This window comes from Acomys minous, assembly GCF_964271855.1.
Source record: "Acomys minous genome assembly, chromosome: 18".
Taxonomy (NCBI): Eukaryota; Metazoa; Chordata; class Mammalia; order Rodentia; family Muridae; genus Acomys; species Acomys minous.
In genome coordinates, this window is record NC_140501.1 from 69,506,872 (window position 1) to 69,578,474 (window position 71,603).

The 71,603-nt window shown below is 43.7% G+C and overlaps 1 protein-coding gene and 1 long non-coding RNA gene across 6 annotated transcripts; both read left to right on the forward strand.

Moving 5' to 3' along the window:
* Positions 1-804: 804 nt before the first annotated feature.
* Positions 805-7,320, forward strand: LOC311589666. Of its 2 annotated transcripts, none has more exons than XR_014776608.1 (4): positions 805-919; positions 5,239-5,328; positions 5,842-5,912; positions 7,133-7,320. It is a non-coding gene; the product is annotated as an uncharacterized lncRNA (long non-coding RNA). The 2 variants fall into 2 exon arrangements; XR_014776609.1 differs by lacking the exon at positions 7,133-7,320 and adding an exon at positions 6,942-7,095.
* A 20,112-nt stretch (positions 7,321-27,432) lies between these two features.
* On the forward strand, positions 27,433-55,192 carry CCDC198 (coiled-coil domain containing 198). 4 transcript variants are annotated; one of them, XR_014776573.1, is made up of 11 exons: positions 27,433-27,559; positions 29,625-29,711; positions 33,361-33,496; positions 33,586-33,812; positions 35,008-35,090; positions 42,505-42,591; positions 43,905-44,000; positions 45,563-45,722; positions 52,019-52,134; positions 52,572-52,750; positions 54,750-54,880. XR_014776573.1 is itself a non-coding variant. In XM_084768064.1 (9 exons), the coding sequence occupies exons 4-9, from the start codon at positions 33,590-33,592 to the stop codon at positions 54,980-54,982; spliced, it is 882 nt and encodes a 293-aa protein (XP_084624190.1). In that variant the 5' UTR covers positions 27,440-27,559; positions 29,625-29,711; positions 33,361-33,496; positions 33,586-33,589; the 3' UTR covers positions 54,983-55,192. The 4 variants fall into 4 exon arrangements, 3 of the variants coding, with proteins under 3 accessions (XP_084624191.1, XP_084624190.1, XP_084624192.1); XM_084768064.1 differs by lacking the exons at positions 52,019-52,134; positions 52,572-52,750 and having other exon boundaries at positions 27,440-27,559; positions 54,750-55,192; XM_084768065.1 differs by lacking the exons at positions 43,905-44,000; positions 52,019-52,134; positions 52,572-52,750 and having other exon boundaries at positions 27,436-27,559; positions 54,750-55,192.
* Positions 55,193-71,603: the final 16,411 nt, after the last annotated feature.

Consider the following 71,603-nt stretch of genomic DNA (forward strand, 5'->3'; position numbering starts at 1 on the left):
GGGGCACTCCACCAGTGGCAACACTCAGGAGAGGCAGACAAGCACCTCACCCAGACAGCCCAGTGGAGCTGGTCCTGGAGGAAAGAGTGTGGGTGAGGCAGCCCCGAGGACTTGAGTGTGGGAAAGATAACCCTGCCACTTGTCTGCCATGACGTGACACAGGTACAAAGGTGATACCCCACCCCCACTCCAATCCCCACTCCCACCCCTACCCCTTGCTACAGCTGTTGGGAAACCTGTCTACAGGGTCATGAGCTTGGGAAAACTAGCCATGCTCCTCACCAACTGCAACACTTGGGAGAGCAGGCCCTGTAATCTCACCTGGACCGCAGAGCTGAGCTGACCCAGGTGGCTGGAGAGGGGTTAGTGGGGCAGGTTAGAAAATTCAGAGGGGGAGAGCTGCCCCCCCTCCTTTGCTGTGAGGTGATGTAGGTGCAGGAGTGATACCCTACACACATTGCCCTTCACAGGCTGCAGCAGTCAGGAGAACTGACAGGGGGCAGGGAGGGGGTCATGAGAGCGGGTGAGTTGGCCCTACCCCTCACCAGCTGCAGCACTCATGAGAGGGCCTGGAAAATACAGTGGAGCTGGCCATGATGGCAAAAGCATGGCCCCAAGGGTATGAGAGCAGGAGGGCTATCCCAACCCCTCACAAGCTGTGTTCTCAAATGATGGAAGGGGTGAGTTAAGTCCCCCTGGGCCCCAGCCTTTTTATGAAAGCACCAGGCCTCTTTGAGAGCAAAATTCATGGTCCCCTCTCACAAGGCTCCACCCCCACCCCACTCCTTATGAAATTCTGGAGGACTCAGCCATTTAGTCCATAGCAGGGGAACAACAGGAGACAGTGGGAAGGTAGAGCTACCTGGGAAAGAGAGAATTATTTGATCAGAATCTGTCCATCAATGTAGAGGGCTAAAAGGTATTGTGTAAATACTTATCCTTTTAAATTATCTCATATGTATACTGATGAAGACACAGGAGGTAAAAACCCTGCTAGTTCAGGGAGCTAACTTAATTTTCTGAGCTATATACAAGATATGTTAGGGTCTGGAACTCACTGATGAAAACTCCTCGGACTCAAGTAGTGTGCAAACAGCAAAGAGCGTTTATTCTGCAGAGAACCTCATGCTGCGATTTCAAAACGGCGACGAATCTGGTCAAAGGCACGTGGGCCTTTTTATAGGGAACTAGGGGACTTCTAAGAGTGTGTACTATCTTCTAATTTGATTGGATGGACTAAGGAGCCATCACAGGGGGCATAAACTGATAGCCTCAGATCTTTCCCAGGGAGCAGGAGCATGGGCCCAACTGGGACTGGCTGGTGCCGGCCAGCATCTGTACACGACTTTCGTTACAAGTCTTTTAGCAATGTCCGACCCTCTCAATATATATTTACAAGCCTAATACTGCAGCAAACTGCTAGCTCTTTAGAAATTTCTTTCTATGTCCCTTGACCTTTCTCTTGAGCTCTTCCAAACCCGGGAGAGCTCCTTAGCGCTCTTTCCTAGATTACAGATTTACCTGTGTCCTGCCAGCAGCTTCTCTGTTGTTCCTGCATGCCCAGAGAGAAAACCTTTACTTACCCAGAGTTCCTCCCAGGAGGGCTCTCCCAAGCCAAAAGAGAGAGAGAGCTCCTAAAGGACCAGTTCTATCTCAGAAGGCTCTAGCTCCTCTCCAACACCCCTGGCTGACTGGACCATGTCTCTGTCATGGGGGTAGAAGGCTCCGAGCCAAGTCAGTAGGGCTGAACCATTTTATCTTTACGGTGGGGCAACTCAAGACCACCCAGTTGATTTTGCCTTGGGTCATAGAGCAAAGAGGACAGACCTCTCCCAAGCAACTTGCCTTAAAGGAGGCAGGAACTTTCCATTCTTTAGCTTTCTTATCTACAGAGGCTTTTAGAGGCACACCCAACCTGCGTCTCTTCAGGACACACCTAACCGCATCTGACATCTATTTCGTACAATGGTGTTGTACACACATATAAGCACTGCAGAAGCCAGGAAAGTTAAACACACAGTTTGGCTCTTGAATGGAATAAGGAGCATAGCTGTTCCTCCTGGCACGCCAGAAAGGGATGTACTTTTACAACCTGGTGATCCTTTGCTGTCTGGTAAGGCAGGCTCTGCACGTATCTCCCCGAATTTATGTTTCACTTATCCCAGACCCTTTCCTCTTAAATCTTGAGCATTGCTTGTAGGCCATAACAGCCATCTTTATGAGTGATGTTGCATGTGCTTTACAATGGCCTAAGTGACTTCTATGTTATCTTAAGACAACAACACAAGTGCTTGAGGTAGGGGTGAAGAGACAGCTCACTGGTTAAGAGCGTGGACTGCTTCTGCAGAGGACCTAAGTTTGATTCCCAGCATCTGGAGGTCAGGGTGGGAGGTGAGGGAAACGGCAATATTCTGTAATATTTTAGAAATCCACTGGACAACCCTGACCAACAACTCACCTAGGTGCTTCTCATGGCTGGTGCTGGAGTTTTTTGTTAGTCTATGGCTCTTAGTGGGAGCATTGCCAGCACAGATGAGAACTTTTTATTCAGGTAGCTGCGTGATGGCATTCCCTCATGACTGTGGCAGCCTCCCTCTGCGTCAATCTCCCTTTGCCTTCCCAGTTAAAGCTCCCCTTTTTTTCCCACTTTTCCTTTAAATCACTCTACCCTGCTAGGTCCTCTCTATCCTAGCATCATTTTTAAAGTCCTCCCTTGCCCCGAAGGGTAACTGGTGAAAGTTTTGTACTTTGCAGAAGAATTTTTTTAATCCCTACAAACATATTGTTTCAAAAAGCCTGCCAATTGAATCCCCCCACCTATGTTTTTTAGCCCGTGAGCATAGTTAGCAGAGGAGCCCATCCATCAAACAGTATCTGACTAGCTGAAAAGTCACACTTGGGTTTGCCTGGTGCTGTTATTCCCTGGGTGTTAAGTGCAGTGTGAATTATTCATCTGCCTCTGGCAGGTGGGGGGGGGGGAGTTAAATGGATCACGAGCACTCACGGTTAGCTGCTCACACTCACTCACAAAGCCTAACTGGCTTCAGTGGGTGGTAGGGCTAAGGAGTCTCAAAAGGACTGGGTGCCTGGTGCTGTGCCACGGACTTAGAATTTCCCAGACCTGTGACTGTTTTTCTCTGACACATGACATGTGTTTTTCAACTATACCCTTCGTGCTATTTTTTTGTAAATCAAGGTGGATGTGGAAGAGAAGAAGCCTAAACAAAAAGGAGCACAATCAATGATCTTATTGCCAACCAGCTAAGCACTCAGAGTCCCAGGAAAAAAAAAGGTTTACTTAGCATTTGCTTCAAGTTTGTTTTTGTTTTTAAGTGGTTTTACATTAATCACACAATTGTCTCAGTCAGGGTGGCATCCCCAGTCTGCTCCGGATGTCTTCAGGCAAAGGAGCTTGCCTTTAGTCTTTTTTTTTCTTTTTTTTTAAATATTTTATTTAATTTTAATTTATGTGTGTTGGTGTGAGGGTGTCAGAATCTTGGAGTTACAGACAGTTGTGAGCTGCCATGTGGGTGCTGGGAATTGAACCCGGGTCTTTTGGAAGAGCAGGCAGTGCTCTTAACCACTGAGCCATCTCTAGTCTTTTAAGGAGAATTCCCTCCTCTCATTATCTCCATCTTTCTTACCACTCCAGAGTTTAGGCCCCTCCCATCCATTCATCTGCCTTTGCATGTGTTGCCTCCCCCATGTCTTAACTTCATTGGGAATTATACAAATCCTCTGGCTTCTCAGGGCTTCCTGAATGTAGTTTATCCCCTCACTGTGGTAAAGCACAAGAGAAATATCTGTGGATAAAGAGTCTTAGTGACAAAAGCCCCTTTAGCCTTGTGATCGAGGTCCACACATCTGCAATTTGCTTTGCTAAGATTACCTGCCTCCACAGTGTCGCATTCCAAGGCTTCACCTCTCTCTGTACCATTTGCACACCAGTGACAGAATCATTTGGGGATAAACTTGAAGAGAGAAATCTCCATCTAAGGCTCAAGTCTGCAGAGTCACTAGCATTCTGAGCATCGTCCCTCAGCCAAGAGAGCATCCGTTTTCAGAGGAGTGGGCAGAGTGAGAGGCTCAGGTCATGGAGAAAGCAGGGGAGGAATAGAAGCAGCCACCTTTCCAACTTCTAGTTGGCTCTTCTCAGCATCTCTCTCCTGCCATGGCCTTCACGAAAGAGGCGATGAAAGAATCAGAGCAGCTGAAACAGATGTCACACACCTTTAACCTCAGCACTCAGGGCAAAATCAGGCGGATCTCTGAGAGCTCCAAGATAGCCTGCACTACTTATGGAGTCCGAGGCCAGTCAGGGATACGTAGCCCATGTCTCAAAATAAAATAGCATTAAAAGGAAAGATAAAAATTATTCTGCATCCTCGGTGCAGTAGGAAATGCTTCTATCTCATAAAAAGAAAGAAAGAAATTGGGAGTGTAGATTATTAAAAGGTGAAACAATAAAAACTGACCTTCCAGATAAAGACAAAATTAATTTACTTTAAGTGGCCATTGCCTTGCCCTTTCTCATTCCCAGGGGCAAAAAAAAAAAAAAAAAAAAAAAAAAATGGAGACTAGAAACAAAAGGAAGAAGATTAAAGAGTACTGTGAAAATTAAAGTACATGGTATTGGTATATCTAAAGATGATGAAAATAATTTTCAGAAGAAAACATGTTGGTAGGAGGAGACAGATTCTCAGGGGCTGGGAGAAGATGCCTTTGAAGTGACCTAAGCATAAATCATCTATCCAAGGCTCAGGCATAAAGGGCCATGAACTGCAAACCACCGCTGGGATTACGCTCAGCTTCACAGGTCACACGCTCACTGAGGAGAGGAGGGCTTCACGGTCAAGAGCTTTCCAGAAAGAAACCGTGTTTGAAAATCAGCTTAACAAAATTTATCAAAACACTCAAAGAAGTACATTAAGGAATAAACCCAAAAAAATAAGTGTCAAGGCAGGAATCCAAGAGTTTAGAATGGTGTTCTTTGAAATTCGGAGACGGGCTTCTACCGGGGAGCAGAAGCAGGAAATAGGTGGCGTGAATGATAGACGTCACACATAGTCGTGGGCATTTGGATACTTGGTCCCCAGTTAGTAGAGCCATTTGGGTAGGAGGTTTAGGAAGTGTGGCCTTTCTGGAGTAAGTAGGGTCTTTCACTGGGGAACACTTTGAGAGTCTGAACACTTGTGTTATTTCCGTTTTGTCCCCTCTGCTTCCTGCTCCTGGTCCAAGGCAAGCACCCTCAGCTTCCAGCTCCGGCCGCCGTGCCATCATCACTCCGCCACGTGAACGCTGGAAACGTGGGGCCAAGGAACCTCTCCTGTAAGTTGCCTTAGTCATGGTGTCCTATCACAGCAACAGAGAAGTCACTAAGACAGACGTATTAGACGTTTGCTCACAAAAATACAAGGAATTGTCTTAGGCAATTGTGGGGCTGCTTAATCCTGTACAAGATCCACAGGGAAGTGCTCTGGACAGGGTGGTTTGTGGCAGCTATTCAGAGTGGAGTTTCTGCCCCCTTGTCTTTCCCCACTTCATCTTCCCTCCCTCCCTTTTTCCCTTTCATTCTCTTCCTCTACCCTCCTTCCTCTGTCAGAAATCTTTGTTTGCTTGTTTGTTTGTTTGTTTGTTTGTTTTCGAGACAGGGTCTCTCTGTGTAGCCTTGGCTGTCCTGGACTGGCTTTGTAGACCAGGCTGGCCTCGAACTCACAGCGATCTGCCTGCCTCTGCCTCCTGAGTGCTGGGATTAAAGGTGTGGACCAAAGCGTATTTACTTTGTATTTCTTGTACTTTAATCATACACTCTCAATTTCTACTCTCACTCATATTTCCCAGGTTTTTATTTACAAACTAATGAAGACATGCCAGTTATTCGAGTGCATGTTGCACCTCCACACAGGAGAATGGTGATTATAGCTTCACACTTGTTAAACATGTACTGAAATGTTAGAGTGCGCAAACAGGGGACCCTGGACTTCAGACCCATTCGCATCACTGAAGATCTACTGCCGTCTCTGAAGAAAAATAACAACAGTAACAAGTTAATCTGCCTCTTCAAAGAGCGATAAGAGACGTAACATCCTTCTTTATGTTGAAGAAAGCAAAACTAAGGGAAATTACTAAGTATTATGAAAGGCCTACACAATTTTAGACCAGAAAAGTAAAGAGAATGAAAGAAACAAGTGATTCAGTCCTGTGTAGGTAGAAAAAGAGTGAACAACCTAGGTCATTGGTCTAGGCATTCGCTCACTAAGTTTTGCTGAGTGGGTAAAGGCCTTGATAACCTGAGTTCAGCTCCTGCAACTCAAACGTGTAATGAGACAACCAGTTCACAGAACTGTCTCCTGACCTCCATACATGGCCAGGACTACATGTATGCCTTCCTACCAGAGACATATCACACACACACAATGATTTGTTTTACATTTTGAATAGTTAATCTAGTCTATGGACCCAGGCTCCATCTTTCCCAAAACACTCGCTGACTCCAAGATTTCGACGTGTAAAATATACATAACCTAGAGGGGATGAATACTAGCTAGCACAGACACATGTCTTCAACTCAAGCCTTCCTCACTTCTCGAAGATATCTCACAAGAACCATTGATTGCTTTTTCATTTTTCATTTTAAAAAGATCAGAAGCCAAGAAATGAGAAAATATACAGATCATTGACATATTTTCCCATTTCCTGATCCAGTACTTTAAGAAAAAGGTATAGAACTTTGAAACTTGAAAAGCACAGGATATGAGGAAAAGAGGGAAGTTAAATGATTCTGAGAAGACGATAGGGCTGGCCTCAGAAAGAAACTGGCCAGAGCACCAACCCCTACTACTAGTCCACACGCTAAGCAAAGGCATCTCGTTCGCCATATCCCTGAAAGGCCATCGTGCCCCAACAGACTGCACACCCACTGTTTCTATTCTTTGTTCCAGACACTGAGCAACTGAATAGCCTGGTTCCTGCTCTGTCAGAGTCTACAGTTCAAAAAGAAAGGCATTTTCTGCAACGTTTGCACAAAGGAATATTGCTCACTTGAGCCTCACTTCTGCTTTTATTATTTTGCTTTAAGATAATAAATGAAGTGCTTCCAAGGGATAATTCTGTAAACACTTTTATTCCCTAGGGGTGTTTCAAGGACATCAGATGAAGCCTGCTTTGTCCAGAGGGCCTGAGCCTATGGAGTCTGGCTGATCCCATGAGATCTTAAGAGATCATGACCCAAAGCAAGGAACAGCAAGTCTACCCTTCCACATGCTTTACACCCAGCCCTACTGTCTCCTCCAAGTGTCCTTCCGGAGACCCAGGATACCAGGGGAGGATTTTCTCCCATCTGTCACCCTTCCCACTGAGCTGCTGGAAGAATGATCAGATAGTAAATAGTAAAGTCAAGTTAGGTGGTTTCTGTTCTGTTTTGTTCACAAAAAGTCAATTGTTGTTGCCCTTTTTTGCATCTTATTCCTCTTACTTGTAATTTGGGCTGTAGGACCAGATCGATGATTCAGATGTCCTCAGGAGCCTGGCAGATAAGCAGAAAATGGAAGGTCAGCTTTGGAATAAAACAGTAGCGTGTGTTTAGGGTCTGACTAGGCCCTCTCACTGGCTCCTGGTCCCCTCTCCTTCATGGATCTCAGTGGCCCTTGCTTGCTTCAGCATCCAGATGCAGCAGAAGGAATGCCGTCTGACTCCTTGACGGCAGCCCTAATGGATTTTGTAGCCTATAGGCATTGTAGCCTGTATACTTTGTCCCTTCTTGAAAGCCCCGAGCTGCCAGGCAGAGAAATCAGGCATCCGTGCAAAGAGCCAGGCCGCAGGGAACTCAGATCTCATCCAGCAGAGAGAGACTCTACGGCCTAGTATGTGAAAAAAAAAAGCCGCCTTGAAAATTCATAGCTGAGCACAGACACAGATGGAGCAGGTCCACCAGCTGAGCCCAGCCAACCAGCAAGAGCTGCTCAGATCATGGAATCCTCATTGTTTTTAGTTTTTCAGGCAGTGTTTCACTATAGCCCTGACTGACCTGGAACTCACTGTGTAGACCAGGCTGGTCTTGACCTCACAGATAATCTGCCTGCTGTTTCCTCCTAAGTGCCAGAATTAAAGGCACTCTCCTCCATGTCTGATTGGTTTAAGCCTCTATGTCAGTTTGCATTGTGCTAGACAATAGGCACAGTTGTGCAGGCCAGGCCTTTCAGACAGATGTTTAACTGGAACTTAGCCAACTACTGCGGGACACTTGGAACTGGAGCTCAGTTTCCAGTCACGCTGTTTTGAGTGGTCTCGGCAGGCTGTTCTCTAACAGCGGAGCCCAAGCTCAGAGGAGCGATCTGGCCTGAGCCTCTTACTTAACAGAGTCTAAGCCCAGCAAGGCTGAGGGTCATTTCAAGGTCATGCTGCCATGTAGCAGCCAAAATGGGTCTTAAATTTCAGGCTTATGATTAATACAAACTCCCAGGCAAAAATAATAGCACCAGATGGAATGATTGGCAAATTCTTAGGCAAAGTGCAGTGTGAAATAGTGTAGAAACTGTAGATATTAAGAGCAGAGCCCAAGTAGAAGCCTTGCGCTCTCCCTGTATCCCTTTATGACTTCTTTGGGCCTGTATCTCATGTAGAAACTTCTTCTGAGACTGAATTACACAAGTTCTTTCTAACTTCTAAAAGTACTCCAGAGATATTAATAAGAAAGGAGCCTGTATTTAAGACTTTCCCCTGTTTTCTGACATTCCCAGGAGAACTTTCTGAACTGACATTGGAGTTGAGAATTGCCTCCACTGTGAAAACCAGGCTGGAGATTCCACAGAAGGAAGTGTCTGCCAGGCCACCCTGCCTAGAAACCACCTAGACTCTCACAGCAGGTGTTACAACCACACGCTGGGACAGGTGGGCAGTCGGTGAGGTCCACAAGCCCAGGAAATGAGAAGAGTGGATTGCAAGACCTGCATCCAAAATCAAGTATGAGCCTTATACCTTGTCCCAGGCCCTGAAAACACTAGTTGCTCCTGCTGAGGAGGGAAGGATGCTTGATGCTTCCCTTAACATCCTTTGTTCCCAAAATAGAATAAACATCAAAACGCTTTTGGGGTGGGCACTGGGTGCACCTGACTTCTCCTAGGGAAAACACACGCAGTGGACTTCCAGACTCATCCCATGCTGACCCCACCTCATCCTATTTCTTTCAGCCATTCATATTTCTGTTTCCCAGCTGAGCAATTCTCCACGACCCAGTAACCTGGCACACTGTCTTTGTCAAAGCAAAATCGTGTTGCCTCACTTCACTCGCCCTGCCTGAGAATCACCCCATGAAAACCGTTAGTTTGCAAACCGCAGAAGCAGTTGATGTATTATCAATGTCGTATGTGTGAGGTGATAGGAGGAGATGTGTCAGGCCGAAACCTCAGCTAGATAATAATCCTCGCAAAGTGGGATGCTGCAAGGAGGTCCCTGGTGCAGCAGAACCTAGGAGACGCTGAAGCTGATACAGTTGGGGGTGCTGGAGGGTCAGCAACTTGAAGTGATGCAGAACGAAGAGAAAAAACTCGCTTGAGAGAAACATGAGATTGTGCTGGGGGTCAGCAAAAAACAAGAGCTGTCATGCCAGGTTGAGCAAGGCAATCTGAGCGGGAAGCAGGTTTGGATTCTGGCTCTGAGGCTGGGAGTGCCACATATAAAAGCCCCCTCCCTGAACCATCTAACTTAGATTATAGTGTCCTCTTACTAGAGTGTAAGCTCCATAAAAAGCGTAGATTTTTTTTTTGCTGTTTTTTTTCAAAGTGTATATCCTCCACTCTAGACCAGTAAATATCTAAGAAATAATATTGGATACAGACCTGAAGCATGTAGCAGGCTAAAAATGGAAGGAACACGGTATCCTCTTGTCTCACCCATAGAATTTTTAACAATTTAGGAATAAGTTGAAGAGTAACAACATGCAATTCCTTCTAGTGGCTGGAATTTAAATGCAAATATAATTTTAGAAGATAAATCTGTGTTGGCTAGTTTTATGTCACCTTGACACAAACTATAATCACCTGACAGGAGAGAACCTTGATTAAGAGGGTGCCTCCATAATATTGGGCTGTAGGAAAGCCTGTAAAGAACTTTCTTAGCTGGTGGTTACTGGTAGAGGTCTCATCTCACTATGGGTGGTACCACCCCGGAGCTGACGGTCCTGGGTTTTATAAGAAGACAGGCTGAGAAAGCCATGGAGGGCAAGCCAGTAAGCAGCACCCCTCCATGGCCCGTGCAACAGCTCCTGCCTCCAGGTTCCTGCCTTGTTTAGAGTTCCTGTCTTCCTCAAATAATGTACAGTGATGTGGAAGTAGGAGCCAAATAAACACTTTTCTCTTCAAGTTGCTTTTGGTCATGATGTTTCATCACAGCAATAGTAACCCTAACTAGGACAGTGTCCAGCTTGCTATAAAAACTCTGAAGGCTTTAGTCTTAGCTTGGTTTCCCTGGAAGGACATTAAACACTTGGATTAATGGCGGGTGAGGGATTGAGGAAATATGAAACAAAGAAGTAGTAGTGGTGGTGGTGGTAGTAAGAGAGTGGAAAATGGAGGTCCTTGTCATGGGCATTTGAGCTCCAGGGCATAGGGACCTTCAGAGAAATACTCTGAATGCTCCCCAGAACTGTCTGCCTAAGGAATGGGAAGACAAGGAGTCCAGTCTCTGGCTTCAGGTCTTCTTAGTTGCCCACAGTATTAACCTAATTAACAATATTAATATCTTCCCATCACCCAACACACACACACCAAACAAGCAGTTATGAGATACATTTAATGTCATGACCCTGCAAGTGTTCCTTGAAGGAAAGGGGCTCTGGGACAGAATACTTAAAGTTATCTGGTGATGAAAGTAAACACCAGTTCAAGGTAAGTGCGCATCCATGAAGGTCGCCATCAAAATCACATGCATCCGAGAACTGTGATGCAAGACGTACAAAGGGATCTGCTGAGGCTGTTCATCATATGACTTCTCTTTCCCCATCACTCAGACTTTTCTTCTTCTAAGTACAACAGCCCCAACTGATTTGTTCTAGCTCTGTCAGGTACATTTCCATATTCTTTGTGGTTTTATATTATTTATATTTAGCTTGAAGGTTACAGGTTCTCAGGGAGGGGTAGAGGGGCTCTTTCACCTCCAGTGAACAATGCCAGGAGATATAATGGTGTCGTCACCGTGCAGAGGGTTGAGGGTGGAGACACTGCTTAGCATCTGACACTGCATCAGATGATATTCCACAGCAGGAAGTTGTCTAGTTCAGAATATTAGCAAATCTAAAGTTGAAAATCCAATGTTTGAACAACACTGAAGGACAAATAATATCAGAAAATCATGGTAACAACTGCACCAGTTTAAATGCCTCAATCCTGTAACCGTGGGCAGCTATGGCAACAAGATCTCAGAATTCTTTGGTCTGTCATCAGTGCCCTAAGTGGGATGGATAGACAATTTATTCATGTCTCCCAAGTAATGTCACACAACAAGTGAATTGGTGTTGTGTTAACATGGCCAGCTCCTGATTTACCCTATACGACTTCAGTTTAGAGTTAGACAAAAGCAGGGTATATGTGAAATTCAGAAGGCAGAAATGAAAGCTTTATCACCATGTGAAGGTCTTCCATTTGTTTTTTGCATTCTTCCCAGTTGACGTCCACTTCTGACCCCCAGAGACTACCAAGGACCTGGCTAAGGGTGAGCAGAGGAGCTGGCCTAACAGAAGTCCCTGACTCCCATTGGTCTTTCCACAAACTTATTGATATGGAGGACAGCCAAAGGTGCTTAGATGGTCACATTTCCTGTTCATAATTTCTCCACTTATTCCAAAAGTTCACTTATGTCTCTCTCCACATCACTACGGAAGGCCTAATACCTATCATAAAAATTTTTTCCTACCATCTCACTGAGAGTCTTTCATTCTGTATAAACCTTTATTGAAAGGTTTATCCATATCAAAAGAGACTCCAGGATAATAGGAGGGGAGATGATGGGAATCTAGACTAGGCTCTTTGATGTGGCTGGATTTAAGAATATCACCAGCTATGTTCCCGTTAATAAGATGTACGTTGCTAGCCCAAGGTACAGAGTGTACCAAAAGTATTGTCTGTGGTCACCTGAAGTCAAGTCTCTATGGAAGATAAGGTTCTGAGCGTCATTCTAGAAAAGTCTGGTGAAAATATATTCTGAGGGCTATGAGTTTTGTTGCTTGCTTCTAATAGAGATAAAATATTTGAAATAAAAAGAACTTGGATCAGTGAGTAAAGCACTTTCCTCATAAGTGTGGAGATGTGAGTTCGGGTCCCCAGAACTCATGGAAAGTTGGCTGTAGCAGACATCTATAATCTCAGTACTCACAGTTGCCAGGATGGAGGGTGGAGCCCTGATGGCACTGACAAACAAGATAGAAGGTGCGGACACCCACGGTTGTCCCCTAATCTATACACTTATGCTATGGCATGTATGTGCCTGCAGACACACACACACACACACACACACACACACACACACACACACACACACACACTTAAAACAAAAGAATAAGAAGATAAGCTTGGGGCTTTACAGGTCTGCATAGGTTCTCAGGAAAGCATCATGACTGCTCAGAATGATGCTATGTCTCTTACATCCACAGGGTCCCAGAGTTGAAATCCTGTAGGCAGGTGCCTTCCTACAGTACTAGCAGAGTCCATACCTTGAAGTAGAGCTACCTAGAGCACCATTTCTTGAAAGCTGTAATATCCTTGCTATGGAGAAAAATGCAAATGAGGATGGCTACTCTGACTAACAGACTTTGTAATTCACATACGTTGCGGTTTTTTGTTTGTTGTTTTATTTTTTGTTTTTTGTTTTTGAGACAGGGTTTCTCTGTGTAACAGTCCTGGCTGTCCTGGACTCACTTTGTAGACCAGGCTGGCCTTGAATTGTCTGCCTCTGCTGAGATTAAAGGTATGCACCACCACACCCTGCTAGGTTTTTGGTTTTTTGGTTTTTTGCCACGGACCAGCTCAGTTGGGGAAAGGTCCCTGGGAGCAGGAGTTCTTGGAGCGTCAGTGTACCCGAGATAAGGCACTGACAAACAGAAGCGACTCAAGTTTGAGTTTCCATCTGAGTGTATTTTTCAAGCAAGCAGTCTAGGATTATATACATTTTTTTCTTCTGAAACAGGAAGGGGGGTTTGTTGTGGTTACAGTTTCCATGGTGTAGGTTCAAAAGAGTCAGTGAGCAATCAAGCATACAGGTATGGGTACAGATAGTTTTGTCATAATCTGAATTATAACTTTAAATGGAGCAGTATAAGGTAATGCACAGTAACAAACGTCATCGTTCTTAAGCAATTGGCTTGGTCTCAGTACATAGATGCATTCCTCGGCAATGGTCAGCGTTCTCTTACTAATGATTTTGTCCAGCACCTTGTGCTGAGGTCACGGGAATCAAGATAATTTTTGAAACACTCTGCTTCTTGGTAAATGTCACAAGATAGTAGCAAATGGCTAATTCTTAGCTATGCTTCTTTAATAAGTGGAGAAGACCAGCAGAACTTGACGATGAACTTTAAGCTTGAACTGTCCCTGGTTGGAGTCTCGTGTTAGCAACGTCTCGTAGCAACATGCATACCTGAAAAGGTCTTGAACTGGGACTGAATGACAGAGAATTGCCAGCACACTGAGAGAAGGAAAAACCTGCAATCAGATTTCTTCTGTCAGGAACATCAACCCCAATCCAGGAGACTCTCCCCTTTTCGGGGGTCTTAGACTCAGGCCTGTGTAGTACTTGTCACACAGACTCTCCTGGAGTTGTGACATTTTTTTTAATTGTATGTATATGTGCCCTAAGGATGTGTGTCACATGCGTACAAGTACCCATGGAGGCCAGAAGAGGGCATCAGATCCTCTGGAACTAAAATTACAAGCAGTTGTGAGCTCTGGGGGCTGGGAACCAACCTCTGGGGTCTCTGCCAGAGCAGCAAGTGCTCTTAACTGCTAAGACATCTGTACCTCTCCCATACAAGGAGTTTTCATTGTTATGTTTATATAGCAACTTTGAATTTAATGTTTCTATAATGCATCTTGCCTGAGGGAGAAGATGCACCAGCAAACACCGTCAACTGTTGTGTTAAATTGGAAGCTGAAACCTTTCCCTCAGCCTTTTGTGTTCCTTATGCTCAGTGAACCAATAGTGAGACCTGATAGGCTGATTCTCACGGGGCTGCAGCAGCTCAGATTTCCCCATCATCTGGCTTTCAGGCGAGTCTCACCTAATGGGAGATACTAATAGAAAAAAAATTTTTAAAGTGAGAGGAGGGACATGGGGTTATTACCTCACTCCCTACTTGACAATGGAGTCCTTTGCAGAAATGTTTTATCGGTGCCTATATCCTGGTGTGTTTCGGGCTTTCCTGTAGCAGTTTTGGCATTTTGCATTCTAAATTAGTTTTTTATTCATTTCGAATCTGTGTTTACAGGGAGAGAGAGAGAGAGAGAGAGAGAGAGAGAGAGAGAGAGAGAGACAGACAGACAGACAGACAGACAGACAGACAGACAGACAGACAGACAGATTTTTCATTCCTCAATGCTGGCAATCTAGTTACCCCAGTATCATTTGGTAAAGATGTTGTCTTCTCTCTGATTTATGTTTTTGATGCATTTGTTTACAATTAGGTGGCTATAACTTGGTGGGTTTACTTCTGGGTCCTCTTATTTTATTCCTGTGGTCTACATGTCTACTTTTGTGCCAGTACCATGTCCCTATAGCCACAGCTCTGTAATATAATTTGAGACCAGGTATTATGATTCTGCCAACAATGGTCTTTCTGCTGAGGCTTTCTTGTGAGTTTTAGTATTGCTTGTTTTCCAGTTCTGTGAAGAATATCATAGTATTGTTAGGGCCGTTTAAGTATAGGATTGTGTCATCCAAATAGGAACAAATGTACTTCTTCTTTCCCTGCCAGGGACATCTTTGTTTCTTTCTTGTCTTATTGCTGTAGCTAAGACTTCAAGCCCAGTGCTGAGTAAGTGGGAGAAGTGGACGCTCTTGCTTCATCCCAGACTTCCCTCCTTGTCAGGTGTGGCCTGCGCTATCTCGAAGTTTGTGCTCTAGAGTTCTTGTTTCTTTGGGTCTTTTATCATGAAGGAATGTTGAACTTTGTTGAAGGTCTTTCCTCCTTGATTGAGATGGTCATGTGCTTTCTCTTCTTAAGTCTATTTGTGTGTCCTATCATGCTCCCTGACTTGGGTATGTTGAACACTTCTTGCATCCAAGGACTTGTTCTTTTAGTCTCCACCTCACCAGTTTTCTTGTCATTTACTGATTTGTGGTTGTTCTTGTTTTGCTAGAACCTTGAGGTAATCACTGCTTTTCACTCTCTTCATAAAAATTCTTCTAAATTTCTGCCGAGGGTTTTTTCCCCAAGTTTCTCAGATGACATCTGTAATTTTCAAGAACTCTGTCTGACCGTCTGGATTTTACTTCTGTTTCTCTTTGTTTATTCTCACCTGACAGCATCTGAATCCTTATTTCACAGATAGAAAGTATCCGTTCATTTTGAGTGTTTTCTTTTCTCTCTGGGTGAATTTTGAGGTTTATTATTTTGTTTCAGTTTTTGCCTCCCGTAGTCAAGGCTTTCTGAAAAATCCTGATGACCTCGCTTTACCAGTTCTTAAGGTGGATGAGCACAAAGGAAGCATGACCCTGCTGACAGCGTAATTCTACGGTCAAGGTGTGTAGCTGCGAGGCAATGAGCTTCTTGTTGTTTGACGAGTGTGTGCTTGACTGTTTGCTTTCAGTGGGATGTGCATTGTTGGCTGCGGTCTTCCTGGAAGATGATGAGACCAGTTAACATCCCCAGCAGAGCCTGGAGCGCTGTCTCGGCCTCTTCTCTTAAGCGGGCAGAACATCCAGACAGGATTTCTCATCTCCTTCCTCAGTGAAGCTTGAGCTCCAAGTGCTTGCTGGGAAGGGACCCAAAGCTCCAAGACTCTAAGAGCAAGTGTTTCTCCGCCCTTGGCAGGACCCACCTGCAATGCTGTTGCAGAGAATAAACCTCTAATCTTTTTCTGAATTAGAAGAATTAAAGAAGAGCCACCTGAGCTTCAACTGCCTCAAGAAGATTCAAATTATCTTTCTCTTTAGTCCTTTTTTTTTTTTACTGTATTTTCTTAATGTGTCTTTTTGCCTTCATAATATGTACTTTTACAGCCATCAAAGAAATGTTTCAGACAGGAAACATGACAAATACATGCACACAATTCAGCCAGAAAATCATCCTCAGTGCTTTGGGTTTTGTTTTTTTTCCTATCATTTTCCTAGCATAATCTTGTCTTAGGCTTCACGCAGAAAAATAAACGCTGACAAAAATCCATCATTAATATTTTCTAAATGTAATTCATACTTATCGAGGATGAAATGATATTTTCAAAGAGGAAACTTTATTTAGACTCAGTGATAGATTGTGTATAAGTGAAAAAATAAATGAAGAATTAAGACATAGTGCCAAGATTTCTAGCTGTGTTATTAGGGAAATGTGTTATCATTTACAGAGGTAAGGAAATGGGGAAAGAAACAGATGGGGTGGGATCACTAACAGATGGTTCTGTTGGGTTTAAACATATTGAAACTAAAATGATGGGAAACAACCAAATGGAGATGTTACAAGGACGATCAGAAGAGCATTAATGGAGCATAGAGAAGGTGAAAGCTGGCTGTGTAGACGTGGGAATAAACTCTATTAGAGTCTATTCAACCAAGTTAGAGGAGGTAAATGCTACAGGGTTGATTGCTTAGAAAGCATAGTAGAATAGAGGCCTAGAATTTGATAATATCAAAGGAAAAAATAATCTGTTTAGAAATAGGAAACAATTAAAACTGTGTAGCAATGTAAAATAACGATGTGGAAGGTTGGGCAGCCACTGGGCTAGAGAATGGCTGAGTCCAGGATCGGAAACCATAAAGGTTTGCTTTAGATGCTCTGGGATCTGGACAGTACACAGATCCATAACATCAGAACACTAGGGGAAAGGACAAGGGGAGGCTGAATCCAGCAAGTCCATGTTGGAGCAGTGGTCGAGAACTGATGCGTTGGGGGCTGGAGAGTACTGACCGCTCTTCCAGAGGTCATGAGTTCAATTCCCAGCCACCACATGGTGGGGACAACCATCTGTAATGAGATCTGGTGCCCTCTGCTGGCAAGCAGGCAGAATGCTGTAAACGTAATAAATAATTTTTTTTTTTTTTTTTAAGAAAAGAACTGATGAGTTGTAACTGAAGAGATGATTCAGCAGTTAAGATCACTGGCTGCTCTTCAGTGGACCCAAGTTCAATTCCCAGAACCCACATGAGGGCCTGTAGCTCCAGTCCCAGAAAACCTAATGTTGTCAGGCATCAGACACACACGTGACGCACAGATATTCATGCAGGCAAAACATCTACGGACATGGAAATACAAATTAAAGAACTAACAGATTTTCTATCGGTGTCCTGGAAGAGAAGAGAAGTACAGAAGTTGGAGGGGATTTCAACAGGGAGATACTGGGCAAAATTGGCTTATGATGAGTCATTGCTGCAGCTGGACCTCCTAACAGCTTCCTTCTCTGCAAGTATGCCTCAAGTCTAGCTCTGCACTGAGACGTGACAGCTTACATAAAAGCAATGTAAACTGTTCAACAAGAATGCTCTGTGGCCTATAAAGTCATTCTTGGTTTATGTCCTATAAAGCAGTCACAGCTGAGTATATATATATGCAAGCCAGGCATGGTGGCACACCCCTTTAATCCCAGAACTTGGGAGACAGAGGCAGGAGGATCGCTGTGAGTTCGAGGCCAGCCTGGTCTACACAGAGAGTCCAGGACAGCCAGGGCTACACAGAGAAACCCTGTCTCAAAAACCCCCCCAAAAAAGTGTAACTTTGCTTAAAACTAAGAAAAGAAAAAGAAACAAACAGGAAGAAAGAAAGAAAGATAGAAAGAAAGATAGAAAGAAAGAAAGAGAAAAAACTTAATGTCATGCTAAGGATAATAATCAAGTATGTGTTTGCATATTGAGACAATACAAGGCCACAAAGGGGGAATGAACAATACAGTTCTCAATGACTAAAATAGAACAGACCCCACTAACAACATCAAAAGGAAGAGTGAGAGAAAAGGCCACAAGGTTATAAACCACATGGACCTGATCCTGTGTTTGAAGGGCCAAGCATAGAAGGGTTCTAGAGAATAAAAATCTGCCTGATAAAGATGGGTGCTTTGTTGCGGTTAATTTATCAATGTGACCTAATAATGTTTATTATCAGGCTTATAATTACTATTATGACAGTATTTTCTAACCCACTAGCAATCAATCAAGACACAGATACCTGTTATATTTTAAAATAGCCTTAGTTAACCTGGGACAGGGCAAATATTAATCTCCTAGACTACTTCCCATAGTGGGTCAGGTATGGAAGACCTGTCCAATCCCATGCCATCTGCTTCTAATAATTTCTATCAAGCTACCCCGATCCATAATACCATATATTTGCTAATGTTCTTCATCTGGGCCAAATCCCCCATCCACTTCGGCCATGTGCTTCTCCTCCACCTAACCCATGAAGCAGCCTCCTCCTTCCTCTCCTCTCCTCTGGTCTCTCTCCTCCCAAGATTCTCTCTGTCTCCCTAAGCCCTGGAACCTTAGCCATGCCTATCCCATTTGCCCTGCCCATGTGAGATGGCCTTTTTATTGGTCAAACAGGTTAGGCTTTTAGGCAACGGACAGGTGGGACAGAGATAGCAAGCGGTAATTAGCATCAAAATACATCAGACCAACCTCCAACAGTCCTTATCCTTTGACATGTTGAATTCTGAAAAGATACCCCATCATAGAGAAACCAAATATGTGCAAGCAGATTTGAGCAGAGGCCAACACTGATCTTTATGACAGAGATGCCAGCTGAGCACTAGTGAGAAAGGCACCGGGGAGGGAGGGGGTTGGTGGGAGATGAGTGGGGTGCTCTCTGCCACCGGTCACTGGCCCTTTGAGGACAGCTGGTGTGATTGATGGTGGGTCTTCACTAGTAACCTGATTGGATTTGGAATCACCTAGGAAACACACCTTTGGACAAGACTGTGTGTCTGTGGCATTTCCAGAGATTCAATGGAGGCAGGAAGGCCCACCCTGAGTGTGGGCATCTCCCAGCCACACTCCTGAATAAAGAGGAGAAAGTGGGCACAGCACCACTCACCCTGCTTCCTCACTCTGGACTGGGCCTGGCCACTACCCTGAGTACTCACTGCCATGGTTCTCCTGCCATGAAGGACGGCAGCCCTCAACCCGCGACCAAAAACAAACCCTTCTTCCTCCTGCAAGTGGCTTTCATGTCAGGTCACAGCGATGAGGAACGCTAATACAGAAAGGTGAAACGAAAACTTCGTAGACGACCTGAGATCGGAAGGCCAAGGGGAAACTACAGGTAAGAGCATGGTTAAATCCAGGCCTCGTCTTAAGCTCCTCATCCTTAAGGTGTCAAAGCTGCCTGCTTAGCAGATCTGTGGGTTTTATTCCTTACACTACTGCTAACGAACTTATACGCATCCCCCGTGATTGTCTTTTCTCTAACTACACCACACAGCTTAACTGACTTAACCTTCATAGTAGCCCTGAGGCGCACTGCTGGTATTGGTCTCTAGTGCCCCGCCCCCCCAGAAGCGCAGAGTCACAGAGCCAGAAAGCAGTGGTAGCCCTTGGATTTAAATCAGACAGCTCCTGAATCCAAGCCCTCCATCAGGCACGGCCTCTAACTCAGGTCACTTGACATGCATAACACAATGCTTTGTGTGGGCAAGAGGTGAGAAAAATGAGTAACTTCTTGTGCTAGAACAGAAAAACAAAACAAAACAAAAAAACGTAGCTCAAGAACACAGTCTTCCTGGTGCCAGGGTTCCTTCATTCCTGTACTAGTACAATGCTGTACTACTCACCCTGTTTATAACTTCTCTATTTTAAAAAAAAAGCTACTGTTTTCTCGGAGAAAATCAGAGATGAAATGGTACAGAATGAGACCTTTCCGAGGATGAGGAGGGACCTCAGCGCCCAAAGGTCGAGTTCATCCCAGGGCTTGCTCTAAGCTCTTGTGTTCTATTAAAATTGGGCTAAAACAAATATTACTTAACATGAGGGGGTTGGGGGTCCGTGGCTGGTTGTCTCTCTGGTTCTAACAAGGTGTTTCACCCAGTTTCCTGGTTGCCGCATTATTGATACATTGTATCTTCGTCATAGCCGGTTCACTGTGGGTGTTCCGAAACATGACACAAGAATTTCAGACTAAGCTGGCTTCCCAGGAGGCTGGGCTATCGCACACAGAAACATCTAGAAGTCACACAGGCAAATTTGTGAAGCATTCCATATTTTTTATTTTGACACATTAAAAAAAAAAGTCACACAACACCTGTGGGATGCACTGACACTTTCTTTCACCTTCTGAGCAAGGAGGCCACTAGTTAAATAGGTGTCCATTTCTGCAGGTCAGCGGATAGGACAGGGGGTAATGAAATATGCACTGAGCATCTGGGGGGAAATACAGGTCAAACTCGGCATGGGACGTCATGTACCTGTTTTCTGAGGAGGGAGATGCCACATTCCTCCTGGCATGTGGCATGTATTTTGCCAAGAGACTTAATCCCTCTCAGCTTTCACTGCTCAGCTGTTAAGGTGAGGATAATGGCAGGCTTGCTGTCCTATCACTATCATAGAAATTAAACAGAAGCACCTGTTATTGCTGGATCTTAAATGTCCCCCATAGGCTACATGGTGAAGGCTTAGTGGCACAGTTGGGAAGCAGTGAGAATCTTAAGGATTGAGGCCATTGGAGGTTTGCTCCTTGAAGACAATGTTAGAAGGTGGCCCCCTCCCAGCCCTTCCACAAAGTAAACAGCTCTCTTCCTGAATGGGCTGGTCCCTTCTCACAAGTCTCGAGCAATAGCTTCAACTCAGACCTCTGAAATTCCGAGCCAGGTCAACCCTTCCTCCTTTTAAGTTGCTTTTCTCAGTTTGTCACACAGAGCAGTGGAAAGCGAGCATCCCGTGGGCCTAAAACTTACGTAGAACACCGCACATCGTTGGAGGTCTATATGCCGGATGTTATCTGCTGTTGTCGTAGTTTTCGATAACCAGAATCACATGAGAATCACTTCTGTCATGGATTTTTTTTTTTTTTTTTTTTTTTTTTTTTTTGGTTTTTCGAGACAGGGTTTCTCTATGTAGCCTTGGCTGTCCTGGACTTGCTTTGTAGACCAGGCTGGCCTCGAACTCACAGCTATCCGCCTGCCTCTGCCTCCCGAGTGCTGGGATTAAAGGTGCGCGCCACCACACCTGGCTTGTCATGGATATTTTTAAACGTGAAAGTTGAGTTTACAGATGCGTACATGCTTTGAAGTGGAATGGCAATTGTCTAAAACGTTTGAAAATGCTAGTTCTTTATCCATTCGTCAGTTGAGGGACATCTAGATTGTTTCCACATTCTGGCTATTACAAATAAAGCTATGAACATAGCTGAGCAAATGTCCCTGTCGTATGGTGGAGCATCTTTTGGGTATATGCCCAGGAGCGGTATAGCTGGGTGTTGAGGTAGAGCTAGTCCCAGTTTTCTGAGAAAGTGCCAGATTGATTTCCAAAGTGATTGTACAAGTTTGCACTCCCACCAGCAACGGAGGAGTGTTCCCCTTTCTCCACATCCTCACCAGCATGTGCTGTCACTTGAGTTTTTTATTTTAGCCATTCTGATATGTATACAATGGAATCTTGGAGTTGTTTTGCTTTGCACTTCCCTGATTACTAAGGACATTGAGCATTTCTTTAAGTGCTTAACAGACAGAATCTGGAAACAGCCTAGATGTCCCTCAATCAAAGAATGGATAGGAAAAAACTGGTATATTTACATAATGGTTTTTATACAGTTTTGAAACAGGGGGTGTTTTTTTGTAGTGAATTTTTTTTTCAAACAATTCAAAATACAGGATGCAGAGTAATGTTGATGTTGTCATCAGTCTTGAATAATCATTCATAAGTCATTAGATTGGTATCAGTACATATGCCTTCTTTATCAAAGGCCAATGTTCTCTCATCATGCCAAACATCTGTGAGTCAAGACAGTTTTTTTCCTTAGCTCTCCTGTCACTATCTGGAGCGTTCTTAAACATTTTATTTGTAAATCATAATATGAACTATGATTAATTCTTAGCCATGTTTTTACTAACAAGTGAAATGAAACTTAGTGGTAAACTTGCCTGAATGACCCTTGGCTGCAGTTTCAAGTTATGGGTCTCCTAGCAACACAGTTACATCTGAAAAGTTCTTGATAAGAAAGCAGAAAAAGAAAACAGTCAGGATGTTCCAAAACAATGAGAAAAAGGAAAAGCTGTAATCAGTTACTCCTGGATAGGAGTTGTAGGCTCAGGTTCTCCCTTGGATAGGGGTTGTAGACTCTGGTTCTGTGGTAATGTTTGTCACACAGACTCCACTGGAGGGGTCATGACAACAAAGAAATAAAAAAATCAAAAATAATAATAATAAATGTTCTAAGGAGACCATGAAATTTTTAGGCAAATGGATGGAACTAGAAATGATCATCTTGTGTAAGGTAGCCCAGGCCCAAAAAGACACACATGATATGTACTCACTTATAAGCGGATTTTAGCTATATAGTACAGAATAATCATACTTCAATCCACAGACTCAAGAAGATAAGTAACAAGGAGGATCCAAGGGAGAATGAGATCTATCTTTCAGAAGAGGAAATAGAATAGACAAGACTTAGTGAAGGTAGAAGAAGAGGGAGAGCTGAGAGAAATAAGGGTGGAGATCAGACCTGGGGAGAGCTAAGGTGGGAGAAAAGAGAAACTGTGGCTGGGGCCACCTCTGTAACAAGCTGGAGACCTAAGTCAGAATAACCTCTGGGAGGATATGAGGGGTTTTATAGCTGAGACTCCTAGTAACCTGGGCCACGGAGAGGGAGGAGAACACCAACCCACTCACAAAAGCTTTGATCCAAAACTTACCCTGCCTACAGGACATGCAGGGATAAAGATAGAACACAAAGATCAGAGATTGAGGGAAGATCCAACCAATGCCCAACCTAAGACCCACCCAATGCATGAGAGACAACCCCTGACACTGTTAACAATATTCACTGTGCTTGCAGAAAGGAGCCTAGCAGAATTTTCCTCTGAGAGGCTCTACCCAGCAGTGGTTCAAAACAGATGCTGAGACTCAAAGTCAAACATTGAGCGAACCATAGAGAGTCGAGTGGAAAACTGGAAGAAAGGACCTAGAGGTGACAAGAGTGCCACAAGAAGATCAACAGAGCCAACTAACCAGGGCCCAGAGGAGCCTGTGGAATCTGAAGCACCAACCAAGGACCATGCATGGACTGGACCTAACCCCCCCTACACAGATGTAGCCGATGGGCAGCTCAGGCTTCATGTGGGTCCACTAATACGGAGAACAGGGGCTGTCTCTGACATGGACTCTGTTGCTTGCTTTTTCCATCACTTCCCCCTGACAGGACTGCCTTGCCAGGCCACAGGGGAAGAGAACAAACTCGGTCCTTATGGGACTTGAGGAACTGGGGAGGGTGAGTAGAGGGGGGCTCCCCTTTTCTGAGGAATAAGGGAGAGAGGACTGGGGAGAGAGGGTGAGACTAGGAGGAGAGGAGGAAGGAGGATACACTTGGGGTGCAAAGTGAATAATTTTTTTAAAAAAGAAAATGCTAGCTCTAAAGTTCTCCCAAATTAAGGCTTGCCTTTTTCTCTCCTCAGTGCTATCTGTGCCCCAGCCCTGTCTACCTGCCATCTAGCCTGGGAACACTCGTGTTTCCAGGTGGCTGCTTCCTCTACTTTTGATCTTCATGGTCTTCCTGCCTAGGGCTGTGTCCTGCACCCGGCAACGCGTGCTATGTCAGTGGCCACTCTTCACACTGAAAACTCAGCTAACCTCAAAATCCTCTGAAACATGTTCCTCTTATGCATAACCTAGGCTGCCATCTGGGAGCAAAATAAGACCAAAGGATCAGAGCAAAAGTCTAGTCAATCACTTTTCTTTCTTACATATACTTCCACGTGTTCTTCACACAGCCATCAAAATCTGGGGGTCACAGAGGAGAGCTAATAACAGTTCCTTCCACACGCTGGCCCAGCACTTACACGCTACAGGTACCTGTGCTTCATGCTCAGGCAAACCACAACTTTTCCCCCTGGATTATTAATATATATAATATAATATATATATAATATAATATAATATATATATACTGTTGCACATATGTAAAAATAAACTACATAGAGCAAGAAGAACCACAAAACAATCAGGAATTATATTAATGTTACATACATAGTGATTTGGCTATTTGTATTTGGCAACCTTGAAGAAAACATCTTTCCTATCTTGATGGGTCTAAAATTCTAAATGTAAATCAATATCTATCATATCTCATCATCCCTATCAACTTAAAACATCTATCTATACCTAAAAACATCTTACTCCTAAACAACTAAATTTAATTGTAAAATAAACTACCTGGTCTTTGACTTTATCAGAGACTTGAGAAGGAATAAAATTAATTACCTGAGTAAACAGGAAGTGCAGGTTAGCAGCTTCCAAAGTGAAAAAACTGACAGAGACAGTTTGCTACCTGAACAGTCACCCAAAACTAAAAAAGATTTATTTATGCACTATTTATACAGTATTCTGCCTGCATGTGAGCCAGCAGGCCAAAAGAGGGCACCAGATCTAATTACAGATGGTTGTGAGCCACCATGTGGTTGCTCGGAATTGAACTCAGGACCTTTGGAAGAAGAGCCAGTGCTCTTAGCCTCTGAGCCATCTCTCCAGCAAGCCACAAACCACAGTTATTATTGGCTGCATCCGTGCATTAGAATGGAGGGACCCAGATAACAAGAAAATGTAGAAGTGGTGCAATGAAAATGCCAAGGCCGTCCAGAGCATCCTTCTTTAGGGCCCTTGTAGGGGAGGGTCAGCTATAGCCCTCAGCCCTGAGCTGTCCCTGCACAGTTCCAGGGACACACTTGAGTGTCATAGTTTACCAAGTTAAGTAGAGAGTGTAGGACATCAGAGCGGAAGTGATGTCATCATATTCACGGTTTGCTGTCTATGGATGGACTCAGCCAGATCTGATTGCACCTGTCTCACGTAACTACATGCAGAAGCTGGTGGCTTCTCTGGACCTGTGGAGCTTGGCAGAAAGCAGGAGCTCATGCTATCTGGAAAGAGTCTAGGTAAACTCAGGGAAAGAGGGTACGTTCTTTCAGTTGGTAGTCTGTGAAGAGAGGAGAGAGAGGCTCTGTGCCAGATCTGTGCCAAAATCTCCTGTTTTAGCTTCCTAGCCACCCAAACTCTGTAGTCTGCTAGAGCCTTGCAGTTATCCCAACATTCCCCTGCATGGCTGATCTTGAAGCATGGGAAGGGGACAAATCTAACCTGTACTTCTTCATTTCTTTGTGAAGAAATGGTAGTCTTCATTCAGGCTCCGCATCCTGATGATGCTGGCAGAGGCCCCACCTGATTTGAAAGGCTGATGTTCAGACATGTATGCTTAAGAGAAAACTTGGGAAGAATCTACTCACAGACTGCATAGTGGCAGGGTCAGCCTGCTGACCAACCAGCTTCCAGCATCCAGCTTCGCATGCAACAGAGCCATGTAAGGACAGCGACAGCAGGAAGCAGTGTTCATAACTCAAACACACATCAAGGAACCTTTGCCTAAACTCGGAGTCTACAGAACCCTCAGGGGCTGCAGAGATGGGTAATGACACTAGTCAGACCCCACATATGCAACATTCATGGGACAATGGGCTCCATGGTCTCTTCAATAAGCTCGATGCCAAAAGAAAGTAAAAAAAAATTTTTCAAGATTAAGATTTGAACCTTTTAGAGCTCAAAGAGGCTGTGGAGGCAGACAGGCCCGCTCCACATGTAGTTAGTTTCTAGCAGACAGGCACGCTACGCTCCACATGTAGTTAGTTTCTAGCAGACAGGCACGCTACGCTACACATGTAGTTAGTTTCTAGCAGACAGGCACGCTACACATGTAGTTTCCCGACTTCTCTACACCTTTCCATGGATGATGATACTCTATTTCACAGAGATGTTATGCAGATGAGCTAAGAAAACACCAGAAAGTCTTTTAGCACAGCACCTCTGACGATTAAGCACTCACGGCTTTCATGTATCTCTGGCAATCTCTGGACTGACCAGGCTTCTTTTGCCTGTAGAATACCCTGAGCCTAGGGTTGTGGCAGCTTTCCTGCTCATCCTTAATGGCTTCTCCGCATACGGAACCCAACATAACCTATAGGAAGTGTCATCTCTCATTTAGCTTCCTTCAAAGCTGTACAAAGAACTCGGCCCTGAGGAAAAAAATAAATAAATATTGTCACGCTAACCGATAAAGAAAATCCCAAGTCTTGCTCTGATGGCTAGTTTTATGTCAAAACTTGACACAACCTATAGTCATTTAGGAGGTGAGAACCTCAACTAAGAAAGTTTATTCACAAGATCAGGTTGCCTGTAGAGGATTTTCTCAATTAGTGATCGATGTGGGAGGGTCTGGTCCATTGTGGGTGGTACCATCTCTGGGCTGGTGGTCCTTGGTTCTATAAGAAAGCAGGCTGAGCAAGCCATGAGGAGCAAACCAGTAAGCAGCATCCCTCCATAGCTTCTGCCTCAGCTCCTGCCTCCAGGTTCCTGCCCTGCTTGAGTTCCTGTCCTGACTTCCTTAGATGATGAACAGTTATGTGGAAGTGTCAGCCAAATAAACCCTTCCCTCCCCAAGTTGCTCTTGGCTGTGGGGTTTCATCACAGCAGTGAAAACCCTAAGACCACTTGCCCATAAGCACAGCCCCTCGCCTGTGAGCAGGCTGAGGCGAGCCGGACATGGAGGTAATCAGCAGGAACAGGCAGCTGGGCTAATCATCAGTCGGGCTTTGTGCATAGCACTTGGGAATACTTAAGGGTCCAAGCTGATACTATGATAGAAAAGTCCTTGAAATTCTTCGGTGGGACATGAGACACACACACCCTGCAGCACTTCCATGTAACATGTTTTGCTTTCTCAGGAAAGGCAGATAGAATAAATAGATAGGACTTGCTGTTCTATCCAGCCATAGGTAAAGCAAGATGCTCCAAGATCCGTGATCTTTCCCAGGTTTCAGGTTGGTAGCAAGGAAGCAAGCAGAAGATATGCAAACTGTTTGCTTGTATCCTTTTGCTTAATAATAATGCAAATTGGCTTTCTGTTTACAAAACAAAAACATGCAGAAAGTTGCATTCTGAAACCCCAAAAGACATCATAGAGTTAGAACTGGATGTTGTCATGGAGACATAAATCCTGCCCCTCCCCCAAGGAAATAATAAGTAGCATCAGAGTAGTCGGAGCACTGTGCCAGCACCAGCTCTGCCACACATAACAGAAGCTCCTGCTCTTGCTGCACTGCCAAGCGCCCCGGGTCAGGCAGGGGCTCTAAGCACCTGGACAAGGAATGACGCTATCACTCAGAGGGCCAGAGCGGTGAGTGCCGCCCTTTGGCACTGCCTGGCATTGCATCTGATGAGAAACAAGAGGAAAGAAAGAGAGGGAAAACCTTTAAGATTGGTCTCATATGTTCTGTCTTCTAAACTTTATATCAGTGTTTTTTTTTTTTAACTTAAAAAAGTTTCCTTAGAGCAGCATGACCTCTTCCCTTGGGTTGATGCTAGTGCCAATGTGTTTTAAAACCCGTGGTTGACCAGTGGATTCTTCTGGAATTCCTGTTCCTAGCCTTGGCCAGAATTACATTCAATGACGTCAAGCCTTGATCTGGACCACATAGCCCACCCTGAACTTTGGGACATGTGACACAGCATACTTGTGTCCACTCTGCCACCAACTATCTTGGAAGCTAAAAGCTCACATTTTCACTGCTGGGTCCATATTTAAATTGAAAGAGGGGGGGGGGGAGGGAAGAAAGGGAGGGAAGAAAATAGTGGCTTTTCTAAAGACATATTTTAAAGTATCATAAGTAAACTGGGCATGGTGGCACACACCTTTAATCCCAGAACTTGGGAGGCAGAGGCAGGTGGATCACTGTGAGTTCAAGGCCAGCCTGGTCTACAAAGCTACAGGACAGCCAAGGCTACCCAGAGAAACCCTGTCTTGAAAAACAAACAAGCAAATAAAAAAAGTATCACAAGTAAATACTAATATTCTCAATGGTGAAAAACATATGCAAACATTCTTTCATCAGAGAAAACGCCTTTGCAATCTCCTTTGAGGAATTCATCCACTGACTGCACTCAGAACAGCACAGCATGTGGTAGCCTGATTTTAATATTTAATTCAATGATGCATTGAAGGCCACAGATGCCAAGTTTACTCAGCTGAACTCATTTAGCAGCTTCTACAAGAAGCCTCAGCATGCTCTTTCAGTTGAGCACTTTCCAAACTAAGTGGGTCTTGGCAGCATTGTCACCTTGCACCCAGTATATAAATAAATAGAGGCAAAAGTCCTCATTGGGAGGCACATTAAGGCTTGGGTCATACATCAGCCCTTCTCAGCTGGCAACCAAAGGCATAATTCACATTGCTGCATAGCCCCCCTGTGATTGCTTATCCATTTCAGATCAATTCCAGGAGAGGATGTAAGCTTATTAGACCATAAGTTAAGAATCCTACAAACATTTGGGATTTACACTCTATTGGCTGAGTGTGCAATAATTAATCCGCTTACGAAATTAAATACATACCCTAAGGAATATTTATGGGCAGGTTGTCTGAAATTCTGTGAACTTCTGTGAAAATCACATGCCAATGGAACAAAAGGCAGTTTAACTAGCCTGGCTGGAGGTGGCAACCACTCAATTCTACGTGAGCATAAGTCTTGTGCTTCGTACCTCTAGCTCCCTGTAGCAGGCTCAGCAGCCACTAAGCAAGCATGGATAGACGGAGGAAGAGTCTGAACATGTACAGATATATCTCCTGTCGCTCCATAAGCAATCTAGTAACTTCCTCTTTACATAGCATGACATTGTATTTGTTATTATAAGTAATATAAAGTATGAAGGATGACCTAAGCATCTGAGGGATATTTGCAGGTTAAATGTAAATACTTTGCAGTTTTTATTACGGGTGTGTGTGTGTGTGTGCAGTGAGTGCCATGACACACGTGAAGGTCACAGAACAACTTCCAGGAGATGGTGGTCTCCTTCCAGCATGTGGCTCCTCGGAATCTAACTCAGATCCTTGCACTTGACAAATGCCCTCATCCTTGGAGCCATCTTGCAGCCCATTTTGCAATTTTTAAAAAGGAACTTGAGGATCCCATGTTTTGGTCCCCCAGTCAATCTTCAGTACATATCAAGAGGAAACTGCATTCAGTACTCAACTGTAGTTGCCTATGATCCACTTAAGAACGGAACTTTATTTGCTCAGTATTAGGTTGTTTAAACTTCAAGATTTACTCCTTGTTGATAACGAGTGCCAGTAAGTGGTTGCCTGGCTTCCTATGTGCTCTGCAGTTAACGGTTTACTGTTTGATTCATACAGTAATGTGTACAGTGCCTGCACATAAACCTGTCACTCTCTATTCTTCTCCTAGCAAAGTGTGGGGCCAAGGGAGTGGATGACTCTAGGAAGTCCATCAAAATGAAGGCAAGGGGATCAAATCACAATCCCGAGGACAGAGGTAATTGATATTTCCATCCAAGAAGAAAACCTCTTGCTGGCTCTCACTTGCTCCTTGGTCATTGGAATTCTTTAAGGAAACTCTCTCTCTGATACAAAGCTCACACTTAAACCCTGGATCTTGTTTCCTGTCATTCAACTGTAAAATTTCTCTTCTTAGGGAGCAGGAAAGGCACATATCTCTTTGTAAGTGTGCATCTCTTTGTAAGTGTGCGTTTGAGTTTGTCTACAGTCTAAAATTACTAAACAAGACTGCTTAACACTCTTGCCCTAAGGCTAGTTGAAGGGACCAAGAACAAAGGCTAGGATTTCTCTTTGAGAAAAGCAAACTAACTTCATAGCTTTGGTCCTGAACTAGGCTCACTCTTTCTTAAAGGAGGTTGCCTCAGCACTCCAAGCTGGTACCAAGGTTCTGCCTATAGTATCCAGGCAGGAATGAGCACACTTTTAAAACACAGTTTGGTTACCTCTTGCCTTCTTCCAAAACAGCATGTGAATCCCTGAAGACAGATGTGGAGGTTAAGGGGAGGGGTGTCATTGGATCAACCTTTTTCTGCTTTTCACTATTGGCTTATTGATGGGTTGTTCAGTCTAGCTTATTAGGGCTACCAGGGCCCAGGCTCTAACCCTACTATTGTCTGTACTTCTTTGGGGACTCTCCAGGTCACATTTCTGTGTTGCTGTGCCAGGCTAGTGCTTTGATTGCCTACCTTCAGAAATAGTACCCTTGGCTCTTGCTTCCTGACTCTTCCCATCTCCCCTAAAACCTCACCACCCTCTCTTCTCACCTTAATAACTGCTACTCTGGCCAGGTACGCTGGTAATGCCTGTAATCCCAGCACTTGGGAGGAAAAAGGGTCATCAACTTGATGCCAGCTTGGGATCCATAATGAAGTAAAGACCGCTCTGAGCTACACAGCAAGACCCGGTCTCAAAAAAAACATAGGGCTATGCAGACAGCTCAGTAAGTACAGTGCTTGCTGTGCAACTGTGAGGATCTGAATTTATTCACATAGCCTATCTTAAAAGTCAAGCATGGTAGGGCACGCTTGTAATCACAATGCTGGGTAGGTAGAGATGGGAAGATCTCTGGGGCTTGCTGGTCAACCAGCCCAACAAAATAGGTCAGTGAGCAAGAAACCTTGTCCCCCGCCTAAAGAAATGGCAAGGTGGATGGTTTCAGATGAATAACACTCAAGGTTGGTCCCTGGCCTCAAAATGTACACACACAACCACATACCCTCATAAACACACCCACACATCATATGAAAACAAAACAACAGCAAAGAAAAGACTAAACATTTGCACTTGATAGAGCTTTAGAAAAAGCTAATTCTTTCCGCGTCTCATTTTTGCCTATCCCCTGTTGGTCATCTACAATGTAACCTCTACCTTGAGGAAGAGACAGCGCAAAGACTGTAAGAGCCAGAGGACCGGGACACCTGCTGCTCATAGTGTCTTCTAAGCATGATGAGGCATCTGCATCATGAACTCTCAACAGTGTAGTTGCCTAAACAAGACTTGCAGAAGGACAGCACCAGATGGCATGCCAGCATGTGTGGAGTGTATCTCACAAGCACCACATTTAGCAAGCGGCAGCTGCCGATAGAAGGTGAATCCGTTTTCTTCAAGAAGGAGGTCCCTGATGTTCCCAGTCCCAAGTGGTCATCTTTAGACATATGTACATACAAGCAACATTAAATGGAGTTAGTAGGTTTGATAGGTAGGTAGGTAGGTATAGATAGATAGATTAGATAGACAGACACACAGACAGATGGATACATAGATGATGGGTAAATTAGACAGATGATAGATAGATAATAGATAGATAGATTACAGATATAAAATAGATTTATAGGTATATAAAACAATAATAATTAAATATAGAGTTTATAAATCTAAAAGAAGGATAACAAGGGAGGGTCTGCAGCAGAAAAGAAGGGGGATGATGTAAATGAGGTGCTCGTGTGTGACATTCAGGAGAAAACCAACATTTTAATGCGTAAATTTATATCATTTTCAATTTACAAATTTGTTTGTAAGTAATGCCATGTTTTACCATATTTGCTCACAATAATATGTGTTTATAATCATCCTAGAATTGGGGGAGCGATCTTTATAAAGTATCCCGAATAGTTTGGAGACAGTCAGGCTTTGGGAGCTAAGAGCTCCTTAATGTGCTCCAGCTCTTTTGGTTAAGAAGTTACATCTTATATTTAACTCTGTAGCTGAAATTCCATGACAATTTTTAATTTTCTACTATTGTTTTAATATGATTATGCATATGGTGATAAATCTTGTTTTGAGGCAGGGTTACACCAAGTAGCCCTAGCTGTCCTAGAATTCACTATGTAGACCTCACACCTTCAAATTCCCAGAGAATGCCTGTCTCTGCCTCCAGAGTGCTGGGATTAAAAGCATGCGCCAACATTCTTGGCTTTAAACAAAAATTTTCAAATGTTGCTGTTTTTCTAGTTGAATAAAAAAATTAATGAATTTGCCTTCATTTATCCTCACTGGTGTTTTTCCTGTCCTTAGGTATGAACTCCACACAGGAATGTGTCTGCTTTAGTGCAGCCTAAGCTGTAGGCTATCAGGACTGATCTGCATGTGTGGACGTGTAGCAGCACTGGCCTAGGAGGAAAAGCACACAGGCTAGTGCCAGGCATACTTCTAAGGGCTATAGATGGAACCAGTTGATTCATTCTTCACCAAGACTTATGAGTAGCCCCCGTTTGCAAGTCAGGACACTAAATGATGTGCAATAGTCACAAGGCTTGGAAGCAGCACCTTTGCCTCTTTAGTCATTTCTACACCTCACTGGCTTCTTCAAATAAGGCTCCAATATAGGCTCTCAAAATTAAATAATAAGGCAAAAAGTTAAAACCAAGTCTTTCTTATTGACTATCAAGACTTCCCAATCACCATCTTAGCCCTTTACCACATGGATTATACAGCACAGAAAATATGTTTAATTCTTCTATGGAGATATGCCAAAAAGCATCTGTAATCTGTGGTCATGAGCAGTTCAAACTTGAATGTGAGTCCCACTCCAAGTAAAGAACTGAAATAAAAATTACCCATAATCCCATTACTCAAAAAACCACTGTCCAATACACTGGCACATTTCCCTCCATTTTCTTTTCTACTTAAAATAATAATAATAAGCCGTATTTGAAAACAATTTTTATTTGGACCACTTAATTAAGAAATTTGTTCCTTCCTTCTTGGCAGGAAGATGGAGAAGAAAGGACTCCTGTTGTCTTTTCATTCTGCTCCAATGTGCTCGTTTCCTTCAAAGGCAGCTCAAGTCATTGGCAGAAAAATCAAATGAAGCATTATCCAGCCCCTGCTTCTTTTCCTAACTGAAAGACACATTCTCTAATTAAAATTATAGATTACCACAGCCTTAACTCATTAGCATCTGCCTTCTCATTTCCAATGACTGAGCACTTCTGGGCTGTAAATTGTTCCCAAAATGTTTGCTATGAAAGGGAGCGTCTAAGACTTCTCTAAACCCTATAGCTCTGCGCCTCTGGGAATGGCCTCAGGTTGGATATTTGTTTAATGATCAATAGAAGCTTCTATCCCTGCCTCTGAGTTTTTCAGAAAGTAGAATAACCAAGTCAATGTTTAACTGCATTCTTTAGTTCTGGAATGGCAAAGTAGAAGTTGAGGAGACGTCTCCATGGAAACCAGCCTCCCAGGAAGTGGCCAGAGAGGTTAGTGTTAGGGGACAGAACTGGAAAGATGTCATGAAGGAAACACCTGCTTTGGTAAGCTGAGGTAAGCTTCTGAAAATAGGTAACTTATTCAAGCTCCATAAAGGCCTGCAAGCCTCCTCCATCATGGTTTCCTTCTGCATTATCTTTCAGGGAAATGGGCCTGTGCCTCTCCAAGGCTCAGACTCAGGGGATCAGAGTCACACCGTTACAAAGCCAAGAAGTAAAGCCTCCCTCAGCTGAGCCTGTGTTCTTTGCATTGAACCGGAACCCGGAAGGAAAGATCTCATACTCATTGACAAGGCTGCAAGACCGAAACGGAGCTCTGGAAGGACAGCTGCCACCTCTTCGAGAAAGCCAGTATGGAAGACACCCTGCAGGTACACCAAAACTAAACCAAATCAAAAGATTTGCATGTCTGGGACTCAGGAGAGCTTAGGGAGAGTTACCTGGCTGTCTCCATGAGCTCTGACGAAACTGTTGAGAAGGAGACTATTATTCAGAGAGGACTGAATGTTTTTCAGCTGAATGTCTTCTGATACCTTCAAATGCTTATGTCAATTCTGGACAAAGGACTTTTCACCCTTTTAAATGAGAGGGGAAAGGCGTCTGGTCTCAGTGTGGTCCGTTGTGATTTCAACTTATGCCTACCCCCAGTACCCTACATAAATTACAAAGCCAAAGATGTGATCAGTGGTGGCAACTGTGCTCCAGTTGGAGTCTAAACTTAAGTCATTGTCTCCACGGAGATTTGATGCCTCCGACTTTGTGCTTTTGAGCGTAACACTTTACGAGTAAACTTCTCCAATGTGAATTTTGAAACAAGCCCAAACAATCAACTTACTATGTGAGGCAGAGTAGGTGAGCCCCTTTCTCTAATCCCATGTTCTTCATGGTCATAACAGAATTAAGGGGCTTTTTCCTACTATGATGAGGACACTCTGAGCCCAAAATAGCTGCAAGGTGTTCTTGGTTAATATTTATGATGTGTAAAACGTTTTCTGGTGAGCATAGTGATAATTAAAACAGATACCTTGGGATGAGAAACTCATGTTTCCATGTGTCATCTAGCACATAGTCCATATATCTGTGTCACCTTTTCTCCTCTTCACATTCCGCATTAGTAACACAAATGGACTCTCCTTCCATTTATTTTTGGGGGGATTTCATGGTATTAAATTAGTGGCCTGGAGAGAGAGCTCTGAGCTAGAGTACTTCCTTAGTACATGTGCAACCCTGGGGGATGACATGAGACTAAGCAGTAAGTTTCTAGTTTCCAGGCTATTCTGTGTTCAGTAATGCCTGTCATCAGTACATAGTTAATATTGCAACTATTTCTCTTTTTTAAGCAACCTGGAGGGATAAGAAAAGAAGGAATCAGACTAAAATGTTATCGCTTGCGTTCATGCAGAGACCCTGCTCTGTGTGTCTCATCTCTACCGTTAGGTGTATATAATTGAAAGACAGAAAATTGTATAGGTTAAGACTACTAGACAGTGATTAGCCTGGATGCCTAATTTGCCAATAAATTGATTTTAATGGTTTATTATTGCTCCCCATCCCCTATCCTTCAAGTATCCAGGGCCCTCTATCTTGACATCCCACTGAAACATGAAGAAACAAGTATTATCAAAAGGCATCCACCTCAAAGAATTCAAGTAAGTTGAACTTAAAAGTCTTCTTAAGAAATGCCTTCACTTTAATTCTTACATTCCTTTTCATCCATAATCACAAAAGAACCTTAAATACCTTGTTAATGAAGCGTGGTCACAAAGAATGTTGACCGTTGCAAAGACCACAGTATTAAGATTCCTTCATCAGTGATGTCACTTTTGAGGCTCATGACCCAAAAGAGTGTGTTAACAAGGACAAAGGCTAAAGATGTAAAGGACCTGAATCTAGCACTTAATTGACTGAGTATTGGAAAATGACAACTACCACTACTATTCAGGTCAAACATGACAGAAACCACTTCATCTGTGTCATTCATGCAGTCCTTTAGCCCAATATATGAAAGAATATGCCATCTTTGTTTTCTACATACGGTTCAAGAATGAAGTCGCTTTCCAAAAGACACTAGAGGCATTAGCCATTCCTTTATACTTCTAGCCATCAGTGTGAGTGATCTCTGTCTCCCCTTAGTGCCATCCTTTAATCTTCCTAGATGTTGGACACAGTCATTGAAGTTGAGACACTGTTACCAGATAGGGTAAAGCACACCTTTAATCCTAACCCCCAGGAGACAGGTGCAAGCAGATCTCCGAGTTCAAGGCCAGCCAGGGATACATCCTAACTATCTAAAAGAGAGGGGACCGGGCAAATAGGAACATTAGAGCAAGAGTTTTTTAATGCATCAACTTTGTTTTAAAATGTCATGGATTCCCTTTAGAGAGGTATGGATTCTAATAAGACATCTCATCCTAAAGAGGGAAAGAGAGCAGAAGGCATGGGCTGTCTGTGAGCAGAGAAAAGAAAACAGCCAAACCCAGCCTGCTGCACAATTCACCCAGGTGCCCATATGGTTAGAGCTCTTTGTTGAGGACTGTTTCTGTGTCATGTGGGTCTTATCTACTTGTCTTCTTTGGAAGTTCAAAATTACTACCTAAAGTGATTGTTACCTTTAGTTTCAAAAGAGCATTTCTTCCAGCAATTTTAGAAAATGTAAAGATATTGTTTAGTTCAAGAAAAGTAAAGGGTAAATGTAATAAATTAATGCCTGATTTAAAATTGTGAGCATATCTCTGGCTTAGCTGAGCAACCTAAAGCTGGCTTTATTCTTAAACTAAATGCCCTGACACTGGCTAGCTCAAACAAAAAATCACTACAACCAGAGAAATATATTTGTGTAGTACCCTCTAGACCACAGAATAATTTTAATGCTTACCAATCCTGAATAAGCTAAGGTTAGTTTTTTATTACCCCAAATTCAAAAAGAAGACCTGGATATTTCAGAGTCTGACTCTGTACCCCATAAATTAACAGACAACCTTAAGAACAAAGAATCAAGATGCATTATCTGAGCAAAGAGACTATGCTTTACTCAGTGTTATGTCTTCAGCCACTGACATGTGCCACACAAAAGTCTAGGAGATGATGAATGCAATCAGGTTCATCCTTGCTCAAAAGAAAGCACACCAAGTATACATAGATATCAGTGTGTTCGATTATAAGGATACAGGGATGTTTTGTTTTCTTTTGTTTGGTTTTTTTTTCCAAGACAGAGTTTCTCTGTATATCTTAGCTATCCTGGATTCACTTTGTAGACCAGGCTGGCCTTGAACTCACAGAGATCCACCTGCCTCTGCCTCCTGAGTGCTGTGATTAAAGGCATGCACCACCACCATCCAGCAATAAATGGATATTTTGTTGAACTCAAGAGTCGGGAGGTACTAGTTCTAAAAAGGCAAAATTCTATATAGCTGGCCTGAGTTCTCTGTTCACCTGCTTTCGTGTCTCCCAACAATCTACTTTCTCTGCTTCTGGGAACCACCTTAAACTTGAATCTTATATATCCAATCAAATGGACAGTCCAAATTCCTGTAAAGGAAAGATCTTATTGGTTCAGCTTTCCTGATGGTTCTAGCTTAGATCCAATAAGCTGGGAGCAGAGGATGTGCTTGGGCCACAGAAACGTGGGCAGAGGAGACATGCTGTTGGCTCTGCAGTCAGCTCCCAGATAAAAGGGAAATCACTAGGAACTTGGCAGACACCCCCAAAGATATCATCTATAATTATCTTCACAAATGAGGCTCAGCACATTTTTTCACCACAAATGGGTTTTTGAGAGAATAATAAATGCTGGGTTCCCATGACATGTTAATTAATAGCCTGATCTCTGCCAAAGAAAATTCTGAAAGTATTTTTAATTATTAAACCAAACCTAATTGCATCCTAAATAATTTGAGTTGGGTATTTGGCACTCGCCACTTCCTGAGCATCCCTCTACTCCTCATGGAGAAAGCACCTCTCTGGGAGGTGAGAGGAGGAAGCCTCTCTGCCTGGGAGCTTTTAATCAACAGTGCCCCGCCCCCACATGCCCCCTATGGAGAATTGATGGCAGCCAGCCACTAACTCCCTTGCCACCCCTCTCCCCTGAATATTGACCCAGGTAATCTAGCAGGATAATTCTCTGATTTCCAGAGATCTGCTCACACCGCAGCATCCTCTAGGGCTCACCCTGAACAACCTACTCACCATTCCACATTCCCTCAGACCTTCTCCATCCTGTCTTTTTCCCCTGCACGCTATTTTCCATTGAAGATGTTGGTACTTTACTTGAGAATCCCTAATTTTAGCAAAATGCTCCCAAATCCAGTTTTATCTGAGCACTTGACATCAGCACAGGAGGAAAATTCCACACCTGATCTCATATGGTAGTTTTCAGCCAAAAAGCAAAAACACTGAAATAGTGTGTAAATTTACCTTCTGCTAGTGTGCCTGGAAAACACACGGAAAAAAACTCTGTTTAGACTTGGGTCCCATTACCAGGACATCTTACTATAAACATACAAAAATTTGAAAATCAAAAATAAAATCTCAAACTCGAAACACTACTGGTCCCAAGAAATTCAAGTAAAAGATACTCAGCATATATAATACATGTAGTAGTAGGATTTTGATAAGTGCTGGCACCAAAGTCCCCACAGAAACAGGTGGCACACTGAAATTACAGCAATTCAGGGAAGTTCAGTTAAGAGAAGAGCCAAATACACTGCAGTAACCATTGGAGGTGGTTGGCGGGTAACCAGCTACAGGCCTAGGCAAGAGAAGAGATTTCTGGGGCCTGAAAAGAAAAAGTCAGGGAGAAGAGGCTGCACTGAGGGCAAGAGTGACCTTCCACTGAGGGACACATTCGCCCCATGCTACCTACCTCATGACAGGCCAGAGCCCAAATACCTAATCCATCCTCATCCCCTCAGTGGCTACACCCAGTGGGAAGCCAGAGTGGAGAAGCTTCTGCTGTTGCTGCATGGGCACAAGCAGAGAACAGCTGGTGAGGCGGTGAGCGGCTCTGGAGAGACCGACCTGGCAACACAGCATTCGGCGGCAGGCTTTCTCTTCAGGCTTCGAGGCTAGGACTTTCTTACCGCTGAGTGTTAAATGCGATCGATTTTTGTCCCCCACCTATTAAAATGATCACATGCACCCCCACACAGAGAAGTGTTCACCCACAGAAAGATAAACAATCCGGTGGCTCTTCTTTTCCTGTTACAGTGTGGCACTTATAATGCTGAGCCGTGCTTGTATTTCCGGCATAAACCTGACTGGCTCATGAACTAAGTAAACAAACACATACATGGCTGCGCTGGATTTGTGTATCTGCCTTAATGAGTGAGATAGAGCTACACCTTCTCAATACAGTCTTACACCAGCTTTGCCATGTAGATTGAATTGGTCTTATAAAGTAAGATTTTTTTGTCCCTCTTTCCCAAAACATTTATTATAACACAGGATTGCTCTATTTCCCTGACATTTAGTAAAACGTATCTCCAAACCATTTTTAGACTCTTCGGCATTTAAAGAAAGTGATAATTTTTCTGACTAGCTTAATTTATGGGTCAGGGTTGGTTTGAGTATCTTATTCTTTCTGAGTAATCTTTGGAAATTATCCATTTACTAAAGCTTTTAAATTTATTGCTACAGAGTTTTATGTTCCTCATAGTCAACCTTGTGCTAAGTGAAATGAATCTTCCAGCTTACAAATTGAAGGATGTGTTTGCAGGTGTGTGTGTGTGTGTGTGTGTGTGTGTGTGTGTGTGTGTGTGTGTGTGTGTGTGTGTTAGCTGCAGGTTTGTGTCAGATGTCTTCTTTAATCACCCTCAACTTTGTTTATTAACACGGAGTCTCTCCCTGAACTAATTCGAAGTTTACCCAGTTTGTCCTGGAAATCCCATTTCCAACTCCCAAGGACTAGGTCTCACACTTTGGTGGTGAGCATTTTTATCTGCTGAGGCATCTCCCCAGCCCCAGGTACATTATTTCAGCTTTTAGTACTGAGCAATGAACCCATGGCCTCCTACATGTTAAAACAACACGCTTTACTGCTCAGATCCACGCTAGCCCTGCAGCTCTGGCATAGTAAGAGGCATGATGGAGAACTCAGCCCTGATTCCCAGTTGTGAGCTGGGTCTTCCATGGAGTATTTTCCTGTCCTCTGCTGACTATACACTCCTGACAGTGCCACCTGCCCTAAGTGTCTTATGGATTGGCTCTGCACAAACATTTGCATTTCTGGTGTGTTTTTCTGATCTAGGGAAATATTTATTATCTTGTACTAAGGCCAAATCATGATGTGTTGGGAGGTTTTGTTCTGTTTTGTTTTGTTGTTGTTGTTCATTCTGTTGGTTTTGTTTGTTTGGGGTTTTGGTTTGTTTGTTTGTTTGTCTGTTTGGCTTTCATGTGTAGCTGTTAAGAACAAAGAATGTTCCTGAAAGGTAACTGCATTGCAAGGACTTGATTAGAAATTCTTCCTGAGCCTTAAGTTATCTTGATGGTCATCTACATAAAGCTGTCACAGGACACTTTCTCCACTTCCCAGAATCTTAAAAGATACACTCCTAAGAGATTGCACCAGACAAATGCTACATTTTCTTTGGGTTGCTCTGGCCCACCTTTCTTTTCTTGCTAATCAAAATCCTAAGTCAGTGACTGTCACCAAGTGCCTTTCGTTGTGGCCTTTGGTTGATTTACTCTCCATTCCCAACACCTTAGCACATACTCCAACTAATGATATTGATCATGTATCTCAGAAATCTTCAGGCAAATATTTCCTAAGTTAAAAAGTGAAAAAGTACCATCCTACCACTTCTCTTAGCAATTCCTTCCTGTGTGTTTCCTCTGCAAGAGATGGAGCAGGACATCTTCCTTCCCCTGTAGGGAAAGGGACCTGTGTGTTTGTGAAGCCAGGATTCTGTATTGCTTCCCAGGGCAAATTCTATACAGGTGGAAGTGTGTGCAAGTGTCACTTGCTGCCATCTAGTGGCTTTGTAAAGAGAATGAGAGCTTCTTTGGGTTTGGTTTTTGTTGTTGTTGTTGTTGTTTGTTTGTTTTTGTTTTTGTTTTTTCCAGAAAATACTTGCCTAGAAAGTTCTTAACAATATCTACCATTATTCTTGATGAGAAATGTGAGCTTAAATAGAAAGCTGAGAACAATGGAAAGGAGCCGGCTGTGGCTCAGACTGGTCCAAAGATTACTTTTCAAATGGCTAAAATATCTTGGGTTCTTCAGATTTGGTATTCATACTACAAACACAAGTCATCTATGGTCTACTCAGATGTGGCTCCTTTATTCACTTGCGGCAACATGGATCACTCCAGACCCCAACCTTCAAAGAAGTCCTCGGTGTCTCTGGGGGAGTTCTGAAAGCTATCTGCTCCCAAGACATAGCCCAAACCTGGGGACTCTCCAGCCCCAGGTTTTTTTGCAATGGGATTTTGTTTTGCAATGGGAGGGCATTCTGAAAAATCATACATGGGGGTGGGGGGGACAATGAGGTGAAGATCATAGCTTGACTCTGGGCACACATCTGAGCTTGAATCCCAGTGATATCACTTTCCGTCAGGGCAAACTTGGACAAGTCATTAGCCTTTCTAAAACGGGGACCCTTGTAATTTACACATGAGGGCCACCTGAGGACGACATGTGATGGTGCATCTACCTGAGGACATAGTATGGCAACACAGCCATACAGTCTCATGAATACACAAATCCTGAAGTCATGCACCTTTCTGTTTTCCCTTCATCCAACCCCCATCCCTGGCTGTCATAGATCCTTCCTCCCATGGGTGTCTGTAAGGTTCCCGCTCCTTCAGTTTCTCCCCCACAGCATTCTGACACAATCAGACACTACCTCCTGAACCACCATCCTCATGCCCTGAAAAGCTGAGGGTGAGGGGAACAAACAAGCTTTACTTGGTCACCTTCACTGTTTCTTCACTGGGTTAAGTTATAGGGCGAGAACTTGTGGGGACTGTGCCTCATAGTCACCACTGAGGACTACTGAGGTGTCTAAGGATGCTTCTTGGTGAGTCAAGGACGGACAGCCACATCCTGCCTCAAATAGGCTGCCTGGATGGGAAGAGCTCAGCTCTGTCTCCTTGCATGAACAAACTCTGCAGACATCCCTCTGCATGTCAGTGAAAGGAGACTAGCTTTGTCTCCTATGCTCAGCTTTGTAGAGCCCAAATTATTCTGAAGAGAAGAAGGCAGGGCATGGGGCTGGGGTGGTGGTTCAATGGGGGAGAGTGTTTGCTGTGCAAGGATGGTACCTTGATACCCAACACACACACACACCAAACAAGCAACAACAACAACAATAGCAACAACCTAAGAAGTCACATCTGGAAGCATTCAACTATGACATTGCACATCTGTAAACATCTTTAAAGCCAGCACAGATTGGGCACACTGGCCAGCCATCTAGTGGAAACAGTTACAAGCTCAGTGAGAGACTCTGCCTCAAATGATGGTGATAATAATATTGAGATCTAGAGAGAGAGAGAGAGAGAGAGAGAGAGAGAGAGAGAGAGAGAGAGAAGAGAGAAGCGCAGGCAAGTTAGACAGATCCATGAATATACTTCTGCTCAGTTTTAGTGAGCCTTTTAAGCTCCAATAAAATGTCTCCCATAAAACCTAGACCCTGATAGAAAAAGATGTCTCCACCATGTGTTAGCACTTTGCAGTTTCCTTCTAAGCATGTCTTGTCACCCATGGGTGGTTTAGGAAAGATCAGATGTGTCTCCAGTGTCTCATCTTTACTAGTCTACAACCCTAGAAAATTGGTAACTTTGAACATGGCCCCCTCAGCACAAAAGAACAAGTGTTCAACTCTCTGACGAAGATTTAGATTAATAGCTCATGGGGGAAAATGTGATAGAACAATTAAAAAAAAAACTCCAAAGGTCAAAAGCCTTTCTCACAGAAGACGACGGTGACACTGTGGAAATCGTCTTCCCTGCGCGCATGCCCAGGAGTAAGAGCGGCTTTCACACAGTGCTTAGGTAGTTTAAAGTCTCTGCTTTTGTGTCTCATGGCATGAGGGATGCTGAATACTCTAAATATTGGACTTCTAGAAGCTTGAACCCGTTGACCTGCCACAAGTAATTACCTTTGAGAGGTTTCCGAGCCAGCAAGAAGCCAGAACAAGGCACAAAGCAAAGGTGAGCTGCGGCTGTTACTGACTGGGGGAAGTGGGTGAGACTGGGGGAGTCGCTCTTTTCATGGTTCCCCTTCACATGGGAGTTCAAAGCCAGAGCAGACCGTTGAGTCCTTGGCAGCTGGAATGTTTGAAGCCTCTGTGCTTGCCCATTCCTGCCTCCAACTGGCAAGTGCTCTCCAGTCTCGGATGAGGCCGGCCTCTGTCAGCTTTGTGGAGCGAACAGAGCCACGTAGATGAAACGGGAATGTTCCATGGAGACTTGACGGTTCTTGAAGTTTTTAAAGCTGTGGTGGGAGAGAGGCAGCAGAGCTCTTCCCGTCACTCCTCCTGATTTTAAAACTCCCTCCACTCTCGGTCTCCGGGAAGGATCTTATCTAGAAGTTATTCCAGATTTCTGTGCCACAGCCTTCATCAAAATGTAACCCCATGAAGGTCTTCTGTTAGCTTTGTCCTGCTGGCTAAAAACCGAAAGCTGTTAGCAGCGGTCATTCTCAGACCCTGCCCTGACTCATTCTGGAGGCAACGAGACACTGTTGCGTGGTGTAGGAGAGACACCCGCGGGCCCTAGGTCCTCAGGTTCACGCGTAAGACGCTGACATTGGAAACATTCTGCACCATTGAACACATTGTCCACAGGGCAGCACAAAGGGCTGTCTCAACTCTCTCCTTTACCTCTGGGCAACAGCAGGTGACAAATGAAAAAAAACAAAAACAAAAACATTCACTTCTGCTTGCCTTTTACTATGCCACTGACTGTCATAACAAATTAAGAGAGACCAGCAGACTTGTAAGTAGTTGTTTCAAATCCTCCCTTACCTGCTGTGCTCCCCTGTGCTTATATTTGATTGTAAGAACATATTATAGAGATTCAGGTTCCCTGAGCCACTTGGGGCTTCTCCTCTCATTTCCTAGCCAGCTAGTCAATGCTAGAAAGCACAAGAAGAGGAAAGAAGGCCTCCTTAAACTCAGACACTTTTCTAGAGAGCTACTAAAAGCATCTGTTGGCAGAGGGGATGGTATTTTGTAGAAGTGAGCTTATCGAAGTGACTGTGTCAAAACCCTTGCATTCCAGGCTTGCAAAACTCTGCAAGACCCTTGGAAACCCTACGAGAGACAGCAGGTTGCCACTTTATTCACTGACAGCTATACAAAGGACTTGTCAGGGACACACACGGGCACACCTTTACCCTGGCAGAAGGTCACTATGAATTATGGTGGCTTAAGATCTCCTGCTCCAAGAAGGGCCGAAGGCTGTGGGTGGCGACAGTCAGTGACATCACCCCATACTAACAGACATGGCATCTTTCACAACAGGAACTTGAGAAAATTCAGCTTCCAATGTACACTTCTGGGAAAAGACAATATTTACATAAGATGCAAATGATGGAGATGAACCATAAGAGGCAGCAGGTAAAGACAAGAGGGTCACATTTACCAAAGATGGAGGGCATGGTCCCTGTGCCACCCAGACCAGCCTGGACTCAGCCCCAGCGCTGAAGCTGCCACTACATCATCTGGGAGAAACAGGAAGATGACCTTTGCTCCCAATGAGTCCGTTTTCCTTTTTCACTTATCTTCAAGATTAGATCTGTGCTTCAAGCACCCTTCTTAATATACTTTTTACATTTATTTCTTTATTTTGAGGAAGTATAGAGAGCCCACACGTGCTGCAGTACATGTCTGGCGGTCAGAGGCCAACTTTTGATAGTAGGGTTTTTTTTTTCTTCCATCATACGGGTTCTGGGTATCAAACTGAAATTGTCAGTCTTGGCAGCAGGCTCCCTTAGCCACTGAGCCATCTCACGGGTCCCCCAACTGTCCTTTTTGTTTGTTCGTTTGTTTCTGTATTTTGTTTTTGATGGGGCGTCTCATTATGTAGCCCCGGCTGGCGTGGAGCTCACTCTGTAGCCCAGGATGGTCTTCTGCCTTGTGAGTGTTGGGATTAAAGCTGTGTGCACTGAAGCCTAGCTTGTGTCTCTTAAAAACAAGCTGCCCTCTGACCTTCTGGATGCAGCCAGAAAATGGGGTAGATAATGTTCAGCGCTTGGTTTAGAGGGGACGGAAGTCAGTCTCGGTTCTGAGGCGCGGACCTCTTCCCACAACCCGCGCCACAGAAGTTCCCGTGGAGAAACACTTTGTGCTGGGCGTGCTTACACGCCACGCTCGGGAGGAGGGCCAGCCTGGGTTACATAAAAAGTTTCAGGACAGCCTGAGTGACCTATGGAGCGAAACTCTGTTTCCAAAAGAAAAAAATAAGCAAGGCTTTTGCCTTGGTCCTTTTCTGTTACTGTAAGAGAATACCAGAGATGTGGTAATTGATAACGACGATGAATTTATTGCTCGTTGTTCTGGAGGCAGCGAAATCTAAGACTGAGATACTGGCAGTTGATGAAAGGCAACATAACACAACACAAGCAGAGGACATGGCAGGTGACAATGTTCGTGAGAGTGAGGGGTCAGGAGCGAGAGCGACCCAAGGCAGACAAGCCTGCATTTATAGCTTTTTTTCGTGGAGAACTAGCCTCCTCCTGAGAGTGGACCCTCTTAAAGACACGCCTATAAATTAGCATAAGGATTGGGGCTGGCTCCAACTCATAAATGTGGGAGGACACACTGGGACACTTTCTCCAGTAAAGTTCTGCACCTGTCCTACCCTAGACCCCACTCTCTAAGGCAGCACCCTGTGGTTCTGTCCTCTGCAGTTCCAAATACCTCTCCTACAGACAGAGGCCGACAGGCAACCTCATTTCATTGGTCACACTCCCCCTGTGAGGCAGTGAGCATGCGCAGCTTCCTCCTAACAAACCTGAGACTAAAGTTCCCACACCACGTGACTGGAAGAGAAGCACTCCAGTGTGCTCAAGGGTGCCCGGGAGGTCTGGGAACTGTCCCCTTGTGATGCTGCCGATGCTGATCTGTTCTGGGGAAGGCAGTGTGGGAGAACATTAACCACTTCTAGGTGATCATTTCAGTCCCAAATGGAGCTGAGGAAGAGTCTTCAGAGCATATCGACACTTGATATTCAAAAGCTGAAGGACCATAATGGCAATAAAATCACCCAAAGCCTGTCAAGGAGCAATGGCTGTGGCATTCTCACCATACTGCCTGATGAAACCAGGCACAGAGACCCAGGTGAGTCGTTTCTTTAGTAAAAGCATTTCACATGTTGGTTTCGTTTGATTTGGGAGTTTAGTTTTTGTTTTTTGTTTTGTTTTGTTTTTTGTTGTTTTGGTTTTGTTTTTTGTTTGTTTTGGTTTTGGTTTTGTTTTTGGTTTGTTGTTGTTGTTTTTTTTTTAAAGACAGGGTTTCCTCTGTGTAGCCTTGGCTGGGCTAGACTCACTTTGTAGACCAGGCTGGCCTTGAACTCACATCGATACACCTGCCTCTGCCTCTCGAGTGCTGGGATTAAAGGGGTGGGCCACTATGCCCGGTTGGGAGGTTAGTGTTTTAAGAACAGGCTAGAACGTTTTTAAAACTAGCTCAGGCTCGTTTCAGACTCACTATTGTGGTCAAAGATGACCTTGAACTTCTGATCCTCCTGCCTCCACCTCCCAAGCACTGTATTACACCACTGCCCCTGGTTTTAGAACCCAGAGCTTTGTACATGGCAGGCAATCACTCTAGCCACCTCCACCATCACTAGTCCCCTAGTTTTGTTCTGAGACAAGGTCAGACTTGAACTTAAGATTCCCCCTGCCTCTGGTTTTGTTGTGTTGTGTTGTGTTGTTTGTTTTGTTTTTGAGCACTGAGATGCAAGCATATTTTGGTTTTTTTTTCCTTAATTTATTCACTTTACATCCTTCTCAAAGCCCCCTCCTCTCCTCCCAGATGCCCCCATACACTTCTCCCCCCCCCCATTCTCCCCTCTTTTTCTCTTCAGAGAAGGGGGAGCCCCCCACCCCAGGGTACTAGCCTACCCTGGCACATTAGGTGTATACAGGACTGGGCGCATCCATACTCTCCCACTGAGGCCAGACAAGACAGCCCAGTTAGAGGAATTGGATCCAAAGGCAGGCATCAGAGTCAGAGAGGGCCCCTGCTCCAGGTGTTAGGGGGCCCACAGGAAAATCAAACTGCACATCTGCTACATATGTGTAGAAGACCTAGGTCCAGCCCATGCATGCTCTTTGGTTGATAGTTCAGTCTCTGTGAGCCCCCATGGGCCCAGGATAGTTGACTCTGTAGGTCTTCTGGTGTCCTTGACTCCTCCTGCTCCCTCAGTTATCCCTTCAACTCGTCCATGGGATTCCCTGAGCTCTGTCTGATGTTGGCTGTGGGTCTCTGCGTCTGTTTCCATCAGCTGCTGGGTGAAGCCTCAGAGGAGTTATCTAGGCGCCTGTCTGCAAGGATAGCAGAGTAACATTGATAGTTAGGGTTGGTTCTCAGCCATGAGATGAGTCTCAAGTAGGACCAGTCTTTGGTTGGCCATTCCCTCAAACTCTGCTCCATCGTTGTCCCTGCACATCTTGTAGGCAGGACACATTTGGGGTGGAAGGTTTTGTGGATAGGATGGTGTCCGTATCCCTCCACTGGCAGTCCTGCCTGGCTGCAGTAGGTGGTCACTTCAAGCTCCATATGGCCCACCAGCTGGGAGTCTCAGCTAGAGCCATCCCCATAGACTCCTGGGAGCCTCTCCTATCCTAGAATTCTCTTTCCCAGTCCTCCCCCCCCCAACTCCCCCATCTGATCCCCGGTTCCCCTCACCACCCCCTCTCCCACCCAGTTCCCTCTCCATCCACTTCCAATATCTAATTTATTTCGCCTTCTGAGAGAGATTCAAACATCCTCCCTTGCGCCCTCCTTGTTGCTTAGCTTCTTTGGGTCTTGGATTGTAGCATGGCTATCCTGTCCTTTATTGCTAATATCCACTTATAAGTGAGTACATACCATGCATGTCATTTGGGGTTTGGGTTACTGTAAAAAGAATTTTTATTTGCCTGTTTCAACTGTTGTCTTGTAGGCTTACTGCCTCAGGCCACTAGCCTAGTCCTGGAAGCTCCTAGCCTCCGTACACTCTAACCTAGGCCTAGGCCTGGAAGCTCCTAGCCTCCGTACACTCTAACCTAGGCCTAGGCCTGGAAGCTCCTAGCCTCCATACACTCTAACCTAGGCCTAGGCCTGGAAGCTCCTAGCCTCCATACAATCTAACCTAGGCCTAGGCCTGGAAGCTCCTAGCCTCCATACACTCTAACCTAGGCCTAGGCCTGGAAGCTCCTAGCCTCTGTACACTCTAACCTAGGCCTAGAATGTTTTCAGCCTCTGAGACTCACTGCTGAATAAGCTCAATAAGCTTTCTTGTTCTTCCTGAGCTCTGGGCTGGCTGGCTCAATTCAACTGCTCTGGCTCAAACTCCTCTCCTGGCTGACTTATTCAATCTGGCTTCTCTCTCGGCCTCTGAATTGCTCTGCTTGGCCTCACACTAACTCCAGCAATCTTTTCTAATCTTCTGGCTCCTGTCTTTACCTGTGTCTAGCTTGTTCTCTCTCTGCAACCTGTCTCTCATTACTGTTCCTGTAAAACTCTGTCTCTCTGTGTGTCTCTGTCTGTCTGTCTGTCTCTTTCTGTGTGTGTGTGTGTGTGTGTGTGTGTGTGTGTCTGTCTGTCTGTCTGTCTGTCTGTCTGTCTGTCTGTCTCTGTCTCTCTCTCTGTCTGTCTTTCCCCCTCTCTGTATGTGTATGTCTCTCTCTCTCTCTCTCTCTCTCTCTCTCTCTCTCTCTCTCTCTCTCTCTCTCTCTCTCCCCATTGCACCTTAAGTAGCTTCTCTTTCCTCTCTGTTCTTGTGAGAGTTGGGCATATCCTATTTTATCAAATCTTTATCTGATTCATCACTTTCTGCCACTAAATTAAACATCACTTTCACAATGGTGCTTCCTTCTAAAAACTAACTTTACCTTCATTGTTTGCAATTGAAGGTGTGTCCCACCATGCCTGAACCTAAGCTTTTCTTTCTATGATACTTTCTCTATTCCAGGTTGGCCTTGACCTCAGATCTGCTTGTCTTTGTCTCCTGGATTAAAGGCATCTTTATATTCCAGTGGATCACATAGACCTAGAAGGTCTTTGGATATAATCTCTTGCCAGAGCAGCCATATTCTGAATTAACATTCCTCTACATGTTACCTCATTCAAGATGATGTTTTCTAGTTCTATCCATTTGCCTGCAAATTTCATGATGTCCTTGTTTTTAATAGCTGAGTAATACCACATTGTCTTTATCCATTCTTCAGTTGAAGGACATCTAGGTTGTCTGGCTATTATGAATAAAGCCACTATGAACATAGTTGAACACGTGTCCTTGTGGTATGGTGGAGCATATTTGGGGTATATGCCCAGGAGTGGTATAGTTAGGTCTTGAGGTAGAACTATTCCCAATTTTCTAAGAAACCACCAAATTGTTTTCCAAAGTGGTTGTATAAGTTTGCACTCCCACCAGCAATGGAGGAATATTCTCCTTTCTCCATAACCTTGCCAGCATGTGCTATCACTTGAGTTTTTTATCTTAGCCATTCTGATGGGTATAAGCTAGAATCTCAGAGTCATTTTGATTTGCATTTCCCTGATGAATAAGAATGTTGAGCACTTCTTTAAGTGTTTCTCGGCCATTTGTTACTCCTTTGTTGGGAATTCTGTTTAGCTCTGTACCCCATTTTTAATTGGGTTATTTGATTTGCTGGTGTCTGATTTCTTGAGTTCTTTATATATTTTGGCTTTTAGGCTTCTGTTGGATATAAGAATGGTGAAGATATTTTCCCAGATTGTAGGCTACCATTTTATCTTATTAACAGTGTCCTTTGCCTTATAGAAGCATTTTAGATTCATGAGGTCCAATTTATTAATTGCTGAACTTAGTGCCTGAGCTGTGGGTGTTCTACTTAGGAAGTTGTCTCCTGTGCCAATGAGTTATAGGCTCTTCCTCACTTTCTCTTCTAATAGATTGAGTGTGTCTGGTTTTATGTTGAGGTCTTTGATCCACTTGGCCTTGAATTTTGTGATAAATGTGGATCTATGTGCAAACCTGACCACACCACTCCCCTGCTTAGAAGGCAGTCACCTGGCTGGAGAGCTGGCTCAGTGGTCCAGAATGCCTATCATTCTTCCAAAAGACCCAAGTGTGGTTCCCAACCCACATGTATGGTAGTTCAAAACTGTCTGTAACTCCAGCTTGGGGGATCTGATGCCCTCTTCCAGCCTCCTCCAGAATCTGCTCACACATGTCATAAAGGCATACAAAGACATAATTACAAAGAAAAATAAATTTTAAAAATGCTGTCAGATCCCTGTGAACCTAAGGATAAAAGCTCAACTCCATAATGGGGGATGCAAAACCTTCCAGGACCTGGCCACTGCCCACCTTCCGATTGCATCCACACACTAGCCTTGGATTGTTCTGGGCTTTCCAGCAGACACCGTCATTCAATTAGAGTGCCCATTAAGTTTTCCCGGTAGAAAGCCACATGTGTTCTGTATGGTTGACACACAGAGGTTGCCATGCTGTGGGCAAAGTCCTACATCTGTAGGCCTGACCATGGTGGAACTACAGAAATGCCAAGTCAGGTCTAAGACGGAAAACCAGCTGCTGAAGGAGATGCTGTCCCTGTTCCTAAGAACAAGATTCTTAACAAATGAATTAATTAAACAAAAGACAGAATACTTGAAATTCAGCTTGGGGCACCCACGTTACCTATGCCCCACTCTCAGACAGAGGTCTGTTGCCAAACAAACAACTTTTGCAACTGAAAAAAAATACTGACAAAACAACCAAGAAAAAGGGGCTCAGCTAAAGTTGAACACTCCGAGTCATCTCCTGAGAACAAGCCTAAATACATGCACATCGGCAAGGGCCTTGGAAAATGTGCCAGGCTTGAAGGACCCAGGAGGGACAGGATACAGGGATTTCCATCACTTTCCTCGGGCTTTTTAAAGAAGCTTCACTCTGTTCCAGCTGCAGTCTGTTGCTCTCTCTCTCTCTCTCTCTCTCTCTCTCTCTCTCTCTCTCTCTCTCTCTCTCTCTGTGTGTGTGTGTGTGTGTGTGTGTGTGTGTGTGTGTGTGTCTCACTCTCCCTACCCCTAATCTCAAGAACAGATCAACCAGCTGGTGCTGTGATCTGTCACAAATTCACACAACTAGAAGGTAAGAGTTAATACTCACCCATAATGTAACACAGCCAGAACTCAAGGTCACATCTTCATGGCTACCACAGCCTCCCTTGGATGTTAAAGATTCACAGCTCTGTCTAGAGCAACCTTGAAACGTAAGCAGGCCTAACATGGTGACCCGTCTTTGAAGAGAAGGCTGCGCTCTCGAGGTCTGGACAGAAGCTAAAGAAGCTCACAGACGCTGGCCTTTCTAGGCCACGTCAAGGACCTCTGTAGGGTGGGAGCAGAGAGAGGCACCCCAGCTGGAGTCAGCTACTGGACATACAAGGAGGGATGGCTGTCTCAACAAATTGAGACTGGCTCAGCAACAGAGGTCCCTGGGGAGTGGGGACCTTCCCAGCTCCCAAGCCTGTCCTGAACCAACATTTCTAGATAAGAGGTGACCGAAGAGCCCTACATGTTAGTTCTCCATGTGACCCTGGAGATCAGCTGACCTCAGATGGACTTGATCGCAGAGGGTGCAATCAACAATCAAAGTCTATGAGAATTCGTCTTTCTTTGCGATGACTGGGTGTGTGTGTAAATATGCTTGACAGAATGCATCTAAAAAAATGTACCTTGCTGCCATGAGGTAAAAATTCTAATTGTTCTCATTAAAATGGGATCACAAATAATTAGGATCATTTAGAGGGAGACGTTTGCAGGCAGTGTCCTTGCCTGCTGCCAAAGATACTGGAAAGGGAAATTTATTACTTCCTTTTCTGGTCGCTGTGACAAAAACTCTGACAAGAGCCCTGTGGAAGGAAGAATTCACTTTGGTTCGCAGTTCTGCAATATAACCCGTTACAGCAGGGAAGACAACGAGACTAGCAGGGAAGATGTGACCAGCAAGGGCAGGATGCTGGTCACATTGCACCTGCAGCCAGGAAGCAGAGATGGATACTGGCCCTGCAGCTTGCTTTCTTCTCTGTCCTTTCAATCTACCCAGGGGGGGACCCTAGCCTATAGGATGGTGCCGCCCACATTTTGGGTATGTCTTGCCTCCTCTGTTAAACCTCTGCAAGCACCATTACAGATACACCTAGGGGTGTGTCTCCTAGGTGACTGCAAACCCAGTCAGCTGACAATGACAATTAATTGTCACAAGAAGTGAAGTAAGTATCACCACCATCCTCCTGTTGCTTCCACTATTGATGCACAGCCCTGTGGACAGAAACTTACAGGATACTGGGATAACAATGGACAGCTAGGATTTTGGAAAGTGATTTTAATCACAGTTCTTCTTCTATGAACCCCAAGAGGTCAGGATTGTTACCACCTCTGTTTCACAGATGAGGAGCCCAGATCCAGAGAAATCCATGCGCAAGGTCACAGCCAGGGAGTGAGAGATGAAACTTCTCGGGATTCCTTGATCCAGAGGCGTCACACTTGACTGCTCTTGCCACAGGTGCTGGCAGAGGGTCCTTCCTGCTGCTCACAGGGAACTCCTTTGACTGCTGTCCCTGTCTTCTAAAAGTGGCTCGCTTTCCTTCCTCCTGAGAGTGGGATGTAGCCAAGCTTATATACAGACCTGAGCATCCTGGTAGTCGGGGTCTGGCAAGGCAGGTCCTCTGTTCCAGCCTTCACTGACGTAATGGTATGGCCGCCATTTCTTGTTTCCCTCCAGAAAATAGGGTGAGAATTTTAGCCTCCTGCGAGACAAAAGTAAGGGTCAGCTTTCTACTGCCCCTTTAAAACCTTTAAACTTTTTATATGCTTACATAATAAATCATGCATACAATCATATAAAATATGTAGTTATGTACAGCATAAAGTGAGCTTCACTCTTTTTGGTGTACAGTTCTGGGAGGTTTACCATGTTCATGTAGCCTCTGAGCTTTCCAGAGGCATGACGTGGAGACAGTTGAAGGACAAGCACAGACATTGGGCTCCAAGTCCTTCAGGGAGCCCCAGCAGTACACTCTCCTGATAGCAGGCACGCCTTTCTCTTCCTAGAGCAGGGTCTTACACACAGCAGCCGTCCCATCAGAGCGTTTTCTGCAGTTTTATTTTAAAGAGAACAAGTAAGTACATCTATTGCTTCACTTTTGTGACTCTATATTTTCACGTGTGTAAAATAGATATAACTAATACCAGGCCATGTGGGGCTCATGTAAAGTTAGTCTCATTTGTACTAAAGCACATATAAGGGCCAGGCATGTTGCTCCACTGGCAAAGTGTTTGTCCCACAAGCATGAGGACTTGACTTTGGATCTTTAGTACACATGTAAAAAGCCAGGTCATGGCAGAAGGCATGTGTAATCCCAGTGCTAGAGAGGCAGAGATAGGGGACCCTTGAGGCCTGCTGGCCAACCAAGCTAGCCTGGCCAGTGAGCTCTGGGTTCAGTGAGAGGCCCTGTTTCAACAATTAAGGTGGAGAGCAATTGAAGTGACACTCGCCCTAAACCTCTGGCTTCCAAATGCACCTGTGCATACATAGTCCCCACCCCCTGGGTACACACACAAAAACTAAGGCTCAGACAAATGCACAGGAATGTGGATAAAACGGAAGGGGGAAGATAGAGCTGATATCTGTATCAGTTCCTTGTTTCCCCGAAACAACAAAATAACTGATAGTAGCAACTTAAGGAAGGATTTATTTTGGCTCACAGTTTCAGTTAATAAAGTCTAGCAAGGAAGGTATGGCGTCAGAGTAGGAGGCCGCTGGCTACACCCCATCCCATGTGCATCACACACAACTTTAGCCTGGAGCAGTCATGGCACCCAGAATGCTGTGGGATGCACGTTATCAAACCCACCACTACTAGACATCTTGCCATTTCAAAGCTCTGCTACTCGGTAGACGTTTCCAGAGAGTCCCGGTTCTCAGAGATGTCTCTCGATTGCAATTCCTAGCTCATTTTCAGAACAGAGGTAACTGGCATGCTTAAGCAGAAGTGTTTCCCAGGTCCCGGGCGCCATAATTTCCCACAGGCTGTGCTTCTCTGATTACTCATCGTCTCGTTCGTTTATTCATCCTTCTAATGACAAAAGTATAGAAATGTGCTTTTGCTTTTCTGGATTTCTTTGTGTCTTTTCGTTTTGAGGTACATCTTTACTCAGTGTGCATCAGTGGAGGACCGTGAACTGCTGGTCCTCCTGCCCCCACCTCCTGAGTTCTAAGAATACAGGCATTTGCCGCCACCCTGTGTTTGTTGTTGTTGTTCACTCTGTATTGTGCATATAAATCAAGCACTCTACCAACTGAGCTCTACCCTGTCCCCTAATTTTTAGATGGTTCAGCTGAAAGCAATATTGTGGTATAACAGTGTGTGGATGAGTTGGAGGTGTAGGTTTGTTTCACTAGTCTTGTTACTTTTAGGTCATTAAAGACATTTTAAATAGCAGCTAAAAATTAATATTTACAGAGCTGACTGTGTGTGTGTGTGTGTGTGTGTGTGTGTGTGTGTGTGTGTGTGTGTGTGTGTGTGTGTTTGGTGGTGGTGGTGGTGGTGGTGCTGCTGCTGCTGCTGCTGCTGCTGCTGCTGTTAAAACAATGAATAATCCCCATGTTGCACAAAGGAAAACCAGAACAAAGCAAAAGTAGCAAGAGAGTTCCTGGCCAGAATCCAGCTGGGCTGGAAGGCACACCTGAGGGGCAGTGTTCGTGGCTTTTGTTCCAACATTGGTAGTGACTGTTGCTCCTGCACTGGCTGGGGTCCAACCTCACAGTCTTTTGACACCAGCTAGTTTTGAAAGACCTTTGGAAAGGAAATGAAGTGGGAAGGGATGAGCACTTACTGTCACTTAAGTCCAAGAACACAGCAGGACCTTTGTGTAAACAACAGTGTTTCCAGGGTAGGGGGTAGGGTGACTAAAACATTTGCATAAAGGGTTTACCAGATAGGGGACACAAAAAGATTTTAATTCCTTGTGGCAAACAACAGTTTTACAGTTTACAAAAAAGGCTACAAATTAATTTTTCTTGCAGTATTAGCCTCAAGTAAGTTATTCTGTGATAATAAGAGCATTTTAAATAATCATTCTTAAGGAGAAACTCAAAACACTTTTGCTCTTTTGCAGGAAAGCCACAGGATGAAGAATTCTTGGACTATCACACAGAGGATGACTGTTGTGTCCGGAAAGTTGGCAAAATGGAAACATGGCTCCGTGAACAGGAAGCCCAGGGACAGCTTTCCTGGGACAGCTCTGGCTCTGACTCAGACGAACTTGAAGATGAGAGGAGGCCACGAGCACTGGTGAGGACCAGGACAGAGAGGGTCCCGCTTTATGATGAGTTTTACGACAGAGAATAAGGACACTGCACACTACCCCAGGAAGTGAGAACATTGGCTGCTTTGGGGTTCCCAACCCCCCACAAAAATCATTCACATTTGCATATGAACTATTCTGAGGGATGTGACTTACTTTGGTACCCAGAAAGGATGTCATCTGGAGTCTTGTGGTTAACAGGTTTGTCACATATGCTGTAAGTCTATTCCTTAAAGCTGAGGGGCTGACACCAAGATCATTTGATTGTCTTACCTTTCTGTGGGTAGCTGGGCTCAGTGCGGCTGTTCTTCCGTTGGTTTCTTCACCTAGCTTACGTAATTTGACATCAGATGGTAACTAACACCGGAGTTACATGGAAACTGGCCTAGGGCACAACACAACTAAAAAGTGATCCCTTTTCACATAGTTCTTTCAGCAAGGTAGTAAAATATCCCTTTAAATCAATCCAGTGTGTTTGACAGCACATATCCCAGCTGGAAGACGCTGGAACGCACAGACATGACAAATGTCCAGCCAAGGAGCCTACCCTAAACCAACTTCCACCATATCCTATCAGTTAATGCGAGTCATAGGTCAAATTCTTGCCAATAAAAAGAGTCCACACAAGGCAATCTGTACCAAGAGGTGTCCATCCTGGAGACTTTCAACAGCACTGGTTTGCCTTTAGAGCATGGTGGTAGCTGGCACTCGCCTTTAATCTGAGCACTCAGGAGACAGGGGCAGGTGAATTTGAGGTCAACCTGGTCTACAGAGTGAGTCCCGGCACAGCCAAGGCTACACAGAGAAACCTGGAGCCAGGGGAAAAGGAGAAGAGGAGGAGGAAGAGGAGGAGGTGGTGGTGGCGGCAGCAATAGCAGCAGCAGTTAGGAGACTGGGTCAGGAGAATTATAACTTCACGACCAGCCTGGGATACACAACAAAAGCCGCTCACACTAAACTGATCATCCATAAAGGCAAATTAAATCCTATAAAAATAGATGAGAATATATTTCATATAAATGAAGGTGAGCTTTTAAACAAATATCCCTGTGATGCTGCAAGATCACACCAAGATCACTCAGGCTACTGTGTAAGAAAGCCAGGCGTGGTGGCTCACATCTTTAATCCCAGCACTTGGGAGGCAGGGGCAGGCAGATCCCTGTGAATTCAGTGTCAGCCTGGTCTACAAAGAAAGTCCAGGACAGCCAAAGCTACACAGAGAATCCCTATCTGGGGGCGGGAGGACAGGTAAATAAAATCACATGTGAAAAGTCATTGTGGAATTAAAGCTCAAACTTAAGGCTACTTCACATAATGTACAAATGGTTTTAAGCAATTTAAGGTTCCAAAAATTCTGTAAAACAAACCAAAACAAAAAACACCTTTTTAAGCCTTCACTAGGAAATTCCCCAAAAGAAAACATAAAGGGAAGCACCACCAAAATTTGACACTCTTGTCTCCTCAAACCAGTCGTAAGAAGACCGAAAGCCTGACGTGTCAGGATGAACTCACGTCTTCCAAGGACAGAAGGTGATGGGTCTGTCCTTGTCATTCCCAGGCTTTTGGAGTTTGTTTCTGTTATTTTATTTTGCTTTGCTTCCATTCTATGCTGCTTGTGCTAGATAAGAAGAAGCTGATCTGTACCAAAGGACAACCATCAATACCAGGTCGTTGGACAGTGAGATCCGTGACTAGGCTTGTTAGGCTAGTCTATACACAGAGAGAGACACAGAGAGACAGAGACAGACACACAGAGACAGAAAGACAGACAGAGACAGACACACAGAGACAGACACACAGAGACAGAAAGACAGACAGAGACAGACAGAGACAGAGAGACAGAGAGAGATATATAGAAAGACAGAGAAAGACAGACAGACAGAGAGAGACAGAGAGACAGAGAAAGAAAGATGGGCAAAGAGAGAGAGAGATTGATTCTATAAACTGTCACCACCACTAAACTAAATGCCAATAAGACAAGGAAAAATCTAATCACTTTTTAAAATCCATTTAAAAAAAGAAAAAGAAAACTGTGGAAAAAGGAAAGGCAAATAAAAGCAAGAAATTTAAACAATAAGGTCACAGATTTAAGCCCAATGGTACCAATAATCATATTAAATGTAAATGATTAATAACATGGTTTGAATGTGGAGATGAGGAGGCTGGAGAGAAGCCAGAAGCACCTCTATCTGTCTTCAAGAAGCACACTCTAAACAAATGTACAAATGGTCTGAAGGTAAAAGAATAAGACAAGATACACACACACAAACCCTCTGTCATGATCATAGTAGTGTTAGGCAATATAGACTTATGGGCCTATAATAACAGGCACACTTACCATTAGGAGCTGAAGTATGTAATCTTTCCACTTAGCAAGAAGAGAAATATTTCACTCCTCACTGGTATGAAATAGATCCCCATAAGGAACCTGACAGCCATGACAGAGTACAAAGGCAGGATTGAGCACCCTGATGAAGTCAGAACAGTGTTTCCTAAAGAAGGGATTTGAGGACTTAAAAAAAAAAGCGTGTGTACATGAACAGATGCAGGGTTAGGAACCAGCTACCTGGCATGCCACACACCTGTAACGCACAGCAGTGGCTGTACCCAAGAATGATGTGACAGCAATCAAGTCAACAGGGGTTTAAAATGCTCAACGCTTCCAGAACCATTTAATTTTGCCCCAGAATTGTATCAAATAAAAACTCCAAATTTGGGAGTTCCAGAAATGAAGAAAAGGATGTTGGCATCAAATCCAGGTTCACAGTAATGGAAAAAGTGATTTTTATAGTGTTCTGTTCTTTGAATCCCTTACTGGAAAGTCATCTACTCTTCAACAGTTTTAGGGCTCGGGGCAGAGTTCAAGGATAAATGTGGTTGCCCAGCATGTACAAGGCCCCACAACCACACGCACAAAAATTAGCCCCCACTGCCAAATTCCCACAAAATAATAACCTAAACCTGCTCATACAGACTTCAGATAAATATGGAACAGCTGACCACAGATTAACCCAAGTGGAGAATTTAAGAACTTGGAGTCTACCCTCTGTTCCCTGAAATGAGAGGGGCAGAGATACTACAGCTCCCATATGTGATGAGTTTATAGTCACATTGATTCAATTTCTTGGTAAGTGTCTTCAGGCTTCAGGTGGGTCCAATAGTAAGTTGAGTGGGTGCTGTCTCTGACATGGACTCTGTTGCCTGCTTTTTGATCACTCCTTCTGACAGGACTGTCTTGCCAGGCCACAGGGGAAGAGGGGGAACTTAGTCCTGATGACACTCAATGAACTGGGAGAGGGGGGCTCCCCTTTTCAGAGGAATAGGGGAGGGGAGAGGGGGAAGGAAGGGTGGGACTAGGAGGAGAGGAGGGAGGGGCTGCGACCGGGATGTAAAGTGGATAAATAATTTAATAAAAAAAAAAGGGGGAGAGAAGGTTGAAGAGATGGTTCAACAGTTTAAAAGCAGGTTCCCAAAATCCACACGGAGCACTTCATAACCACCTGTAACAACAGTTCTGACATCCTCTTCTGGCCTCTACAGACACCTGCACGCACATGGTGCACATATATATGTGCAGGAAAAACATTCACACATTTATTCATAAATAAGTCTAAAATAGGAATAATTATTTAGAAAGGGGCTTGCTTTTTTTACCCTGGGTATTTCTGACATGCTACACGTTTGCATACACAATCCATCACTATCCACACACACACACACACACACACACACACACACACACACACTTTCAAAACAAAACAGCAGGAACCTCAGTGCGATCTAGAGCCAGGTGCAGGAAACAGAAGGCGTGGGCTGTGGACTTTTGCCACCTACAAACCTTTTGCTGAACTACCTTGTCCTCTGTGGATTGCAATGGTAGTCATACCCATTGAGGCTTTAGTCTTTTGTAACTGTTTCACCCGTTGTTTTGTTTGTTTTTCCTTTTCAAAAAGTTTAACAAGGTAACTAAAGGCTCTGAGATGCCACATGAGTATTTCTAAGCACTCACGTTCCGTAGAGAGCCCTCTGCTGGCTGTTCTCATGTGGACATTCCACAATTAAAAAATAAAGCAAGACAAAAATGTTGGAAGCAGCAAAGCTTTTCAGTTCCTTCTCTGACCCTGCCGCCTCCTCTCTCTCTCTCTCTCTCTCTCTCTCTCTCTCTCTCTCTCTCTCTCTCTCTCTCTCTCTCTCTCTCTCTCTCTCTCTCTCTCTCTCTCTCTCTCCCTCTCTCTCCGAATCCGCTGCCAGGGATATTCCTATTGCTATTTCTTAGAAAGTAGGCAGGAGGACCTTGCTCGGATCTGTCTTGCTCTTAAGTTGCTTCCACTTACTTCACTATTACTTGCAAAGTTTCTATTATCTAGCTTATGACTTCTTTCCGGCCTTAATAATTTGGAGGTAGTCCTAAATATAGGCTATCAAAGGCATACCAAGGCTTTAAAATAAGATGTAATTTCCAGGGAAGTAATTAGAAGCAGGTATATCAAGCCATGCCCAGTTATTAAAAAGCACTCCCCAACAGAGAAAGCTATGAACATGTCAGGACAAGATGCACTGCCCAGAGGGTTATGATGGCAGAACCCACCCCCACAACTTACTCTCCCTCTCTCAGCCCCACACTTTATCTTTTTAGTATTCCTATTTCCTCTGCTGAATCTCTTGGCCTACTGTGCACCTCTTTCACTGTCCCCTGCAGGCTAGAATTCTCTAGAAGCATCTGCCTACATGTCAAGTATGACATAGTAGCAGAAAGGTTGGGGTAGGCAAGGGATGAGAATTCCGGGTTTCTGAGATTCCCTGATGCTCCTCTGATTTTATGGCAATAGGTCGGCCTACAATAGAGTTGACTACAAACAGTAACACAGAGGCAGGGGAGCTGAAAGGGTTTTGACTACTGAAAACTAGTCAGTAAGGACAGGCCTGTGAGAAACATTGTGCACTGAAGGATATGATTATGCTAAGAAAGCATCATCCGTGGAAAGGCATGAAATGTCAAAGCTTTGGGACAGGAACACAGAACAGATGCAGTCAATACAGATCACCAACCAGCAATATTGAACTTTAAAGTGACTGTCTCCACCAGTGTCTCAGCCTAGCAGGTAAGACAAGAGAAATCCTTGCAGCAACATTCACACAAATCCATGAACAGACTTCTTTTTAAAAAAAAAGGGGGGGGGGGGTCCTGGTAATGAGATCGCAGGCAGGGTCAGTGGTGAGGCAACAAGAGCGAAACGGTTTCATTTCCACTTGGCCAATGGTTGACAGATCCTCGCTAACTGTTGATTTTCAAGCCAGAGTCCAGGCCTCAGGACCAGGTAAATAAGAGACAGATAGGATAGCCCATCTTCAACCTTGATGCCCTCTCCCACTCTTGACATCTCAACTGAGACTTTTTAGATCACTCCCAAAACTAACTCTTGCCAGCAGAGGTGGTGGAGAGGGACCCAGATGGTCTAAGGGAGAGTATAAATATGAGATAATACGTCTTAGTCAGGCCTAATTGTTGTTTAGCTTCATGTTTAAGCAACAAGAAAAAAATTTGGAAAAACCCCCATCATAAAAGTAAAACAAGAAAAATGTAAATAATGTTATGAAGCAAAAAGTGAAAAATAAGCAGAAATTCACTGTTGCAGGTCTGAGATTTGAACCTAATGTTGGCCATGGGATGCTGTGTAATGACCCTCGGGACTCTCCGAAGGGGCTCAATGTGTGCATCTTCTAAGGGGCTCGGTGTGTGCATCTTCTAAGGGGCTCGGTGTGTGCATCTCCTTTCATTGCTGCAACAAAAGAGCTGACAGAAGCAACTTCAGAAAGAATGGTTTATTCGGGGTCATGATTTGAAAATACAGGACATCGGACTAGTGGAAGGAAGGGCAGGAAGCAGCGGCTGCCATTTTGTCCACAGTCAGGGAGCACAGGATGGTGCTGGTGCTTAGCACCTGTTCTGTTTATCCAGTCCTGGACCCCATGGAATGATGCTGTCTGCGTGTAGAATGGCGTCCCACCTCAGTTAATCCAGTCTAGTGCTTTGCATCCTAAGAAATTCTAGATTCTATGGAGATGATGATAATAACCACCACAACTTCACCTGTCACTCACATGCCCATGTGGATGGAGGAAAATTTCACAAGCCTCTGTCCCAAGATGAAGAGCGTGAGCCAGAGTTTTCAGGGGCAAGACCCCAATCCTAAATGGTCAACCATAAATCTGTATTTTATGTATATTGGTGTTTTGCCTGCATGTATGTCTGTGTGAAGGTGTCCGATACCTCAGAACAGGAGTTATAGACAGTTATGAGCTGCCATGTGGGTGCTGGGAATTGAACCCGGGTCCTCTGGAAAAGCAGCCAGTGCTCTTAACCACTGAGCCACCTCTCCAGCCCTAGACTTAACATTTGTAACCCTGTGAAAAAACAGACAGAAAATACTACAAAGGACATAGGTAATAAAAGAACTATTCAAAATATTTTTATGAATTGGAAACCAATTTTTTAAATGATAATGTGATTAAATACAGGCAAAGATCTTAACAGACACAACAAAGAAGCTGGAAAGTAAGCTGGGCACAGTGGTTTACACCTATAACCCCAGGGCTGGTCAAGGGCTAGCCTGGGCTACATAATGAATTCCCCAACAGCTCAGGACTACAGAATGACACTTTGTCTAAAAAGAAACAAACAGGAGCTGGTGAGATGGCTCAGTGGTTAAGAACATTGTTCTTCCAGAGGTCCTGAGTTCAATGCCCAGCAACCACATGGTGCCTCACAACCATCTATAAAGGGATATGATGCTGTCTTCCGGCAGCAGTTGTACACACAGAGCACTCCTACATTAATAAAAAAAAATACATAAATTTTTTAAAGGTTTAAAGAATCAAAAAGTATTTTAAAAAAGAAACAGATGAAAGGAGAAAGTAAACAAACAAAAGATAATTTGCTAGCATGTGTTACTAGGGAACTACAAATCAAAACAGCAACTACATACTGCTCAATACCAACTACAAAGGTCAAAATTGAAACATTGTACCAATGTGAAGCAGTAAATACTCTCACTGCTCATGGGAAGGACAGTAGGCACATGACAGTTCTGCAGGTTTATTTTTTTCCCCTCAAAACTAGATATCCTCGTGTAAATAACCACATTCCTTGACGCCTACCTAAATAAATCGAAAACTATGTCAACACACAACCTTCATACAGATGATCATAATTGTCAAACCTTGGAGGCAACCAAGATGTTCCTTCAGGAGGTGAATGGATAAACAAACCACTACATCTAGCAAAGGATATATTAATAAGCATTAAAAAGAAATGAAGTAACAAGCCATACAAAGCCACAGTTCAGTGCATATAATTAAGTAAAGAAGGCCTATATGAAAAGGTTATAGGTTATACAGTTGCAAGTACATGACCTTCTGGGAAAGGCAAGTCCTCAAAAACAATGAAAAAAAGTGGTAGCCAAGGGATGGGGCAAGTAATGAATATAGCACAAAGATTTTTTAGGACTATAAAATTGTTATTTATACATGCTATACCTTTGTCAGACCTGTAGAATTTACACTACCCAAACTGATCCCCAATGTAAATTTAAGACCTGGGTGATGATGGTTGTGACTCATACCACTGTGGTAGAGATGTTAACAGTACTATGTGCATGTGTGGGAACAAAGCATGCATAGAAACTCTGTGTTTTCGCTTTCCTTCTGCCTTCTTCCTTCCTTTCTTTCTTCCTTCTTTCCTTCCTTTCTCTTTCTTTTAACGTTTTCTTTCTTTCTTTTTAGTTTTCTGAAACAAGGTTTTGTGTGTGTGTGTGTTATTATGACTGTCCTTGGAACTCACTCTGTAGACCAGGCTGGCCTCAAACACACGGTGATCCACCTGCCTCTGCCTCCCAAGTGCTGGGGTAAAGGTGTGTGCCACCATGCCTGGCTTTTTTTTTTTCCTTTTTAAAGATATATTCTTTTCTCATACAATATATTCTGATTATAATTTCCCCTCCATCTATTTCTCCCAGCTCCTCCCCTTCAGATCTACTCCCTTTCTGCCTCTCATTAGGAAAATAACAGGCTTCTAAGAGAGAGCAACCAAACCTGGCAAAATGAACTATAAAATGAAGCAAAAACTATATCTAGGGCTGGAGAAATGGCTCAGAGGTAAAGAGCTCTGACTGTTCTTCCAGAGGTCCTGAGCTCGATTCTCAGCAACCACATAGTGGCTCACAATCATCTATAATGACATTTGGTGCCCTCTTCTGGCAGGCAGGATTACATGTAGCCAGAACATTGTATATATAACAAATAAATATCTTTTTTTTTTAACTATCAAAGTAGAACATGCAACCGAACAGGAGTCAAGGAGTCCCAAGAGTCAGAGACTAACATGTTCTCATAGTCAGGAGCCCCATAAAAATACTAAGCTAAAAGCTATCATCTGGACCTGGTGCAGACCCATGTAGGGGCAGTGCTTGCTGCTTCAGTCTCTGTGAGCTCATATTTGTCTTGCTTAGTTGATTCAGAGGGCCTTGTCCTCCATCCCCTCTGCTTCTTAGAGTCTCCAGTGGATTCCCTGAGCTCTGGGGAGTGGGGATTGATGGAGCCCTCCCACTTATGCTCTCTCTCCATGTAATGCCAGACTGTGAGTCTCTGCAGCTGTTCCCATCCGTTGATGGAGGAATCCTCTCTGATGATTCAAGTTGTACTAGAGAGCAAAAGTAATTTTTTAAAAACCACGTTGTATTGGCATAAAAACAGAGATCTTGGTCAGGACAATAAAATTGAAGACCCATACATAAATACACATATATATGTATACCTGATATTGTATAAAGATGCCAGATATACATACTGAGAAAGATAGCATCTTCAACAAATGGTGCTGGTCAAACTGGATCCAAATATAGCTATACTTATTAGCCTGCACAAAATTCTGGTCCAAGTAGATCATAGACTTCAACATAAAACCAGGCACACTGAACTTGGAAATGGGAAATAAACTTGAATGCAGTGGCACAGGAGATGATTTTCTGAACAGAACACCAATAGCACATGCACTAAGCTCAACAATTAATAAATGTGACCTCATGAAACTGAAAAGCTTCTGTGAGGCAAAGGACACTATCATTGAAACAAAATGGCAGCACACAGAATGGAAAAAGGTTTGTTGTTGCTTGTTTTGTTTTGTTTTACCAACTCCATGTCTGATAAAATACTAATAATCAAAATATAACTAAATATCAGAAAACCAACTAATCTAATTTAAAAATGAGGTACAGATCTAAATAGAGAATTCTCTATAGAGAAATCTCAACTGACTGAGAAACACTTAGAGAAATAGCCTCAGCCATCAGGGAAATGCAAATCAAAACTACCTTGAGATTCCATTTTATACCCATCAGAATGGCTAAGATCAGTGACACAAATGACAGCTCATGATGGCAAGGATATGGAGCAAGGGGAACACTCCTCCACTGCTGATGGAGCATAACTTTGTACACCCACTGTGGAAATCAATATGACTGAGAAAATTGGGAATCATTCTACCTTAAGATCCAGCTATTCCATTCTTGGACATATAATCAAAGGGTGCTCCATCCTACCACAAAGACAGTCACTCAACTATTGTTATTGCTGATCTATAACAGCCTGAAACCGGAAGCAACCTACATGTTCCTCAACAGAAGAATGTATAAAGAAAATGTACATTTACACAACGGAGTATTATTCAGCTGTTTAAAAAGATGACATTACTTGGTGTGGTGGCGTACACCTTTTAGCATTCTGGGGGCAGAGGGAACCTGATCTCTGTGAGTTGGAAGCCACCCTGTTGTTCTACAAAGCGAGTATTAGGATGACCAGCGCTACACAGAGAAACCCTGTCTCAACCTCTCTCTGCAAATGGCATTATGAAATTTGCAGGCAAAGGGGTGGAACTAGAAAAAAATATCCTGGAGTAACCCAGAAAGACAAATATGATATATATTCACTTGTAAGTGGATATTAGCCATTAAGTAAATGATAACCAGGCTACAGTCCACAGACCTAGAGAGATTAAGAAAAGATGAAAGATCTAAAGGAGATGCATGGGTCTCCTGGGGAGGGGGAAATAGAATACATTTTATGAGCAGAGGGAGGGGGATGGGATGGGGTGGGAGGGCATCGGGTGTGGGAGAGAGAGCTGGAATTGGCAGGCCTTGGGGTGTGGTGTGTAAACAGCGCAGGGGAAACTGCCTGGTACCCATGAAGGTGATGCCAATGAGAAGCCCTAGTTATGGGGAATATGGAGTCTCAACTGGCCACCTTGTGTTGCCAGAAACTGTAGTTTCTATGCTGTTTTCTTGGGGGAAACCTAAAATTGTTCTACAAAATAAACCATATTTTTACAAGTCAATTGCTATTACATATAAAGAACTCGGTTATCAAATGGGATTATAACCAGAGAAAATATGTATGGACTTGTTATTTTCCTTTTCCTTTTATTTATTTATTTATTTTTTAAGCAGGGCATCACATAAGGATGGCCTTAAGACTCACTGTATACCTGTGGTAAATCTTGAAATCTCAAACCTCCTACCTCCACCTCCCAAGTGCTGAGGTCATAGGCATGTTCCACCACACTCAGCTTAAAGTAACTCTTTTTTAAGACAAGATTTGTATTATGTTAATTATGTGCATATAAGGGGATATGTGGTGGTGCTGTGTGCCTACGCAGATGCATCAGCTCCCATTGAGCTGGAGATATGGGTGAACCATTCATTATGGGTGCTGGGAACCAACCTCAGGTCCTCTCCAAAAGTATGAGCTCTTGACTGCTGAGCCATCCTTCCCGTGCCTCTTAAACACAGAGTTCTGACTTCATACACAGGAGATACAGTAATAGGGAGATGTGGTTGATACATATGCACTCTATTGGTTTGCCTTCGAAGACTCAGACAAATAATAGAGAACAAAGGCAGTCTGTTGTCCGTGGCAACAACAGCCAGAGGACCACCGTTATGCTCTATTTCTGAGCCCTAGTTTCAATAGAGCAACATAATAAGGCTCACAGTGAGTTGCATTTGAGGAAAAGCACACTAAAAATATGGAATTTTAATGTTATATGGGTAAGTTTGCCTGTCCTTTGCCGCAGATGAGAGACACTGTCTTTGTCTTCCGAAATTGTTCATTATACAAACATCTTTGAAAAGATAAGACAAAGTGCAGGTTTTCTTGAAACATATAAATTCAGGATCCCCATGGAAGGCTGAAGTGATGGGGATATTTATTATCCTGATCTAGTCTGCATGCACTGCACACGTGGACTGAAATGTCACGCTGAACTTCTAAAATGTGCACTGCTGCTATGAGCCTCATTACATTTTTTAATAAAAGGAGTAAGAACAATTTGGGCAAGGAGACAATAAGCCAAACGTAGAAGACAGAATATTGCATGAGATAAATGATCAGGTTTATACAACAAATGGCAACTTAAAAGGTAGAAAGAATTGTTATGAGCTAAAAAGACTTGGAGAAGTGATGCAGTATAAAGTAGGTTTGATCCTAAACAAAACAATTTTAGGATAATTTTTAACAATGGATATTTGTGCATGGGCAGGAATTACATACTCACAACTGAAGACTTGTTTTTATTGATTATGATAGCACAGGACATTTTTTAAAAAAAATCCTTGCATGCTGAGTTAATTACTGGACTATTTGTGACATGGGTTAGCATGTGCTTTAAATAATATCAATATCAACAACAAAAAGTGAGGGAGAAAAATGAAGCCAACTTGAAAAATGCTACTAATTACTAAAACTGGATAAAGACTACATAAACATGAACACTTTTTATATAATTTTGAAATTTTCTATTTAGTTTTATGGGTAAATTAAACTATATGACCTTTTAAGAACAGGAAGCATAGAATAATTTTTATTACAAAAATAGCAGTCCTAGAGGAATCCAATAGTTGTTTTAGCGCAGGTTCTAGTGAAACATTTCAGACATCTGAAGCCTTTTCAACAGTAGCTTGCATTTCCTTGTTAATGTAATGGTTCAGAACCTTCACTCATTAAGAGTTCTCAATGGTGTAATGAGGGGTAAGAAAGAAGAGGAAGTGGAGAGTACATTTTACTGTGAGGAGAAGGGAGATGATGAGTGGGAAGCCAAAGAACCAAGTCTCAAGGTTTGTTTGCTTTGGGGCTTTCTCAAGGTCCCACTCTGAAACAAAACTTGGCCAGTTTTCTTCCTGTATCCTCTTATCATTAGTTGCTCTTTCAATAAATTCTCTCCTACCAGGTGCTGTGCAAAGAGCAGGGAGAAATGAATAAAAGCAAATGCCTTCTCTCTTCCCATGGGCTTTACAGCAGAGTGAGGAGGCCTCCATTAGTCCAAAGCTACACAGATTGTGTGTGGCTACCAACTGAACCAAAAGCTGTTAAGTAAAAAGAATACATTTGAGGGGGAGGTGCCTGGAAAGACGGCTCAGCAGTAAAGTGTGTCACCTGCTCTTCCTGAGGTCCGTAGTTCAATTCCTAGCAACCACATGGTGGCTCACAACCATCTATAAATGTGATCAAATGCCCTCTTCTGGCCTGCAGGTGCACATGCAGACAAAGCATATATATATATTCTTTAAAAAGACTACATTTGTATGTGAGAGCAAATAACTCTGGGAAGCAAAGACAACACTCCTAGATAAATGACCTTGTTGGTACTTAGGTCTAAATTGTACATAGGTCTGCTGGCTTTACACTTTCATGTGTAGCAGTGCCTGTTTTCCTTAAGAACATCCTCCTGAAAAAAAAAAAAAAAGAACATCCTCCTGGGAAGAAAAATAAAGCCATAATACAAGCTGTTGCCCAGCACGATGTTTTATTGCACAAACAGAGCATTTAAGATGGAGGCTGAGAGTTCCCATGACCACTTGCTATCTGGGTGAAGTGTGCAAGTGTCACTCCCTTTCCTTGTCTATAGAATGTGGTGATAAGGTCATTTACCACCAGATGACTTCTGAAGGCCAAAAGCAGTAATCCTTGTGAAAGCATCTCACGAAGCTGATTAAGTGTAAGTTTCCTGACACTGTTTCCTTTATGACAGATAACACAACTTGCTCAATCATCTGACTTTGTTCCATGAGGAAAACTGAAGGGAACAGACTGTAGCCAGCAAACCCTACCCTCAGTCTGCTCCTGCTCACCTTGTGTAATAAGAGCCAGCCAAGGCTAACCACTGCTTTCCTGACTGAAGACCTGCCATGGCAGCAGCATCTGGAGGGCAGTTTGCTGCTTTCTCTGGTCTTGCAGAGTTCTGGTTTTGGTCTCACATCTTCCAGGAACACCAAAATACCCTCAACACAAAGTGTTGATGAACAAACTGACACTGGCAGTTGGGCATCAAGACACTTAGCTGCTCCTGAAAGCCTTGATAGGCAACAACAGCCAATTCTGTATTGCATAGCACTGGGAATGAGTGAACGCAGCTTAAGTACTCTTCTAGGTTCAAGTAAGAACATGCTAATCCAGCATTTCTTGTGGTGCTACTTGAGCAAACTACTCCTGAGCTTCCTGGGATTTCATTATATAGTAGACATTCCCCAGATCTGCTGATTCAGTGTCCATTGTGGGATGACCCTGGATCAGCAGTGGAAACAAGCAAGGTTGCTAAACCTTCCATGACTGTAATTGATTACACTTCCAACTAGGACATTTGAATAGATTCCTAAGTATTGGTTATGATATTTTTTAAAACGAGTGCATCTTGAGAAATCGAGTAGCAACAAGATGTACAAAATAAACTTCAGAATTTTACCACCTTAATCAAGATTGTGGGTTTCACTGAAATGGGCATGTGTGTGCACTGTGCAATAAAACGGCTGGCTTGAGTAGGGCATTACATCAGTCTCTGATAAGACTACATACAATAGATAATCACCAAGACAAACACCAGGCACAATAACTGAATTTGAACCTTCCACTGTTTAACTTTCTGTCTTAAACTTGGAATTGGAAGTTAGGGAAATAATACATTACATTGAGCAGAACGTCTACTTTAGGCTTACACACACACACACACACACACACACACACACACACACACACACACAATCTCTTCCACTTCTGTTCCTAGAGTTTAGGCCATGAATTTGGTTGCTGTAACTGGGAGCAAAATAGTCCCAATGCTAGCTACAGGCAAGGTGAATTGGAGCCTGATCTTTTCCTTACAGACAAGGAATTTACATATAGGCACAAGTGAGAATAAACTCTTGTGTTGTGACTGTAATTGAAGGGATCAGTGTACACTAATGTTTTTTTAGATGGGGTAGAGGTGAGTCTAGAGGCAGGAAGCCAGATGTGTTTATGTGTACATGTGTGTATGCACGTGCGAGCCTATGTAAATGTAGTTCTTGGCCTGCCAAGAAAGCCTAAAATCAATGACACACAATAACGATGAGTACCAAGACCATGGTTTGCAATAACATTCGCCATGAAAAAGAGGCTAAGCTGCATTACGAACTGATTCCCAGCTGTGCCAAGGATGGGACTGTTGACCCCACAACATCCTCTTGTATTAGAAAGTAAATGCTAAAAGAATAAGCTGGGCGTGGTAGCTCATACTTTTAATCCCAGTACTCGGGAGGCAGAGGCAGTGGCAGGCAGATCGCTGTGAGTCAGCCTGGTCTACAAAGTGAGTCCAGGACAGCCAAGGCTACACAGAGAAAGCCTGTCTCAAATCGCCCCCCCAAATAGTAATGATGATGATGAAATGTCAAGGAAAAACATATTCGTATCCAAATGACATTAAAAAAAAACCTTAATACCCCATTTTGCAAATTTTCCATCAATTTAAAATTTCTTCAAAATTGTTTTTAAAAGTGTATGAATACGGTCCTCAAAAATTGATAATTAAAAATAATATTGCCATCCATTTGCTGTGTTGAAGAAGTTGCAGTCAGCATTCAACTTGGGAAAGAGAACTGTGTAAAGAACATTAGTAACTCAGTCTGGGTGAAGCAAGAGTATTATCTAGGATCTCCAAAGCTTTCCAATTAAAGAAAAAAAAAGTGGCTCTTCCTGTCTGACACCAGATCCCAAGCTGAGTGAGTGAGTGTGTGTGTGTGTGTGTGTGTGTGTGTGTGTGTGTGTGTACCATGTCAACTGATGGTCTGCTGACAGCTCATCTCTACTGCTGTGATAAACACCATAGCCAAAGCAACTTGGTAGGGAAGGGTTTATTTGGCTTTCACTTCCAAATCACTGTTCGTCATTGAAGAAGTGAGGGCAGGAACTCAGTCAGGGCCAGAACCTGGAGGCAGGAGCTGATGCCGAGGCCATGGTGGAGTGCTGCTGGCTGATTTGCTCCTCCTATCTTGCTCAGCCTGTTTTCTTATAGACCAAGACCCAGGGGTGGCACCACCCACAATGGGATGGACCCTCTACCATCAATCACTAATTAAAAACATGCTCTACAGGCTTGTCTACAGCCTGGTCTTATGGAAGCATTTATTATTATTATTATTATTATTATTATTATTATTATTATTATTATTATTATTATTATTATTTCTTACATGCATATTGCTAGGTAAAAGCCAATCTGAAAGGTAGCATATTGTGATTTGAAATGCACAGCATTCTAGACACTCATCAGCACCCATAGAATGTCTACACAAGCAATGAACTCTATCCTGCAGTCAGTAATCTCAATACCAGCTAGGCAGTGGTGCAGGTATGTAATCTCAACACTTAAGAGGACCACCACAAGTTACAGCTTGCCTGGTCTACATAGAAATCCTAGGCCAGCTACAGTTACTACATGTTAAGCCTTACTTAAGAAAAGAAAGATTACTTTCTGCTTTCCTAATTTGAAACTGCTCCCCCACCAAAAATCAAAACAAACAAAAAAAACTATGAAAAAAAAAAAGTACAGTAGGGGCTGGAGAGATGGTTCAGTGGTTAAGAGCACCACCTGCTCTTTAGGAGGTTCTGAGTTCAATTCCCAGCAACCACATGGTGGCTCACAACCATCTATAATGAGATCTGCTGCCTCTTCTGTAAAGCGCTCATACGCAATAAATAAAATAAATCTTTAAAAGTACAATAAAAACAAATGCACTACTTTCTAGATAGCAAAGCATTTAACAAGTCCATGAGGAGATGCTGAAGATGTTAGGATTTGGCAGGGTGGGACAGATGGGTATTGATTTGTATGTAGACTCTCCACTGGGTAGAGACAGGAGGAAGGACTTCGTAAGACTAATGTCCAGGTTGGGTTTTTGTTGTTTTTGTTTGTTTGGAGTTTCCTGGCATTATAGGGAGCACAGAATGTTTCTCTTTGCTTCTTCCATTCCCCTCAGACCTCTCAGATGAGAACAAAACCTTGACATTGTCAAAGGTGGCAAATTTAGGGGTGACGTATTGTAGTTCTTTGCAGTTTCTCTTTCTTGTTCTTGTAAACTTTGCCATCATCTTCTTACTGCTTTAAATGCACTGAAGGCGTAGCATATTATCTTCCACTCCTGGGAATGGGAAAACACAGGCTAGTAACAGGAAGGGAGAAATCATCCTTTGGGGAGTGTCTGGAACCCAGGTATGACCAGCATGAAATTGCAGGCAACCCCAGCCCTTCCTGTCTGCAGGAAGGTGTGTGCCTTGGACAATACACCCTCTGCAGCCAAAGTCTTGGGG

Excerpts from the sequence above, each read along its gene's own strand:
- CCDC198 (XM_084768064.1), top strand. The coding sequence starts at position 33,590 with ATGGGCCTGTGCCTCTCCAAGGCTCAGACTCAGGGGATCAGAGTCACA. Across the intron at positions 42,592-43,904 it reads GAACAAGGCACAAAGCAAAG|GAACTTGAGAAAATTCAGCT; the intron begins GTGAGCTGCGGC and ends CTTTCACAACAG. Across the intron at positions 44,001-45,562 it reads TGAACCATAAGAGGCAGCAG|TCCCAAATGGAGCTGAGGAA; the intron begins GTAAAGACAAGA and ends TGATCATTTCAG.